At 49.8% G+C, this 70609-nt stretch overlaps 1 protein-coding gene across 2 annotated transcripts; it reads left to right on the top strand.

Moving 5' to 3' along the window:
• Positions 1 to 6667: 6667 nt before the first annotated feature.
• Positions 6668 to 45641, top strand: CCDC50 (coiled-coil domain containing 50). Of its 2 annotated transcripts, XM_033150931.1 has the most exons (11): positions 6668 to 6909; positions 24718 to 24780; positions 25848 to 25977; positions 28114 to 28204; positions 30145 to 30262; positions 37972 to 38090; positions 39199 to 39243; positions 41273 to 41377; positions 42520 to 42599; positions 43310 to 43410; positions 45451 to 45621. In XM_033150931.1, exons 1-11 carry the CDS (start codon positions 6861 to 6863, stop codon positions 45468 to 45470), a joined length of 921 nt encoding a protein of 306 aa, XP_033006822.1. In that variant the 5' UTR covers positions 6668 to 6860; the 3' UTR covers positions 45471 to 45621. The 2 variants fall into 2 exon arrangements, with proteins under 2 accessions (XP_033006822.1, XP_033006823.1); XM_033150932.1 differs by lacking the exon at positions 43310 to 43410 and having other exon boundaries at positions 45451 to 45641.
• The last annotated feature ends 24968 nt before the right edge of the window (positions 45642 to 70609 follow it).

The following is a 70609-nucleotide window of genomic DNA, read 5'->3' on the forward strand; positions in this document are numbered from 1 at the left end:
GAGTCACTGGAAGCTGTTGGTATGCCTGTGCCAAGTCAATCTTTGCAAACACCTTGCCCCCAGCCAGCTTCGCTAAAAGTTGGGACACTACTGGGATTGGATAAGAGTTGCCCCTGATGGCCTTATTAATCGTACATTTGTAATCCGCACAAATTCGTATTTCCCCGTTAGCCTTCAGGGGTGTGACAATGGGTGTTTCCCATTTAGCAGAGTCCACTGGTGAAAGCACCCCTTGCTGTATTAGCTTCTCCAATTCAGTCTCTATTTTAGGCTGTAGCGCAAATGGAACCCGCCTGGGTTTGAGGCGGATTGGCGCAACCCCCGGGTCCAGTTCTAAGTCAATTGGAGGCCCCTTATAACATCCTAACTCTCCATTAAATAGCTCCCCAAATTCCGTGTATAAGGTGTTAAATGTCTCGGAAGCTGTCTGGATCGTGTTGAGCCCTGAGATTCCCAACCCTAAGGCCGGGAACCAGTCCGTACCCAGCAGGCTAGTGCGCTTCCCTTTTGCGATCACCAGCTTTAATACGGCCTCCCTCTCGCGGAACTGTACGTTCACTGCGCACATCCCCAAAATGTCTATGCGGCCGGCGGAGTAGGATTGTAGAGTAGCCGGGAAGGGCTCCAATCTCGGAAGCTTACCTCTCGGAAATAACGATCTGGCCGTGTCCTCCGAGACGATGGAGAATCCGGATCCGGAGTCCACCTCCATGTTACACGGCTTCCCTTCGATTAGGACCCGCACAGCTGGTTTCCCTTGGGCTGGAAATTGCACAGTTCTGCCCTCGATTTGCGTGAGGTAGTTGCAATCGTCGAGTTGGTGCGTCGCTGTGGATGTCCTCTGACCTCTTGATTTCGCGGACCCCGACGTGCCACTCGACTTGCAGACCCTGGCTATGTGCCCCGTTTTCCCACAAGCATGACACGTAGCATCTCGGAACCGGCACTTCCTTCTCTCATGTAATCCGCCGCAGCCAGAGCAGACCCCCTGCCGACCTTTATTTGCTGTGCTCTCCTGTCGCACCATCTCTATTCCCCGCACAGGGCTTTGGTTGGGGCTGACATCCTGGTTGTCCACGGTGTTGGTTGCCTCTCCAGCTCGCTTTTCGGCTCGCTGGCCCGGGTTTTGCTCCTCTCTCTCAGCGCTCTCTGTCGCAATGGCCTCACGGAGCGCTGTCGCGAGATCCATGTCTTGTTTTGCTGCAATCCGCCTGCGGCCCTTGCTGCTGCGAAGGCCGCACACAAACCGATCCAGCAGGGCCTCCTCCAAGTTGGCGAATTTGCAGTGTCTCGCCAGCTTTCTTAGTTCGGTAAGAAAAACTGCTACCGTCTCACCAGGTCGTTGTTGCCTCTTATGGAATTCGATGCGCCATGTCATCTTCGACGCTGTAGGATTAAGGTGACTCGAGAGGCGTTCCGTAATGCTCGCGAACGACGCCTCCCGCAGGGTTGTGGGGGCCAGAATTGCCCGAGCCAACTCAAAGGTCTCTGCCCCGCAGCAACTCAGGAACAACGCCTTTTTCCTCTCCTCGTCGGTGACCCCTTTTGCAGCCACGCTGAATTCAAAGCGCTCGAGGTAAGCATCCCAGGCCTCAGTTGCTCCGGGCTGAAATGGTTCCATGAACCGTGACGCAGCCATCTTAGTGGACTGATCTGTCCTGTCAGTCACAGGGAGTCTTGTCGCCAGAATCAGGTCGCTAGGGTCCACAGCCCTCAGCCGGCCTAATTCAATCCCACCTTCGTCGCCAGTATGTTGTGTCGTGGGTTCTAGTCGCAAGAAGTCCAGTAACACGTCTTAGTGAAAACAGCTCTTTATTATAGGGATTAGACAAGACTGGAGATAGGGGGTAGGGAAAGCTCTATTTATAGACACATTGGGACTGAGGGAAAAGATACATTTTAGCGGGAACCAATAATATTCAAACTTTCCGGCGGGACCCAATCAGGCTGTGGATTGTGATTGTACACTTCAAATTGACCAATAACAATACTTTACCCTGCTGCCAGAATATCTTATTTAATACACAACAGGACTGGATGGCCCTTGGGGTCTCTTCCAACTCTAGGATTCTAGGATTCTATGACTCTCTTCTTGTGACCTGGTAAAAGCTTGCCTCCCACCAGCCTGCAAATCCAGCTCCTTGGGGAAATGAATTTTGAGAAGTTATGCACAGGCCTGGAGGAGGAGGAGGAGGAGGAGGAGGAGGAGATATACAATCATAGAATTGTACAGTTGGAAGGGACCCAAAGGTCATCTAGTCCAACCCGCTGCCATGCAGGTGTCTCAGCTAAAACATCCCTGACCAGCACCGTCTTTCGCATATGCGCCGCCGGGATGCAAAGATCCGCCCAGTGCCCCCAAATTTAGTTTAGCCCCCAAATTAACTTTCATTATGCCTAGGTCAGACACCACGCTTACGCCTTGTTTACGAAAGAAGGGAGGGAAAAGAAACAAACTTTTTAATTTGCTCATTTCTTTACAATACACTTATACCTAAGTATGCAACACCACCACACTTAAACTTGTAAGTATTGTTTAGGCACCTACTTAGGAGAAACATCAGTCATGTCAAAGGTGTGCTGACCCCGCTGCCTCATAGCAGCTCAATACAATACGTAACATAATATTTTGATGTAAAAGTTAATTTTGCGTGCACGGCGCTGTTGAGAATGACAAGCGCCGTTGTTGAGTCTGACAAGCACCGCCACTGGCACAGCGCATCTTTGATAAATGAGTGCACAAAGTCAAAAGTCCTTTAGTGAAAGAGTAGGTATACATTTTGGTAATACCTTGGTATCTATGTACCGTATTTTTCGCTCCATAGGGTGCACCGGACCATAGGGCACACCTCATTTTTAGAGGAGGAAACAAGAAAAAAAATATGTTTCTGTTTTTCCTCCTCTAAAAGCCCTGTTGTTGTTTTTTGAGGATCAGCTAAAAGTTTTGCAGCTTTTTTTGCAAAGGGAAAAGCCCTGGTTTTTTGAGGATCAGCTAAAAGTTTTGCAGCTTTTTTTGCAAAGGGGGAAAAGCAAAGCTCCTTTTGCAAAGGGGGAAAAGCAAAGAGGAAAAGCCCCGTTTTTATGGGGTTCAACTCACATTTCTGCAGCTTCTAAAGGAAAGGGAGCCTTTTCTACAGGTTCCTGCGGACAGATAATCTAATCAGCCAGTCCCATGTCGCAGGGGAAACAAACAACCTCCCTCTGCAGCACATTCAACAATGGAGGCCTGGGCAAGAGGGCAGGGCTGAAAGGGAGCCAGGACTCTTATCTCCCTCCCGATCTCTTGCTGATCAGCTGCTGAGCGGGGTCCTTTCAACACCCCCTTTTCTCTTTGTAAAATAAAAAGCATGATACTCTTTTGGCCCCTTGGCAATTCAGCTCCAGGGACCACCATTCGCTCCATAAGACGCACAGATATTTCACCTTACTTTTAAGGAGGAAAAAAGTGTGTCTTATGGAGCACAAAATATGGTATTTTGTTTTTCTAGCTTGATCAAAATTATTTATTATTTCACAACAGGTAGATAGTTAAGAGCTTAGGTGGCTTCAGCGCCAGGCGCCCCCCAGAATTCTACAGCCAGGTACTCCGCACCCCTTGCATCCCCGGGTAAAGACGGCCCTGTCCCTGACAGATGGCCATCCACCCTCTGCTTAGAAGCCTCCAAGGAAGGAGAGTCCATCACCTTAAAGAAGGTCTCGGGTTCGAGCCCTGGCATCTCCAGGTAGCTCTGGGAAAGAATCCTGCCTGTAACCCTGGACCACTGTTGCCCACCTGTAGCCAATGCTGAGGCAGGTGACCCAAATGTCTAACTCACAAGTTTTTCCTCCTCCAGGTTTTTCTCCCTCTGTCACGGGTGGACACCAATCCAGCCAAACGTTGGAAGATTCAGGGCAGATCAAAGAAAGGACGCTTCCATATGGAGCAGAGCTAAACTATGGAACTCCCTCCCACAAGATGAAATGAAGGCCACCAACCTTAAAAAGAGGAACAGGCAAATTCAGGGAGGAGGAGAGGGCTATTAGCCAGCCTGGCTCTGCCTCCACAGTTGGAAAGAGCAGCGGTGCTTCTGAATCCCAGAAACTATGGGAGGGGAGAGTGGTCCTGTGTTCGGATCCTGCTTGCGGGTTTCCTTTTGGGGCATCTGGTTGGCCCCCCCCCTGTGAGAACAGGATGCCATTGGCCTGATCCAGCAGGCCCTTCTCATGTTCTTCATTCCTCTCTTTTGCTGTTTCCTCCTCAGGGGCTGTTCCTCTGAATGCTCCAGGACAGGGAGAGGATGCCTTTTGGCAGGAAGGTGTCAGGTTGGGTGAAACAGCCCTGCATTTTTAGTTCCGTTGCAGCCCAGGGCTATTATAAGGCTAGCAAGTTGTGGCCAACGCAAACCGGAGAACCTGCCATCCCAACTCCTTAAGAGCAGCCCCAGAAACCACAAAAATCCTCCTCCTGTCATTTGGCAAACCACCTAATCGTGCCCTTGGCTTGGCTTATTACGGGGTTACCAGCATAGCAGAGGCTGCGATGAAGAAGACGCCTGGGCGGAGGGAGATGAGCTCCGTTTCCCAATGCTCTCTTCACAGCCGACACACAAACGTGTCTCCACATACAGTTTGGAAAGCTCTGGCCTAGGGGCTAAGGGTTAGATCTGATTTGCTGCACATCACAGCCTGACAAAACACTATACCATTCCTCACTTCTATTAGCAATTAAAAAGCAGTGCATTCAGCATCCTATCTAGTCTGGCCCTAAGAATGATACATGTCTATCTATGTGCATACTTGAAAAGGTTACCTGGCTGCATGCATCTGATAAAGTGGGTTCCTATCCAAAAAGTTGTTGTCAGCGTGTGCCATAATAAATAGACTCTAGGATGCCGTAGAATTTTGTTGTCTCACTGCTGCAAATTAACTTGTGTTCCCTTTTGAAATTGTCCAGGTAGAATGCCTATAATTTGGCCTACATGGGTTGTTACAAAACCTGCAATGTAGTCTCCCAACCCCCCGTCAATGTTTTCCAGCCACTAGATAATATTTAGGGAAGCTTTTAATGTTTGATGGTTTATTGTATTTTAATATTTTGTTGGAAGCCGCCCAGAGTGGCTGGGGAAGCCCAGCCAGATGGGCAGGATATAAATAATAATAATAATAATAATAATAATAATAATAATAATAATAATAATAATTCGAAGTGGGGGGAGACCTCTGGGAAGGAGGGCATTCCCACGATTCTGTGCAACTGCGGAACTCCCTGCCACAGGAGGCAGTGAGGGCCGCCAACCTGGAGAGATTCACGGAGGAGGAGAGGGCAATAGTCTTGTAGCCCAGTCCAGCCTTGTGCAGGTCTACAATCTTGTCCCTGACATCCTTGGACAGCTCTTTGGTCTTGGTCATGGTGGCTACTTTGGAATCTGCTGGATTGATTGCTTCTGTCGACAGGTGTCTTTTGTACAGGTACTGTAATGAGCTGGGATTACAGTATCTGAAGAAGTGTGCATGCACACGAAAGCTCATATCAAGAACAAACTCAGTTGGTCTCTAAGGTGCTACTGTCTCTCACAGCTCCAATAAACCTACCATTAAAATTATGGACTGGTCATTTCTTCGTCAGAGGGCAAACGGGCAAATTTAGCAGGGGATCAGATACTCCCCCCCCCTCATTGTATATGTCCAGCTGTCATTTGTCAACAACAAACTGTTGCCGTTTTTGTGTGTGTTGAATATATGCTATATGGCAATTTATGGACCTAAGAGGTATCTCAAGCCATTTGCACATGTGGCCATGCAACCAGTCCATGCAGAATGGAGGCACCCTATATATAGAAAGGAGCAAAGTAGGGATATTTGAGGGAGCAGGCTAGCAGGTGGGGCCCATGACTTACATCACAGGAGCCCACACAACACAAAACACTGTTGCTGGATGTAGGTTTTATTTCATTTATTTATTATCTTATATTTTGGAAATGTACATCCAGTTTTTCCCCTTTAAATTTTTTTGGGGCCCCCAAGAGAGTGGGGCCCTAAGCTATAGCTCGTTTACCTTCTACGTAAATCCGGCACTGGGTAGCCAGGATTTATGTTAGGAGGTGGGCAGAACTTCAGTTAGTTATTTTTAATGATTTATTGGAGAGCACCTGCCTCCCTGATAAAAGGATCTCAGGTGATTGTTTGTGGGGGAGAATTTCAGAGGTGAAACAGGTGGGCCACTTTTGATTGGCGATTCAAAGGAAAAGCCCCTTCCCCAGGGATCAGGCTGCAAATCTTGCGGCGCGCACCGAAGCGGCTGAGAAAACGCACGGGCGGTTTTCGTGCCCGAAAAAACCACAATAATGGAAGCTCTCAAAACTACACTTCCCAGAATTCCGCGGGGAAGGGGGAGCTGAGCAGGAGGAGGAGGAGGAGGAGGCGGAGAAAGGGAAAGTGGCGCTGCCCACTTTCGGGTTCAAGCGTCGCTATTTTCTTTCTTTTTTGCAACCTTCGCAGCGGAGCCCAGGAGATCCAAAGGGCCGCAGGGGTTGCGCGCGCGGACGGGCTGCTCGCTCCTGGGTGGAGAGAGGAGGAGGCCACGATCCCCGCCGCCGCCGGGCTTCCTCGGGAGTAAGCCGCCCCTTCCAGAGGGCGGGCAGGGCACGAGCGGGGGCGCGCAGGATACCCCCCTCTCCCCAGAAAAAAGCAAAAAAAAAAGCTCCGGCGTCTTGCAACCTTGCATTCGCCGCTGCTCCCGGGGGATCGGGCCCTCCGGCTTGCGCAGCGAGGCGGCGGAGGGCCAGGCGGGGGGCTCGGCCCCTTTTCCCGGCGGGGGCGGCGGCCAGAGCAGCTTTGGGGGGCGCCGGGAAGAGGATCCGCCGCCGCCGCCCGAAGCCAACATGGCTGAGATCAGCATCGACCAGTCCAAGCTGCCGGGAGTCAAAGAAGGTAGGCGGGGAAGAAGGGGCGGCCGGGGCTGGGGGGTCGGGGGAGACCCCTTGGCAAGACTCGAGGGGGGGGTCGTGGGGGGGGGGGGAAGGGAGATCCCATTGCCTGACACCGGGAATTGGGGGGTGGGGGGTCCGACTCCGAGGGAAGGAAGGAGACACCCTTGGAAGACTTGGGGAGGGGGCGTTGGGGGGAAGGGGGACCGTTTTGCGACCCTCGAAGATGGGGAGGGAGGGAGGGAGACTTTTGCCAGACACCGGGAATTGGGGGGTCGAGGGACGGAAGGAGACCCCTTTGAAAGACTTGGGGGCGGGGGACTCTGTTGCAAGACTGCGGGAAGGGGCGTTGGGGAGAAAGGAGACCCTTTGCGAGACACCGGGAATGGGGGGGGGGTGTCGTGGGAAGGAAGGAGACCCCCTTGCAAGACTGGGGGAGGGGGCGGCGTTGGAGAGAAGGGAGACCCGGGGGTGGGGGGTCGGGGGAGACCCTTTGGCCAGACTCGAGGGGGGGGGTCGTTGGGGGGGAAGGGAGATCCCATTGCCTGACACCGGGAATGGGGGGGGGGGTCCGAGGGAAGGAAGGAGAAACCTTGGAAGACTTGGTTGTGGGGGCGTTGGGGCGGGGGAGGGAGACGGAGACTTTTGCAAGACACCGGGGGCGGGGGGGGGGCGTCGAGGGACGGAAGGAGACCCCTTTGCAAGACTTGGGGAGGGGGCGGCGTTGGGGAGAAGGGAGACCCTTTTGCGACCCTCGAGGATGGGGAGGGGGGGAGGGAGACCCCCTTGCAAGATCCTGGGCGGGGTGGGAGGGAGGAGACCCCTTTGCGTTTCCTTTTTGTGGGGGAGCCGCGGCGCGAAGGTGCCTTTGCGTGGCCTCCTTCGCGGCGCCCCCTTTCCGGAGTCTCGGCCGGGGGCGGATCCGGATCTCGGGGGTCTCTGTGCAGGATGCAGCCCCGTGGCATTCGCTGAGCAGAAGGCCTGGACTGGCGGGCCGGGTCTGCCTGGCGCCGCGCCCCGTGGCGAAAGGCGGGGAAGCCGCGCAGAGGCCCCCGCAGACGGGCGCCTGCACCTGCCGGGGAACACGGGGAGCCCCTTTCAGACGTGACACGGGCAGTTGGGAGACCTGGGAAGCTCGGACCGATTCGGGTCGCTCTAGTCCAGTGTTGCCTGCTCTGGCCGGCAGCAGCTGCTCTCTCCGGAGCTCCCCCTCTGCAAATAAAGCCAGATTCTAGTCCTCATGAATCTGGGCGAAGGGTTGATCTATGTGGGAAGCTGTTTTCCCCTGGCCTGCCTTGGGTGCCCTTGGGGCATTGAACCCGGCACCTCCTTCTGCATGCCAAGCAGCTGCTGTAACCGCTGAGCTGCAGTCCAGGGTGGGTCCGGGGCAAAGGGCAGAAGGCCCAGCTGACCCCCTGCCGCCCCAAGCTGCTACCTTTCTCGGTGCAGGGAATTTTCCGCCCGTAAGGTCCACTTCCTTTGTGCGTGGGGCAGAAGAGACCTTTCCCTCCGTTCCAGACAAAAAGGGGCGGGGGACAAAAGGATCGTAGAACTAGAAGGGATCCAAAGGGTCCTCTAGTCCACCCCCTAAAGAGGATGCGTCTTTTAAAACTGGGCTTGACCTCAGACTCAATCCCACACCATAGTTTATTGCATTTATATCCCAGTCTCTTTTCCTCCAAGGAGCTCAGGGTGGCATAACAACAAAACAACAACAACAACAACAAATTATTATTATTATTATTATTATTATTATTATTATTAATAATAATACATGGTTCTCTCCCTCCTCATTTAATTGCTCCACAACAACCCTGTGTGGCTGAGAGACGGTGACTGGCCCGAGCTCTCCCAGTGAGCTTCATGGCCAAGTGGAGATTTGAACCCTGGTCCTAGCCCAACGCTCTAACCACTACACCACACTCCGGCTCTTTAAGTACTTGAATTTTCTTTTTAAATAATCTTGGTGTGTGTGTGGATCTCCCAAATTAATTGTAGCACATTTTATTGATAAAAACATAGCTGACTAACTTTTCTGACCTTGCAGCTGTGCTTTTAGCTCCTTTCTCGCTTTTGTATTTTATCATTTTATTTTCTGTGTTATCCTCCTTCTATTGCGAGCTGCCTCTTCACTTTGGGTTGGGAAATAGGGTTTAAATGCAGGGTGGTTGGTTTTTTTTTAAAGGTGTGTGGCTTTTTTCTATCACAGAACCGTAAAATTGTAGAGCTGGCAGGGATCCCCAGGGGTCATCCATCCCACCCCCTGCCAAACAGGAAATGTGGGAGCCTATCTCCTGGCCCAGGGTGAGCCACCCTCTGTCCTACTTCCGGCCTGGGGCTGTCACAGAGGAGCAAAGAAAGACTTTGCTACTCTTCCAAGCACTCTGGGATGGAATGTGTGTTATTATTATTATTATTAATTGAATTCATATACCGCCCTGTACCTGGAGGTAGGAGTCACCAATACGGTGCTAGTGGGCTCGATGCTCACAGATCCTTTGACCCACAACCCCCTTTAACACCCTGCTTGGTCAAGAAATAAGGGTGGCTATTTTTTTATCACTTGAACCAAGGGTTAAAGGAGGAGACTGGAAAAACGACCCTCTTTCCAAGGCTCAGGTTCTACCCAGATCCCTTGGGAAAGCGAAGCGTTTGTGTTCTCTCTGCTCCTCTTTCTCTGGGTGGGGGAGCTGATCCCGTGGAGGGATTAGGGAAGGATCCAGGGGGGTGGCGCCCCAAAACCCAGATGTTCCCACAGCCCCCCAAAGTTGGCAATTCCTGTTGCAAGGGGGCATATACCCTGGATCCCGTGACGTAGTTTGGTCGCCCTTATGTGCCGGAGCTGGCGCCAGGCGCGTTTTGCTACTGGCACGGGTCCAGCTGCGACTATGGCGAGATATCTGGGCACCAGGTTGGCGACCACAGTTTAAAAGTCCTCTGCCTTCGATCGTAGTTTAATACCATTTCCGTTTCCACTGTGTGTGTCGTCGCCTTGCATACTGGGACAAGTCAGTTGTTGCAAGAGCAAGCTGCAGTTCGGCAATGAGATCGTAGGATCGTGGAATTGCAGGATTTTAGCGCCGGAAGGGACCCCCCGGGGTCATCTAGTCCAACCCCCTAGCGAACAGTCATTACGTTGTGGCAACTGTGACCTAGATTTAAGGTGCCATTCCGCATCCAGCTTATATATCTTGAGTTTCTAACATGGCTCAGAAATGAGCCCTGCTGAGCTGCCCCGGCTTTACTCCCAGGTAAACGTGGGCAGGATTGCGGCCTTTACCAAATCAGGCTCAAATCATGATCCAAGAGGGGCACTTCCTCTCCCCAACGCACCTGGCACTGTTATTTCGGCTTGTGCAAATTGTTGAAATGAACGGCTATGTTGGCGATTGCTATAGAAATGAATTTGCAATGAGTTCCGGTTAATTGCTTCGGAGTTCAAGGTTGGAGCAGAGTGTCTGGTGTAAATCATGTTGGGACAGGACCAACGGACTCGACCCTTTTGTGGGTGACGAGGGCTGAATTTGTGGTGGGCGTTGCAGAGAGTTTTCAAACGTGAAATGTTCATTTCCTGCCACGCAAAGGGGTAGGTCTGAGTTTTCCGTCCGGCAGACACTGCTGCGGCTCAGTCCTCGATGCGACTCACTTTCACATGACGCGTTTTTCAAATAAGGACATCGGAGGTCCCTGCTGGATCGGGCCAATGGCCCAAAATCTAGTCCCGCTCTTGCAGTGGCCGACCAGATGCCTCAAAGGGAAATCTGCAAGCAGGATTCGAACACAAGAACAACTCTCCAGCAACTAGCATTCAGAAGCATTGCTGCCTGCAAACCTGGAGGCTCCAGTACTTTGGCCACCTCATGAGAAGAGAAGACTCCCTGGAAAAGACCCTGATGTTGGGAAAGATGGAGGGCGCAAGGAGAAGGGGACGACAGAGGACGAGATGGTTGGACAGTGTTCTCGAAGCTACCAACATGAGTCGGACCAAACTGCAGGAGGCAGTGGAAGGAAGACAGGAGTGCCTGGCGTGCTCTGGTCCACGGGGTCACGAACAGTCGGACACGATTAAACGACTAAACAACAACAACAACAACAACAATTGGATAGGCTTTGTGTTTTGGTTTCATGCACCTTCCTTTGTAACAGCTTTGGCCAAATAAAATAATGGTGTTCATAGAATTGTAACGTTACTTGGAAAGGGACCCCGAGAGTCATCTAGTCCAACCCCGCTGCCACACCGGAATCTCAGCCAAAGCATCCCTGACAGGGGGGCCACCCAAGCTCTGCTTAAAAGCCTCCAAGGAAGGAGAGTCTGCCCCCTCCCGAGGGAGACCGTTTGCTTGGTTCCCACGCAGCTGGTGTCGCTGGGGAGCAGGAACCAAGGCAGTGAGCAGCGACTTAAGAAGTCCCTGGTTGAAATACCACGTCACCCCAAGCACATCTGGTGGCCATAAAGGCAGGTCAGTCTCGGGTCTCCACCCCTCCCGCCATAGCCACAATATGGTGACACCCCTGCTGGCCTGCACTGCAGGGTTGCTTTGATGAATGGGAAGTCGGTCTTTAAATGCTTTGAGCCCTCTGCACATTTCCGTATTATTAGTTTCTCTTGTTTTTAATCGTTTTTATAAAGGTTTATTATGTGTGTGGATGCGGGTAATTTTATTCTGAGCCATCTCTCCTGCACTCTTCTAAAAAAAAAATCTGGTTCATGCAATTTGCAAGAGGAAGAGGAGAAAGCCTAGGATACAGTCATAGCTCGGGTTACGGCCGCTTCAGGTTGTGCAATTTCAGGTTGTGCACTGTGCCAAACCTGGAAGTAACGGAACGGGTTACTTCTGGGTTTCAACGTTCGCACATGCACAGAAGCGCTAAATCGCAGATGTGGCGCTGCGTGATATGAATGCTGTGGGTTGCGGACGTGCCTCCGTCACAGATTACGTCCGCAACCCGAGTGTCGACTGTAGATTCTACTAGAAGGGAAATGAAACTTTTTTCTTTGCATGGTCAAATGGACTCCCTGCTGCCATTTTCGGTTGCCAAGACAGACAACCTCTCTTCCAGGGTCTTCTAGGTCTTCCTTTTCACCCCCACCTCCGCTAGCAAAAATGCGAGTGTGGCTGGTTGTTACTACAAGCGAGAAACTCTGTGGCAGCTAGGATAGCTCAATCTGTAGAGCGCGAGAAAAATTAAACTCAGGATAGGGGTTCGAGCCCCGTGTCGGGCAAAAGATTCCTGCCTTGTAGGGGGTTGGATTGGATGACCCTTGGGGTCCCTTCTAACTCTACGATCCTATGATTCTGTGAAATGCGCCATAGATGAGGAAGTGGAAGTAAACGGTGTGCATCCCTTGTGGCAGTTCTGGATCTTATTGATTAATAGAAAGAACTGAGGATCTGGCAGAAGAGGCGGGTTTAAAAATGACTCTTTGTTCTTGAAAGGTTAGTTTTTAATTCCGAGCAAATATTCCGAGCCTCATCCCTATTTACTCAGGAGTATCCTGTGTTGTTTGTGTCGGGGGCCTTGACCTCCAGGTTAAGTGTGGGTTGGAGGGGGGCAGCCTGCCTCCAGAGCAATCCTCCATATTAAAACAACTTCTCAAAAGGAAGTCTCTCGTTGTTTTCTTGAAAAGAAGGTTGGACAAATTCGTGGAGGAAGAGAGGGCCACGAATGGCTCCTGGCCACAATGCCTGTGCTCTGCCTCCAGTCTAAATACCAGTTGCTGGAAACAGCAGGGAGGGAGAGGGCTCTTGGGTTCGAATCCCGCAAGAGCAGAATGCTGGACTAGGTGGGCCATTGGCCTGATCCAGCAGGCTTTCCTTGCTCCCCGGGAACAGAATCGCAACTTTCGTTTTGCTTGCCGACCGAGAGGATTAGGCCTTTTGTTTGCAGTTTTCCTTTTCCGCAGCCACCCTCCCCGAAAGAGACTTGAAGCCTCCGGATTTTCTTCTCAGGCCAGAGATTGCAGGAGGGTGGGGGGCCTTGCCTATTATCCTCCGGTGCTTCTCTTTCAAAGCCCGGCTGTTGTCTGTCCTGAAAGCCGGGAGGGGGGCTTGCACAGGGGGGACCCCTGGGACTCCCACGGAGAGCATGCAGAGCTCAGGCTGTTCCTTGATCTTAACCTGCACATCGCAATCCTGCTTTGCTCCAAAGAACCAAGCACTCCCTTTCATGCTGCAAGAGAGACGTCTTCTCCCTGTTGCTGAGCCATGGGAAAAGGGCCAAGGGGTGGGGTCGGGGTTGGGTTGCTTTTGAAGGTGGGATGGGGAGAGGGGAGAGGGAGGCGGGCTGGATTTCCCCTCTGCTGTGGGGAGGGTGTGGCTAGCTAGCAGCTTGGATTTCCACCTGCACAGAAATGGCCTTTGAGGTGCCCGTATGCTAAAGCCGAAGTGTGTAAAGGGAAGCATCTTAGCGGAGATCTTAAAAAACAACAACAACAGGAGAAGGGATAGGGTTAGGCAGGCTTGGGAATGTCTGTGTGCAAATCGTAGGCTGGCATTCAACGGAGCGCCCATTGCGCAAGGAGAAATCGTTTTGGCGGGTTTGAAGGAAAGGACAAGCGAGAGGCAACACATGATGGAAGCTTATGAAAGAATGTGCGGCATGCAATAAGTGGACAGACGGAGAAAAAACAAAACAAAATAAAAAATTCCTTCCAGTAGCACCTTGTTGTTGTTCAGTCGTTCAGTCGTGTCCGACTGTTCGTGACCCCATGGACCAGAGCACGCCAGGCACGCCTATCCTTCACTGCCTCCCGCAGTTTGGTCAGACTCATGCCAATCGCTTTGAGAACACTGTCCAACCATCTCATCCTCTGTCGCCCCCTTCTCCTTGTGCCCTCCATCTTTCCCAACATCAGGGTCTTTTCCAGGGAGTCTTCTCTTCTCATGAGGTGGCCAAAGGACTGGAGCCTCAGCTTCAGGATCTGTCCTTCCAGTGAGCACTCAGGGCTGATTTCTTTAAGGATGGATAAGTTTGATCTAAGTTTGTTCTTGGTATGAGCTTTCGTGTGCATGCACGCTTTTTTATTTCATTTCGTTTTGACTATGGCCAACACGGCTACCTACCTGTAGACAGAGAAAAGTTCTTCTCCCTTTGGCCTGACACTAACACTTGGGGACATTCATTTAAAACTGAATATGGTCATACCTCTGGTTGCGCTTTCTTCAGGTTGCACGTTTCCAGGATGCGACCGCGCTGAACCCGGAAGTACTGGAACGGGTTACTTCCGGGTCCAGCGCTTCACGCATGCGCAGAAGCACTAAATCACGCTTTGCGCAGAAGCGCCGAATCGTGCTGCGGGCTTTTGATGTTGCGAACAGGGCTCCGGAACGGATCCCGTTCGCAACCAGAGAGGTACCACTGTATTGGCATATTTAGGACCAGCAAAAGAAAGCCCTTGGTTAATCTGTGGAACTCCCTCCTGCAGGAGGCAGCGATGGGCACCAAGCTAGAGGGTTTTTGAAGGAGGGTTAGACAGATCCATGGAGCAAAGGGGCTTTTGGTGGCTGCTATGTTCTGTTGCTCTGCCTCCACAGTCGCAGGCGGAGAAGCGCTTCTGAATGCCAGAAACTACTGGAGGGAAGAGGGCTCTTGTGTTCGAATCCTGCTTGCAGGTTTCTTGATTGCTGCATGAACAGGATGCTGGACTAGAGGGGCCATTGGCCTGATCCGGCAGGCTCTTATGATGTTCTTATATTAAGGGTGAATGTCCCCAATTGGGGGGGGGAATGCAAGAGCAATTCAGAATTCCCTGTATTTCAGCATTCAGCTCAGAAAGAGAGTAGATCTCTCTCTCTCTCTCTCTCTCTCTCTCTCTCTCTCTCTCTCTCTCTCTCACACACACACACACACACACACACACACTGGAGCTCCAGAAACTCCCTTTCTCCTCCCGCCAGAACACTTTCCCAGATCTCCCTTAGTTATTTACCCAGCCACTCCCAGCAGCAGAAGTGCAGCGTTGGTGAAACTGCCTTTGCAATGGCGAGAGGAAGAGAGAGCAAACCGAGAAAGGCCACTTTCCCTAGACGGAGCTTTGCACGCAGGCGCTGCTTTTGCATTTTGCAACTGCCGTGCGAGTGGGTGCATGTGCTGCCTGGCCAGCTGGCCTGCTGCTGGCTCCCTTCTTTGCTTCATCTCGAACCCGCTTCCTGCTCAAAAGCACCAGCAGCGAAACTCAGCCAGGCCAACGGCTCACCCAAGTGCCCAGAAGCTGGCTAGGGCTGCTTTTAAAAGTGCTGGTTCTGGGGGAGGCTTCCACAAAGCTTTTTTGCAATTTAGTGATGGTCAGTCGTCTCAGGATTGGGCTCCATCGAGGGCAAGCAAAGCTGATATAGGAGGCATCCTATTTGGCACTGATGGGAATGGTAGTCTGAGGTATCTAGAGGGCACCAGGTTGACAGAGCCTGCCCTTGCATTTTGCAGCTCTGGCAAAGGAGGAGGGCAGATGAATCTGAGCTGGAATTGGGACCAAAGTTTCGCCTCAATTGAAGCAAGCTTGGGGGTTCTCTGCAGCGAGGTGGCTCTCGGAGTTTTGCTCATTCCTGAATTCTTGGCCCTGGATCAAGCCCGGGTCTTTGCATTTCTAATGGTCCAGCCTCGCTGGTTCTCAAAGTGGGTGGTACCACCCCCCCTGGGGAGGGCAGTGGGGTTACCTGGGAGGGTGCTAAGAGGCATAGGGCGGCAAGGGGGCACTGGAAGTGCAAATGGCTTCACAGACCTAGAAAAACCATTACCACTGGATCAAGTTTGTCGGTTTTGTTGAATTAAACTGAATACAGCGGCACCTCGGGTTACGAACGGGATCCGCTCAGGAGCCCGGTTCATAACCTGAAAGGTCCGCATCCTGAAGCGCTGAATCTGCACATGCTCGCCCTGCGATTTGGCGCATGCGCGTGACACCATTTTGCACGTCTGCGCATGCGCGAACCGGCAAACCCGGAAGTAACCCGTTTCGGTACTTCCGGATTCGGCAGGTTCGTAACCCGTGACGAATGCTACATGCAGCGTTCGTAACACGAGGTATGACTGTAGCTTGAATTGGACTTTGAATAAATGTGCCATGAATTGTTACTGTTCTGAATTATATTGTGCAAACCGCTATTTTGAATTGTGCTTTTTGTAGGATCAAGGGGGCTGAAGTTTTTGAACTGATGGAAAACTTCTCTCCTCCAGATTAACAGCTGCCTTGTGCCATTTTTTTTTTAATGGGGCTGGGGGAAGTGAGTGGCGTTTCCATGGATTGAAATTATTTATTTGCTTTGCAGAATTTATGCGCTAGTTGATTGTAGGGGGAAAGGCTTCAGAGCAGTTTACAAAAAGATAAAGAGGAAGAAAAATATACCGAGAGAGATTTTCAGCAGCGGTCCGAAACGTAACAGAAAGCTTAAATGCTAAATCCACGCCAACTTTCTAAGCACCTGGTTTTTTTAGCAGGCGCCGAAAGGAGTACTGTGAATGCAGGTGCCTGCTTGTTATCAAGGGGCAGGGAGTTCCAAAGTGCACCAAAGAAACAGCCGAGTTCCTACAAACCGAGACAGTGCATGAAACCTCTGCAAGGGGAAAAGGCAGCGCAACCTGGGCTGTGGGTCTGGCCTTGTTGGGGACGGAGGGGGCCGCATCTGTTGACACGCCAAGGGCCGTTGAATCGGAGCGTGGAGAACAGGGCACCGTCGCCAGGGCAACCTGCACACGCCGGCCGTGGCCAATCCTGGCCGATTCTCTGTGGCGCGGCGCCAGCCCTCTTCCCCTGCCTTTGGGTAAAGGTCACTTGAGTCGTTCCTGATGGGGCTGAAAGGCTGGGCAGAGGCTTCTGCCTTCGGTTGGGTTTGCTCGTTCTTCTTTGCCGTCCTTTGGCTGGGAGGTCCGTGACGTCTGCCAGAGAACGGAGAACTCCTTTGTCCAGGCTCTGGAAGATGGCATGGGGTGGGGGGTTCGCCGGGTGGGGGGCAGGGAAAGCAAGCGGCCCACCCCCCAGCCGTTTGCAAGCTTGCGTTGCGCGCTCAAACGCCTCCCCACCCGCAAAGGATTGCCAAACCTTGGAAGACCTTTAATCTCCATTATCTGGACGGCTGGTATTTGAGGCTTTGGCAAACAGCCCTTTTGGAAAAGGGATATTGTGTGCTGGAAGTATCTATACAGGGCCGGGTTTAGGTTTGATGAGGCCCTCAGCTTCTGAAGGGAATGGGGCCCTTTCTATGTCCAGCTGTCCTTTGCCAACAACAAATGGTCGCCGTTTCTTGTGTTGAATGTATTGTATATGAAATTTAAAAAAATCTTTCCAGTAGCACCTTAGAGACCAACTTAAGTTTGTTCTTGGTATGAGCTTTGGTGTGCATGCACATGAAAGCTCATACCAAGAACAAACTTAAGTTGGTCTCTAAGGTGCTACTGGCAAGATTTTTTTTTTATTTTTTATTTTACTATGGCAGACCAACACAGCTACCCACCTGTAACTGGAACTATGCTATATGGTAATTGATGGACCTCATAGGTTGTTGTTGTTCAGTCGTTCAGTCGTGTCCGCCTCTTTGTGACCCCATGGACCAGAGCATACCAGGCACCCCTATCCTTCACTGCCTCTCGCAGTTTGGCCAAACTCATGCCAGTCGCTTCAAGAACCCTGTCCCACCATCTCGTGCTCTGTGGTCCCCTTCTCCTTGCACCCTCCATCTTTCCCAACATCAGGGTCTTTTCCAGGGAGTCTTCTCTTCTCATGAGGTGGCCAAAGTATTGGAGCCTCAACTTCAGGATCTGTCCTTCCAGTGAGCACTCAGGGCTGACTTCCTCCAGAATGGATAGGTTTGATCTTCTTGCAGTCCGTGGGTCTCCTCCAGGACCAGAATTCAAAAGCATCCATTCTTCGGTGATCAGCCTTCTTTATGGTCCAGCTCTCACTTCCATACATTACTAGACCTCATAGGTATCTTGAGCCATTTGCACATAACAAAATATATATTTTATCAAACTAACTGTTGAACTGAAATACTGTACAGTTAAGAAGAAGTACATTAAAAGTGAAATATAATTAAGAAGTACCCGGTATATTATCAGTCCATGCAGAATGTCGGCACCATATATAGAAAGGAGCAAACCCGTCATATTTTAGGGAGCAGGATAGCAGGCGGGGCCCTTTTCTTACACCATAGGAGCCTACGCAACACAAAACACTGTTGCTGTAGGTAGGTTTTATTTTATTTGGTTTTTTTTATCTTATACTTTGGAAATGTACATCCTGTTGTTTTTTCCTTAAAATTTTTTTGGGACCCCCAGAGAGGGGCCCTAAGCTAGAGCTTGTTTAGCTTATACAGTGGTGCCTCGGGTTACATACGCTTCAGGTTACAGACGCTTCAGGTTACATACGCTTCAGGTTACAGACTCCGCTAACCCAGAAATAACGCTTCAGGTTAAGAACTTTGCTTCAGGATAAGAACAGAAATTGTGCTCTGGAGGCGCAGCGGCAGCGGGAGGCCCCATTAGCTAAAGTGGTGCTTCAGGTTAAGAACAGTTTCAGGTTAAGAATGGATCTCCGGAACGAATTAAGTACGTAACCAGAGGTACCACTGTACATAAATCCAGCACTGTATCTATATGGCGTGGTTTTATTTCTCGTACACATATATTGTGGCACATGGGAGCTCAAGTTCCTGCATGGCAGAGGGTTGGACTAGATGGCCCTTGGGGGACCCATTCCAACTCTGCTATTCTTTGGCAGAGCAGTACTGAACCTGGGACTTTTCTGCAAACATAGCCCATCCTGAACTTCTTTTTTCCATCTTTGCTTTCGATGCTCTTGATTGTTCTCAGCCAGCCGAGGATTTAGCGGCCGGCTCTCTCCTGAAGCCCAAAAAGTGGCCCCCAAGCAACTCAAGGATGTTCCCAGCCACTCCTTTTAAACAATGCTATTGATTTTTCAACAGGCATAAGAGAAAGAGGTCCGAAAAGGCAGGCTGTCCCTGAATCAAGTGACTCGGTTTCGCAATGTTTCTTCTTTTAAGTTCTCTAAGCTCTTAACCCGGCTCAAGGTTGTCATCTGAACTAGCCAGATGTTTGCCTGAGAATCGATCGCAGTCGGTCCATCCTTTGAAAAACAAGCCTTGCCCCCAAATGGCAACTGGACATTCCGTTTTGGCAACTGCAACCTAGGTTTAAGGACCCGTGTGGCCCCTGGCTAGTATCCCTGAGTTTCTATCCCTGGCCACAGCTAGTTGGGTTTCGTGGAAGAGAAGACGCTCAATGGCTGATAGCCAGGGAGGCTCTGCCCTGTCTCCACAGCTGGAAACTGCAGGAGGGGAGAGGGGTCTCGGGTTCAAATCCTGCTTGAGGATTTCCCACTGAGTCACCTCTTTGGCCACTGGGAAAACAGGATGCGGAACTGGAAGGGCCATGGGCCTGATCCAGCAAGCTCTCCTTATGGCCTTAGGTTGTGGCAGCTTTCCGCAACCTGTTTTGCACCACAGCTGGGATGGCCAGGAACACCTGGAACGCACCAAGTTGGGAGTGCGTGATTTGGGATAAGGACGTTTCACGGGCTTCTCCACGACGTCCTGTGACCCGTTGCTGGAATGTGGGGGCCTGTTTCTAAACGCTCCTCTGTTTTGAAGAACTGGAGCTTAAAATTAACAGGCATTTCCTGTGGGCACATTTTTTCCCCTTTTGGTAAATATCCAGACCGGAGTCGAGCCTTGAGCCGTACATTCCCTTGACCAAGTGAAGCCACAAATCCATGACTCTCGTTCCCAGAAAGCGCCCCGGGTCCCTGCATTCCCTGCATTTCATCTCCCACAAGGTTTATCCTTTTCTAGGCCTGCCGATAACATTTTTTTTGTTTCGGCAAGCCCATCCGGATGTGGTGAGGTTCCCTGCGTTTCACCTCTTTTCAGCTACTGTTGATTTTAATGATCCTTGGAGTGTTTTTTACACCCCTCTCTTTGTCACGATGAGTATTTTAATGTTTTGCTTCACGTTTTTGTAAATGGCTGGGAGGTTTTCTCGCATTCAAGCCTGTGTTTCAGGGGGGTGGGATGGATGACCCTCGGGGGTCCCTTCCAACTGTTCTTCTTCAGTCACTCCAAAGGGGACAAGGAGCCACCTGCAGCCCTCTCCCCTCCACGGTCTTTGAAGCTAGCCAAGCCCATTTTCCAAATACGCCGGCTCTGGGAGGTGGCTAGGAAGCCCTGTGTGCCTCTTGGGAAGCGCATTTGGCCGACCCGACTTTCTAGATGGCTTCCTCAAAAGGCGCATCTGGAAATGAAATCAATGCACATCTGATACCCTAGTTTTCAAGTTGCAAAGGAGGCTTAAAAAATGGACGAAAGAGCGAAGAGCAAGTTTTGCTGAATCTGCAGTATAGAAGGATGATTTCCATATCGCTGTTAAAACTTAAGACCCAGACAACTGAAAGGCAACATGATAGAAGTACCGTATTTTTCGCTCTATAGGGCACACCGGACCATAGGGCGCAGCTCGTTTTTAGAGGAGGAAACAAGAATATTTTTCTGGTTTTCCAAAGCCCTGGTGTTGTTGTTTTTTTGGGAGGATCAGCTAAAAGTTTTGCAGCTTTTTTGCAAAGGGAGAAAAGCAAAGCTCCTTTTGCAAAGGGGGAAAAGCAAAGAGGAAAAGCCCCATTTTTATGGGGTTCAGCTCACATTTCTGCAGCTTCTGAAGGAAAGGGAGTCATTTCTACAGTTTCCTGACAGATAATCTAATCAGCCAGTCCCATGTTGCTGGGGAAACAAACAACCTCCCTCTGCAGCACATTCAACAAAGGAGGGCGGGGCTTCAAGGGAGCCGGGACTCTTATCTGTCTCCCGATCTCTTGCTGATCAGCTGCTGAGCGGGGTCCTTTCCACACCCCTATTTCTCTTTGTAAAATAAAAAGCATGATCCTCTTTTGGTCCCTGGGCAATTCAGCTCCAGGGACCACCATTCGCTCCATAAGATGCACAGATATCTCCCCTTAATTTTTAGGAGGAAAAAAGTGCGTCTTATGGAGCAAAAAATACGGTAGGTTGAGAAAATATTTCCTCCTGCTCTCCTGCCACCATAACTTGTAGACATCTAATGAAGCTGAATGCTGAGACGTATTTTCAGAAAAAGGACTTCTTCACGCAGTGCATTTAACCTATGGAACTCCCTGCCGCAGGAGGCAGGGGTGGCCACCAGCTTGGATGGCTTGAAAAGAGGATGAGACAAATTTGTGGGGAAGGAGAGGGCTACCGATGGCTACCAGGAAGGATGACTCTGCCCTGCCCTCCGACTGAATCCCAGTTGCCGGGAATGGCACGACGGGAGAGTGCTGGTCTTGTGTTCGAATCCTGGTCGCTGCTTTCCCACAGGCGTCTGGTTGTGAGAACAGGATGCTGGCCTGGACGCATCCCTCCACCCTCTTCCTAGAAGCAACAAACAGTCCCTGGTGCCTCCTTGCACATCCTTCTGCGCCTCTTCTCCCCAGGGAGGGGGAGCGTAAGTGTCGGCAGCCAAGGAAGGGGCGTGTGCGGGGAAGAGGAGAACAAAAGGCCTGGAAGGGCATGAATGAGAGGAGGAGACACAAAAAGCTGAAGCGTTCTCTCTCTCCTTCCTGCCTCTTGCCTGCGTGTCACCCACCCCTGAGGCCCTTTTCTACTTAAGGATGTGCAAGGCAGCTTCACGGAGATCCGCGCTTCGCAAAGTTCATGCCAGCTCTTGATAGCAGCGGCCAAGGAGGGTGGTGGGATCTGCACTGGCGCTGTGAAGCAGGAATAGGGAAGGCATCATCCCGTTAGGCAAAACAACAGCCCATGGATCGCGGGAGAGATCTGTAGCCGAGGCGATAAATTCTCTGCCCAGACACGCCTCTGTGTCCTTCCTCATCAAGCATCAGTTTGCAGATTTCCTGCAGCCTCCGCCTCCCAGTGCACAGATTCTCCTGTTGTTTGTGCATCCTTTGCCTGTTGTTCTTGTTGCCGCAAAAGGCTGTAGTTGGGAGGGGGGCCCTCTGCATTGCATCCACAACGTCCCAGATTCGGATCCCAGGAGCCTCTTAGGGCTGGCAGAGAAACCCGGGGAGAAGGGCTGCTGGTCAGGGCAGACAATAATGAGCTGGACAGACATAAGAGGAGACTGCTGGATCAGGCCAGTGGTTCATCTAGTCTGGCATCCTGTTCTCACAGTGGCCAACCTTATGGAAAACCCACCAACAGGATTCGGGCACAAGGGCAACTCTCTCCCCTCCTTGCAGTCTCCAGCAAATACCGTGTTTTTCGCTCCATAAGACGCACTTTTTTAGCTGGTCCTCAAAAAAACAGGGCTTTTAGAGGAGGAAAACCAGAAAAATATTTTTTTCCCTTGTTTCCTCCTCTAAAAACGAGGTGGGACCAAAAAAATATCGTGAAAATGTCCATTTGTGTAAGCAATTTTTTTCATTAGCTACTGGAGTTTAATATATGAGATAGACTCGTGACATGCAAAGGGAGATATGTCAAGCCTTTGTTTGTTATAATTGTGATGATTGTGGCGCACAGCTGATGAGAACCCCAAATTCACAATCTCAACTTGGGGGTTTTCGTCATCACAATTATAACAATCTCGTATATTAGTTTCACCTTTTGAGTTGAATTACTGAAAGAAATGAACCTTTCCACGATATTCTAATTTTTTGAGTTTCACCTGTAGTGTTAGGAGACAAGGCTGAAAAAGTTACCGCTATCCACTTTCCCCAGACTATTTGGAGACTCCCGCAGATCCTGTTCTGGTCCTTTAATTTTCAAGGGACAGTTGCAGACATTCTGGGACGTGAGCCCCAAAGCACGCACGTCTACAGCCCATGACTGCAAGCTGCCCATCTGCTCACCAGACCCAGAATCGCAAAAATGTGGGCGACTTCCTTTTGGTGCGCCATCGCTGGTGTGGCGTTTCGTTCAAGCTGTTCCTCCTCTTGGACTCCTGTCTTTGTTTTCATTTTATTTTCAAAATACAGGAGAGAAAGAGAGAGGGGAAATCCAGTGGAACGCTTTTATTTGAAGCTGCGTGAGGCACCAGATCCCCCGGTGTGCCTTTTCTTTTTCATAACAATTTGTTAATTTTCCAAAAAGATAACATCAAAAGTAAACATAAAAACAACAATATATAATGAAAAAGGGGGAAAACCCATCATAAACCATAATTTTTGCTTGACTTCCCTCCCCTCCCCCTAGTGGTTTCATAATACTTCTTCACGCATGTCCTTATAACCTTATAATCTTAAAAATGCAATTTTTAAACCTTGTTCATCTTAAAATAATAATAATAATAATAATAATAATAATAATAATAATAATAATAATAATTTTTTTTATTTATACCCCGCCCTTCCCTGTCAAAATGGGCTCAGGGCAGCTAACACCAATAAAATCACAACAAAAACATAAAACAATTCAATTAAAATACAGATTAAAATACAATTTAAAATTTAATTTAGACTGCAGCCTCATTTTTAAGTAGCCCACCAATAAGAATATAAGAGCGTTTAGCAAAAAAAAACCCAAAAAAAACCCTAGAAAGTACCAGTAAGATAAAATTAAGCAAAACTAGCATATATTTAAAGAACCAGAAAGGGAAGTTGAGGGAAGTCACAGGGTGGGTGGGGGGGAATGTGGCTTTTTTGTTTTTCTTCTTTTGTGTGTCAAATGTGTTGAATATTAAATTGCACAACCTAATAAAAATTTATTTGAAAAAAAGCAAAGACACAAGGAAGCAGGAACTGCAGAAAGAGGGAACAAGGCAGCGTTCCCTTTGCAATGCACAAATTTCCCACTTCCCACAAACGCCGCGAGGAAGTAGCAAAGCGGAACCTGCAGAGCCATTTCGAGGAACCGGGGGCAAAAGTTGTTTTATTTATTTTTAGTGACTTAAATCTAAGCAAAAGGAGCACCGATTTGGAGCAAGGCTCATCTCTTTAAAACGGAACAACCACCCAAAAGTGCCACAGTTTAAGAAGGGTATCAGCGAGCTGGAAGGCGTGCAGGGGGGGCCTGATGAGGAACGGTTGAAGGAGCTGGGTATGTTTAGCCTGGAAAAGAGGAGACTGAGAGGAGATAGGAGAGCCATCTTCAAATATTAGTGAGCCCAGTTCTTGACACTGTTTCTGTAGATGCAGCATAAAGGCTTCCCAGTCTTTTTTGAAGTCTCCTTTGTCATTGTCTCTAAGTCTTCCTGTAAGTTTCACCATTTCTGCGTATTCCATAATTTTAACTTGCCGTTCTTCCTTCGTTGGTATCTTACCGTCCTTCCATTTTGGGGCTAGTAATATCCTAGCCGCTGTTTGGCATACATAAATGACTTCTTCCGCACTTTCGGCAATTCCCGCCCTATAATACCTAGCAAGAAAGCTTCTGGCTTTTTAACAAAAGTTATCGTAAACATCTTCTTCAGTTCATTATAAATCATTTCCCAATAGTTTTTGATTACATTACAATTCCACCACCTATGATAAAACGTACTTTCTGAGTCTTTACTTTTCCAGCACTTATTTTATTTAAGTATTTTTATTAAAGATTTCTTGATTTACAAAGGTATGCACAATGTCTCTCTCCGTATTTTTTACATGCATCATTTTTACAAATCAGTTTCATTTGTTGAGACATTGGGAAGGAAGAAGGGGGGGGGAGAGGTGGACAGGGGGGGGAATTTCCAGCAAGAGTTTGTTCTGTACATCTTTGTAAGTTTAACAGGAGCCACTTACCATCGACTTCCTTGCGTCTTTGGAAGACGTTCTGGGCTCTGGGGCGATAACCGAGGCTTCGGTCAGAAGGGTTGCCCCCCTCCCTCACTTTCTCTGTTCTCTCTTTCCTTTCAGTGTGCCGAGATTTTGCCGTCCTTGAGGATCACACTCTGGCCCACAGCCTGCAAGAACAGGAAAGTACGTCTCGCCTGGCGGGTGAAGCTGGGTTCTGCGATATACATTTCACTACAAAAAAAAAAAAATCCTTCCAGTGGTAGCACCTTAGACACCAACTAAGTTTGTTCTTGGTATGCGCTTTCGTGTGTATCTGAAGAAGTGTGCATGCACACGAAAGCTCATACCAATAATCAGGGCATCCTGATCAAGTTTGCTGGTGACACCAAATCGGGAGGGGTGGCTAATACCCCAGAGGACAGGATCACACTTCAAAATGACCTTAACAGATTAGAGAACTGGGCCGAAGCAAGCAAGATGAATTTTAACAGGGAGAAATGTAAAGTACTACACTTGGGCAAAAAAAATGAAAGGCACAAATACAGGATGGGTGACACCTGGCTTGAGAGCAGTACATGTGAAAAGGATCTAGGAGTCTTGGTAGACCACAAACTTGACATGAGTCAACAGTGTGATGCAGCAGCTAAAAAAGCCAATGCAATTCTGGGCTGCATCAATAGGAGTATAGCATCTAGGTCAAGGGAAGTAATAGTACCACTATATTCTGCTCTGGTCAGACCTCACCTGGAATACTGTGTCCAGTTCTGGGCACCACAGTTCAAGAAGGATACTGACAAGCTGGAACGTGTCCAGAGGAGGGCAACCAAAATGGTCCAAGGCCTGGAAACGATGCCTTATGAGGAACGGCTTAGGGAGCTGGGTATGTTTAGCCTGGAGAAGAGAAGGTTAAGGGCTGATATGATAGCCATGTTCAAATATATAAAAGGATGTGATATAGAGGAGGGGAAAAGGTTGTTTTCTGCTGCTCCAGAGAAGCGGACACGGGGCAATGGATTCAAAATACAAGAAAGAAGATTCCACCTAAACATTAGGAAGAATGTTCACATTCTGAATAATGTTTTTTCATAGGGTGCGGTTGGGGCAGTGGAACCACAAGGGGTGGAAACCACAGTGATTTCCTCCACCTTGCGGAAGCGGCCAGCGAGAGAGTGGGGTTCCCCTTTGGGCCGCAGCCAAGAGGGTGTTTTAGCCGAATTAAATGTGCCCGTTCTTGTGCCCTCTTTTTGCAGTTGAGCATCATTTGGTGACCAACGTTCAACGCCACCGCCTGGTGCAGTACGACTTGCAGGTGGCCAAGCAGCTGCAGGAAGAGGAGGACCGCAAGGCACGGGCCCAGATCCAGGAGCGGCACAAAGACCTGTGAGTGTGTGGGATGCGGGGGCCGTCTTGTCTCTGGGCCGCCCCCTCCCTGGTTTAGCTGGGCAGAACCAAGCGGGGCCTGTTGCTCTGCCTCCAGTCGCTCCCCGCTGCCCTGAAGACTCTGCCGCAGTTTGGCTTTCCCAACCTGGTGCCCTCCAGATGTTCCGGACTGCAACTCCCATCGGTGCCTTTTTAGTTTAGAGGAAAGGGGTGACATGATAGAAGTTTATAAAACCATTTATGGCATCGACAAAGTGGGTAGTTAACACTAGAACTTGCGGAGATAGAATTGTGGAGTTCATAACTTTTCCCTTTTCTTGCAAGGAATCCTATTCGGAATAAGGGAATTTCCCTTTAAAAAAAGGGAAAAGTTGACAGCTATGGTGGTGTTTGCAGAGACCCCAAGGGTCGTCTAGATCAGGGTCCCCCAAACTTGGGTCTCCAGCTGTTTTTGGACTACAACTCCCATCATCCACTGCTTCTATGTAGGGATAATGGGATTTGTAGTCCTAAAACAGCTTGAGACCCAAGTTTGGGGGACCCTGATCTAGTCCAACCCCCTGCAACGTAGAAATCTCATCTGAATCTCTTCTTGTGAAAGTTTACGTTTGACATTTCGGGACAGGAAAAGAAAGTCCTTCCTCAGGCAGCATGTAGTTAAACTGTGGAACTCCCTGCCACAGGAGGCAAGGACGGCCACCAACTTGGATGGCTTTAAAAGAGGATTAGACACATTCCTGGAGGAGGAGGAGAGGGCTATCTATGGCTACAAGCCAGGATGGCTCTGCTCCTTCTGCAGCTGGAGGCAGCGACGCTTTTGAAAGAGGTTCGCAGAAAGTGAAACGGTATCTGTAACTCGGCCTTCCCCAACCTTGTGCTCTGAAGGCATTGCATGGGGCAGGGGTGCTGATGGGCACAACAGAAGAAGAGCTGACTGGATCTGGCCAGCGGCCCCTCTAGTCCAGCCTCCTGTTCTCACAGCAGCCAACCAGATGTTTGTGGGAGACCAGCAAGCAGGATTCGAACACAAGAGCACTACTCTCGCCTCCTGGGGATTCCAGCAACTGGAATTCAAAAGCATCGCTGTCTCCATAGTTTAACTATACACCAAAACATGGCCCCCTTCCAACCTTGTTTCCTTCCTGTGCCACACACACACACAACCCGGCCCTACTGGTAGAAAGGTAGCTGTTTTGTCCGTAGATAGAACAGGTTTTAGGTAAAGGTAAAGGGACCCCTGACCATTAGGTCCAGTCATGTCCGACTCTGGGGTTGTGGCGCTCATCTCGATTTACTGGTCAAGGGAGCCGGCGTACAGCTTCCGGGTCATGTAGCTGGCATGACTAAGCCACTTCTGGCGAACCAGAGAAGCGCACGGAAATGCCGTTTACCTTCCCGCCGGAGCAGTACCTATTTATCTACTTGCACATTGACGTGCTTTGGTGGGCAGGAGCTGGGACTGAGCAACGGGAGCTCACCCCGTCGCGGGGATTCGAACCGCCGACCTTCTGATCAGCAAGCCCTAGGCTCTGTGGTTTATCCCACAGCGCCACCCGCGTCCCACAGAACAGGTTTTATTTACAGTCAAACCTCGGTTGTCGAACATAATCTTTTCCGGAAGCCCGTTTGACTTCCAAAACATTCAACAACCGAGGCGCAGCTTCCAATGGGTTGCAAGAGTTTTTTGCACTCAAGCAGAAGCCGTGCCAGACGTTCGGGTACTGAAAAACGTTAGGAGGCCAGGGCATTTACTTCCAGGTTTTCGGCATTCGGGAGCCGAAACGTTCCAAAATGGAGCTGTGCGAGAACCGAGGTTTGACCGTATCATTTCTATATAAATTAATTAATTTCACCTGTGCTCCCCTTAGAATATCCTGAGGGGCCCTGGAGGCCATATGACTCCTTGGTTGAGAAACTCTGTGCTAAGGGTTCAAAAGTTGCGCCGGAAGAAAAAGTCGCATGAGTTGTATTTTCCGTTTATAGAGTGTCTCCCATCTCGGTCGCTCATCTCTCAATGTGAAGCCGGGGTCCTGGGCTGCATTTTCTCCCTGCCTCCCCCCCTCTATTCTCTCTCTCCCTCTTCCCACGGACGCCCACCCCTAACCTTTTCCCCCTCTCCCCTTTGTCTCTTCCCAGGGAGAGGCAGGACTGCGAGATCGCTCAGGAAATTCAAGTCAAGCTGGTCATTGAGGCAGAACAGCGGCGTCGGCAGGAGGAGGACGATGAGGTCAGCCCTCTGGTGTCGCGGGGGGGGGGGGGAGAAGTGACTGATCTCGGGCCAAATCTCACGTCTTTAAAGGAAAGCGGGGGGAGAACCGTCACCAGAGCACAGAAGTCGGTTTTTGACTTGTAGCCATGCATGTCGAAAACGAGGTTGTCAGGAACTTGCCCCCAATAAACGAGTATTTCTAGGTGCGGGGAGAGTTTGGTGTGCATTAAGCTGCGTTTGCTGCGGAGGCATCAGAAGGAACCAGCAGACTGAAAGCAAATTTCATTTAATTGCAGAGTTGGAGGGGATCTGAAGCAGGGGTCCCCGAACTAAGGGACGGGGGCAGGATGCGGCCCTGTCGCCTTCTAAATGCGGCCCAGGAATCAGCATGTTTTTACACGAGTAGAATGTGTGCTTTTATTTAAAATGTATCTCTGGGTTATTTGTGGGGCATAGGAATTCGTTCATTTTTTTTTTTTCAAAATATAGTCCGGTCCCCCCACAAGGTCTGAGGGGCAGTGGACAGGCCCTCTGCTGAAAATGTTTGCTGATCCCCGATCTAAAGTTTGCATCGAGTCCAACCCTCCCTCTCAAGGTTTCAGATGCTCCTGGGAAGCCTGATCAACAACTCCTTGTCTCTTGTTACATTAGCATTTCTTTATATGCTGCCTTTCAGATAAAAAATCCCCCAAGAATAAACAGGTGCAATAATGCAAATGCAAGCAATAGAAATTCAAAGCACTTCAACACCTTTGTAGGAACTTAATAGCATCTAGCTCAGGATTCCCCAACTAAGGCCCGCGGGCTGGACGTGGCCGGAGGGACTCCATTATCCGGCCCACAGCGACCCCTGCCGCCCGCTCTTACCAGTGCAGTGTGGCACAGTGCAGCTGCCCACTTTCGGGTTGGCGGAGCACCAGAAATAGCTTGTGCGCATGCGCAAGCGTCATTTCCAGCACACTTCTGGGTTTGCAGAGACCTGTGCGCACACGCACAAGCTATTTCCGGCGCTCCGCCAACCCGAAAGTGTGCCAGAAATAGCCTATGGGCGTGTGCTCCCCTGCCCTCCCACCTGCCGTGCGATCGGCGCTGGAGGAACCGGCCCGAGGTCAGGTAAGTTTGGCGACCCCAATCTAGCTTATTTTTAGTTGCTGTTTTGTCAATATTGTTTGATCAATTATAAAGGCCTTATTGATTAAGTCCTACACTGCAGTTGTGGTGTTTAGCTTATGGTTTTAGTTGTCGGTTTGTTAATAGAGGTTTATAGATTGCAGTTGTTTGGCTGGCGATTTGCTAAAAAAAAAATATACTATTATTTATGCTGCACTCGCCACGTTCTGCTGTGTTGTTATCTCTAGTGTGTAATCTGCTTTGGGGTTTGTTTGAATGAAAAGTGGCATTAGAAATACAATCCACCCATCCCTTAAAAGCCAAACACACCCATGGTCCTGTCCAAAAAGGCAAAATAATGATTAATAATAATAATAATAATAATAATAATTGTTTATTTATACCCCACTCCCAACATAATATTAAAAACATGAGAAAAGATCAAACATTAAAAACTTCCCTAAACAGGGTTGCCTTTATTTCTTTGACATCTGATGGGAGGGCGTTCCACAGGGCAGGAGCCACCACCAAGAAGGCCTTCTGCCTGGTTCCCTGTAACCTCACTTTTCACAGGGAGGGAACTACCAGAAGGCCCTCGGAGCTGGACCTCAGTCCCGGGCTGGATGATGGGGGTGCAGACGCTCCTTCAGGTATACTAGGCTGAGGCCACTTGGGGCTTTCAAGGTCAGCAGCAAAACATTGAATTGAGCTCGGAAATGTCCTGGGAGCCAATGTAGGTCTTTCAGGACCGGTGTTATATGGTCCCGGCGGCCTCTCCCAGTCACCAAAGAACCGGCAAGAACGTTACCTGCAAAAATGCCAGGGTTTGACATCTTTCCTTCCTTTAGGACATTGCTCGGATCCTGCAGCAGAAGGAGCTCCAGGAGGAGAAGCGTCGGAAGAAGCCCCACCCAGAGCCCTTGCAGAAGAGCACCTACGATGAGGGATACTACCCGGAAAGCAGAGGTAAGCGGGACGTCCCGGAGGGCTCTAGAACCGGGTGGTTTTGGGGTCCTCACCACAGGCCCAGAAGGCTCTACATTGCATCTTCGCCTTCCAGCCTGAGAGGTTTTGTGTCTGCTTGTGGGTCGCAGCAGACACCAGAGTTGCCTCCGCCAGGTCTGAACGACTCTTTGAACTCTGCCGAGTTTCCGAAACCTCCGGTGCGCCTGTTGACCTGTTGTTGCTGCTGCCGGGGCTGCACGGATATGTTCCCCTCCTCTTTCTGAGCTGAGCTTCGCTTTGAGAAGCACAGGCAGTCATCCTGGGGGGCTGAGGGGTGTGCTGCAGGTGGGATGTGGGGCCCTCGCGCAGCTCCCGACCCCGCCGCTGCGGGGGTTGAAACCATAAGGGGGAGCCCCTCATAGCATGGAGTCGGAAGGGACCCCCAGGGGTCTTCTAGCCCAACCCCCCAATGCAGACCTCGGCACTGATTCCGCCCTGTGCCTCATCCTGGCGAGGGGTGTTCTCCCGCTTTTATTCTGGGAAAGCGCTGGAGGTTTCTCGTTGAGTTCTTGTTGGAGGAGGACGGGATGCAATGAGAGCCGGACGGATCCTGAATCGGGGACGCTTGCAGGACTGCCTTTCTGATCACCGTCTCTGGAAGGATGATTGCTTCAGACAAGAAATTGCAGAGGCTTCTCTTCTCTGAAATGCTTTTGCGATCAAACGCGCCGTGACCCTGAGGATTTCCGTGGGCACCAAATTGCCGATTTGCTTTCTGGTTGCTGGTGGCGGCGCCTCTGCCTTGCCCTCGTTCGCACGTCCACACAAACCTCTTTTTCTTCAGCTTGCGTGTGTCGGGAAAGCAGAAGGTTCTTGTAGAGGTCTCTGCCTGCTTGTTGATGCTCCAAAACCTAAGAGGAGCCCGCTGGATCAGGCCAGAGGGAGCTCCTCTAGTCCAGCATCCTGTTCTCGCTGTGGCTAGTCAGATACAACAATGCGTTGTTGCAAGTACAAGAGTGATCTCTCCTCCTCTGTGAATTCCTCTCATCCTCTTTTAAATCCATCAAGGATGGGGGCCATCACTGCCTCTTCCGGGAGGGAATCCTAGAATTCCAAAGTTGGGAGTAGGGCCGGTTTTCAGCATCGCAATAGATCGACAACTAAACATCGCAGTATATTGATACGTCACGGCGACTGAAATAAGGATGGAGCTGTGCATTGCACAGGCGTCGTGAATTTTGCCGACGCCTGCTCCTGTGATTTGCTGCCGACTTCACGAGACGGGGGAGAGCTGAGGTGGCAGAGTTAATGGGCTGCAGGAATCGAGAGAAGCCTTGGCAGGCTCCACAGTTTCCCCCACATTGTGATTTTTGCATTGCACAAAATTAGGGAACTGATATCACAATACCTTGGTTCTCAAAGTTAATCCGTTCCGGAAGTCCGTTCCAAAACCAAGGCGCTCTTTCCCATAGAAAGTAATGCAAAGTGGATTAATCCGTTCCAGACAACCCCTAGAACAGCAATTTAACATGAATTTTACTATCTAAAGAGACCATCGATCCATAAAATGAAAGTGATAAACAGTATTCCACCTAAACATTAGGAAAAACTTCCTGACAGTAAGAGCTGTTCGACAGTGGAATTTGCTACCAAGGAGTGTGGTGGAGCCTCCTTCTTCGGAGGTCTTTAAGCGGAGGCTTGACAGCCATCTGTCAGGAATGCTTGGATGGTGTTTGCTGCTTGGCAGGGGGTTGGACTGGATGGCCCTTGGGGTCTCTTCCAACTCTAGGATTCTATGAGTATTGCAGCCATACAATCAATCAATCAGTAGCTGAACTGGGTTCCACACAGTCACAGAAACACAACAAAAGAGCCGCAAAAATAAAAACGCAAAATAAATAGCAGAAACAGCGTAACACTCAAAACGGAAGTATGGCGCTCAAAGCGGAACACTGACTTCCGGGTTTGCAGTGTTTGGGTTCCAAGTTGTTTGCGTACCAAGGCGTTTGAGAACCAAGGTACCGCTGCATGGGCTTCAAACCAGTTTTGGATGATATATCAATACATCGCCCGGCCCTGTTGGGTGGGGTCCCATAGGTCATCTAGTCTGACCCCCCCCCAGCAATCTAGGGAGCTCCATAGTTTGTGCTGGGTTTTCCCACCCTAGTTGAGGAAGAAGGGCAAACCTCCCCCGCCCCCCCCCCCCCACCTCCCATTTTTCTCCAGATCTGTGCTTATTCTTAACAAGGCAACCTCAACCCGCCAGATATTCCTCCAGCGCAAGCATCTTTTGCATGCAAACTAATAATGCTTCCTTGGACTGGAGTGGACTCAAAATATCACATGAGCTGTTAACCCAATGCGGCCACCTTTGGCTTGTGTTGCCATCATCACCGACCTCTCCTGCCGCCGGAGATGGAGATCCCTTCAGCAGGAGTCGCTGGAAACTGAGCCCGTGAGCAGGGCTTGATTGATGGCCCCTCTCCCAGGTGAAGGGGGCCTGGGGTGCCCTTTGAGCTGCTGGGCAACCCCCCAAAACCACCCCTCTCAGAGAGACCCCTCTCAGAGACCTGATTCACGGGGAGAGACCGCAGCTCAGGGTTAGAGCACCTGTGTCTCCACCTGAAAGCAAATAGATAGAACCAATTCCGATGACGGGGAAATCCGAAACTGACGGGACCAGAGATTCTTAGAGGACTGGGGGAAATTTGGAAATTAATTTGGAAAACAACCGTAAACAACAAATTACGCTAGTAGGGTTTGCAGGGAGTTTTGTAAGGTGGATGATAGGAAATGTTACGAAGAAAATTTTGGAATAGGATAATTACCGGTGGTTATGACTGTATAAGTAACAGTGGAATAATGAAAATACAAGATTAGATCTGGGAAATGGAAATCTCTAGGCGTGGCAGAGGGAAGTCCAAAAACGTCGTGCAAGATTTGAAGAAATGTTAAATGATGTATGGGAAATTTATGCAAAATTTAATAAAAAAATATTCATATATATATATATATATATATATATATATATATATATATATATATATATATATATATATATAAAGAAAGCAAATAGAAGCATAAAATGGCAAAGTTGGAAGAGTCCCCCAAGGGTCATCTAGCCCAGCTAGCCCCCGCAAAGCAAGAGGCGGTGGCTGACGTGGAAGACCCCCCCCTCCCCGCTTGAGACCTTGCCAGTCAGAGTATGGGGCTTAGCGGACCAACGATCTGTATCAGGCAGCTTCCACTTTCCCTCTACTGCATTAGCTTTGCTTCCTTCGCATGCTTTTCCTCATCCGCCTCTGAGCCTCCTGGCCTTTCCTTTGCTGCTGCTGCTGCTCCTTCTGCCGCCGTCCCCCCTTCCCCGCTTGCATGCCATTACGTGGGCCGTTAACCTGTGTGTCGCTAACCCATCTCCCTTGTTTGTCTCTCCCCCACCCCCTTGACCAGACCACTCGTGCGGGAGCCCCCGGGAGCAGGCTAGGCCTCGCCAAGCCCGGAGCGGCGAGAGGGAGCCCCGGAGGCCGAGGGAACCCCAACGGGCGCCCCCTCTATTTTCTGAGGGGCTGGACTTGGAAGTCCTGGGGAGCTCCTCGGAAGTGAGGCAGGCCGGAGGTGGCCGGAGGGACAGCAGGGAGAGGCAGGAGAGGAAAAGGGGCGGCCGGGAGAGGCCTCGGAGACCTCCTTCGGACACGGGGGAAAGGAAGCCGTCCAGCCAGGAAAGACATTGGCGGCCTTCTTCGCTCGTGCTGGACGGGGAGGTCGAGCCCCCCGCAAGTAGCGGCATGGGGCGGAGAGAAAGGAGGCCAGGGAGCCGAGAGGGTCGCCGCAGGACACCCCCTCTTCCCCTGGACTGGGAAGACGAAAGGGTCCGCCTAGACAGCGGTGCCAGGCCCCGTAAGCCCCGGGAGAGGCGGCCCCCTAGCTCAGAGAGGTCCCCGCGGCCGAGACACCTGAGCACCGACTGGGAGGAAGGGCACCGGCTCGGCCACAGCTGTTCCCCAGACCCGGATCGCCAGAGGCGACCACCCTGCGAGGACCGGGAGTCGCCCAGGCCCCCCTCCCGCGACCCCAGGCTGCAGGACCTGGAAGCACCAGCACCCCGGAGAGGCGGCAGGAGGGACGACGGAGAAAGGGACCACTGCAACGGGGCAAGCGCCTCGCCCTCCTCGCACTGCGCCAAGGAAGCCGATGCCCGGCACCCTAAGGATCCAGGTAACAAGGCGTCTGCGGTGGGGCACTGATTTCTGGTGAAGGCATCCCTGCAAAATCTCTCCTCCTCTGGTTCTGTTGGAATTGAATTCAGTTTTAATTTACGCAAGCTCGGTTCTAATTTGAGACTGTTGCTGTTTTGACTTTTCCGAAGTTTATTGTTGTTGGCTGGTGATGTTGCGGCTTTTGTCTTTTTTGTAAATTGCTTGTAAATGGTGTTTGCTTGTTTTTTTTAACAATCGAGCGGTGTATACATTTTACGAAATAAATGAAACGGTTTGTGCTTAGGCAACCCACAAAACGTACACCGGGTAGAGAATCCCACCTTCGTTTGCGTGAAAGTCTAGCTTCAGGTAGGAACACGTTAAGTGCAAATTTGGAGTGTGGCTTTTGTTTCTGTGGGTTGGTTGGGTTTTTTTTTTCTTTTTAAACCCACCAGAGTCTAATTCTGGCCCTGTTAGTAATGTTCTGCATATTTTATATGAGCTGGAGAACTGTCAGATTCCGACTGAAGGAACCTTTCGTCATTCTGATATATATATATAATTTTTTTTGGAATCTCTCTCTGTTTGGCTTTCCTGGTTCATTTTCCCTCCAAGCTGAAACGGAGGGCAGTCTTGAGCCTGAGAACAAAGGCCGTTCTGTCAGACTGGGACACAAGATGCAACAGGACTTATTTTTTCCACACCGGAGGAAAAAATTAGGCGTTCTTGGCTTCCATGCCGACAGCAGATTTGCTGCAGGCCAAGCGCTAACAGATTGCAAACGAACTTAGAACGGTATACTTAGGAAAACCATATTCCTGCCGCGATGCTTTTCCTGGTTGCGCAGTGACATTTTAATCGGCCGCTATATCTTGGAAACGGCTGTGCTTTGGATGGTTTTGCAACATTAGCGCTGGGGAGATTTCTGTTGCTCAGTGCACTCTTCTGTTGCTCGCCCGTTATTTTCATTGTGCTGAAACTCAGGCAGCTGCTTCCCAAATGATAAAAACACACAGGCCCTCGCCCAAAGCAGCTGGCGGTCGTGAAACGGCACCGATTCGAAGACTCGGAGCCGGCCCCCCGCAGCAAAATAAAGCCGGTTTTCCAAGTAATACCTCTGGAGCAGGCATGGAAGGAGTGTTGTCCTCTTGGTGGCTGTTATGCTGGGATCCTGTTCAGCATTGCAAGGGATCGCGGAGCCAGTAAGGTGGAAGTTCGTAAAAGGATTCATGGCATGGAGAAGCTGGCCGGAGAAAGCTTTTTCTACCTCCCTGCAATGGCTGTGCAAATTGGCCATTTAAAAAAATATTTTAAAATCCCCATAATAGGCTTAGTGACAATGCTGAGCTGCCTTCTCCGGCCTTCCAGCTGTGTTGAAAGGGTCTGATGGGAGTTGTAGTCTGGAGGGCACCAGGTTGGGGAAGGCTACGGCTTGTGCAGCGCTTTCCTGAGTGCCCAGCAAGTGCTGCTCTCTGTGTTCGCTGGAACAACGACCCTGCAAGGTAGGTTGGTAAAAAGAACAACTCTGGGCCAAGTCCCAACAAAATCTTGAAAGCACAACAAAACGTCAGACACTTAACACTTCCTACACTGGCCTGCCTTCAGATGTATTCTGCAAATCAAATCGTTGCTTATTTCCTTGACATCTGACGGGAGGGAGTTCCACAGGGCAGGCAATAATTCCACAGGGTGGATACTCTTCTCGCCCCCATGTTGCAGGTGCGTGGCGGGGGGACGGGGGACTGATCTTTGCCATTTTCCACGCACGCTGTTTCGGTGGTGTTTCCCCCTTTCGGTTTTGCGATGTGTGCCGCGGCCGAAAATAGCTCCCGTCTATCTTGTGAGCAGATGCTCGCATCCTCTTCCTGCTGCTGTTTGCTAATCATAGCTGGCTCCCTGTTGCAACCCGAGACGCCGCCAAGGCTGTGCGGGAGGAGGGCGGAAGCCCCGTTCATCGGCCTCTTTGCAGGCTTCTGGAGTTACTTTCCAGGGAGGCTTATTTAACCGAGGCAAGTCTGTGCTTTCCTTCTGCCCCCCGGATGCTCCTGGAGGTTGGAGCGAAGCCCTCCAGCCCGCCTGGACCATTTTTTTTAAATTACCTTCCACATCTGCAGCCTGAGAGCATGAGAGCATCTATGGCTCACCTAGGCCAGCATCCTGTTTTCACAGTAGCTGACCAGATGCCCCAAAGGGAAACCCGGAAACAGGATCCGAGCGCAAGAGCTTTCTCTCCCTTCCTGCCTCGTTTCCAGAGATTCAGGAGCACTGCTGCCTCCGACTGTGGAAGCAGGGCAGGGCCATCATAGGTAGCAGTCGTTCATAGCCCTCTCCTCTGTGAATTGGGTGGGGAGAGACCCCAAAGTGCACACAAGACAACTGGCTGCCCTGTGTTTCGAGCAATATCACTCCTTGTGACGGGTGACTTGGCAATTGTGTGCCTGCAATCCTAGAATTGGGACCACAAGGGCCATCTAGTCCGACCCCCAGCAGTGCAGGACTCTTGCCCAGCATGGGGCTTGAACCCATGACCCTGAAATTAAGAGTCTGAGCTCTTACCAACTGAGCTATCTGGAAGCCTCTCAACTGGGCAGAAAGTCACCCAGGAAGTTGCCTGCTGCTGAGTCAGGCTGGCCCATGCAGTTCTGTATTGTCAACACAGGCAGGCAGCCATGGCTCTCCTGGGTTTAATAATAATAATAATAATAACAACAACAACAACAACAACAACATTATTTATTCCCTGCCCATCTGGCTGGGTTTCCCCAGCCTCTCTGGCCGGCTTCCAACAAAAGATTAAAAATACAATAAAACGTCAGACATTAAAAACAGGGCTGCCTTCAGATGTCTTCTAAATGTCAGGTAGTTGTTTATCTCTTTGACATCTGATGGAAGGGCGTTCCACAGGGCGGGCGCCACCACCGAGAAGGCCCTCTGCCTGGTTCCCTATATCCTCACTTCTCTCAAGGAGGGAACCACCCAAAGGCCCTCGGAGCTGGACCTCAGTGTCCGGGCTGGACGATGGGGTTGGAGACGCTCCTTCAGGGATACTGGGCCGAGGCTAGTTTTAGGCCAGAGGCGTTTCCAGCCTTGCCTGGAGATGCTGTTGGAGATTGAGACTTCCGCATGCAAGGCAGGGGCTCTGCCGCTGAGATTATGGCCCTTCCCTTGGACGGGGTGGACCGGGGTGGGATGGCGTAGGTCAGTTATGGAGGAGGTGTGTTCCATGGAGAAAGTTGCAGGTGGGCAAGGCCTCTGCCTGCATCCCTGGGGAGATGCTCTGAAATGGAAAGATGGACCAACATCGAGCAGTCAAGGTGTTTGCCTTCTAGGGCTCCACGCAGCTCCTTTTTGCAGCCTCCAGCCCCCGAAAGCAGAAAAGAACACACAGAACATAAACCAATGCACGCAGTCTGCGTAACTTGCATTATCTCGGTGCAGAACTTCTCTTTGATTCGTGTGGGTGGCTCTGAATTTAGCTGCCACATTATTATTTCCCCTTCCGTGAATGAGAAATGTGGCTTCTCGTCTTTTAAGGAACGAAACCGCGGGGGGCGAAAGATGCCAGTTACCTCAAAGGCCGCCCGGCAGCTCCCCAGGACCAGGAGTTGTACGATGCAGAGATCGCCCGGAAGCTGCAGGAGGAGGAGCTGTTGGTGAGTGGGACGGATTTGGGCTTCATCCCAGAGACACAGAGAGAGGGGGTGGGGGTGGGGGTGGAAGTGACTCTGAGTTTGGAGCCCTGAGCAGCATTCAGTGGCAACAAGCAGCGCTGGGTACCATAAGTGTTTCAACAGGACATGTTTCACTGTGATGCAGCAGCAAAAAAAACCCTAATGCGATTCTAGGCTGCATCAACAGAAGTTGAGTGTCCAGATCAAGGGAAATTATTGTCCCACTCTATTCTGCCCTGGTCAGACCAGACTTGGAATACTGTGTCCAGTTCTGGGCGCCACAGTTTAAGAAGGATGTTGGCAAGCTGGAAGGTGTGCAGAGGAGGGCGACCAAGATGATCAAGGGACTGGAAATCAAGCCTGATGAGGAACGGTTGAAGGAGCTGAGGGTGTTTAGCCTGGAAAGGAGAAGGCCCCAGAAATGATATGATAGTTGTTGTTGTTGAGTCGTTTAGTCATGTCCGACTCTTTGTGACCCCATGGACCAGAGCATGCCAGTCTCTCCTGTCTTCCACTGCCTCCCACAGTTTGGCCAAACTCATGCCAGTCACTTCGAGAACACCATCCAACCATCTCATCCTCTGCCGTCCCCTTCTCCTTGTGCCCTCCATCTTTCCCAACATCAGCGTCTTCTCCAGGGTGTCTTCTCTTCTCATGAGGTGGCCAAAGTCTTGGAGCCTCAGCTTCAGGATCTGTTCTTCCAGTGAGCACTCAGGGCTGATTTCTTTAAGGGTGGATCGGTTTGATCTTCTTGCAGTCCATGGAACTCTCAAGAGTCTCCTCCAGCACCATAACCTCCACCAAATATCTAAACAGCTGTCACATGGAAGGTGGATCCACCTTGTTTTCTGCTGCTCCGGAGGGTAACCAAAGGGTTCAAATGACAAGGAAGGAGACCCTGTGGGGGTCATCTAGTCCAACCCCTGCAATGCCGGACTCACAGTTAAACCATCCCTGACTGGCCAACTTCTGTTTAGAAACCTCCAGTAATCCCCAAAAGGGATCAGCTGGAAAGAATCGCAGCTAACTAACCATGCCTGGGTTGCTTGTTTTAAAAATTTTTTTGCTCTTCCTCTTGTCTCCTCTCCAGGCCAGCCACGTGGACAAGAGAGCAGCGCAGGTCGCCCAGGACGAGGTAGGCATTTGCATATGCAAATAAGGGAATGGGGAGTTTGTGCCTTTGGAGCTGAGGAGCCAACTGGCTTTCTGAGATCTTTGCTTCTTAGTTGGGCTCCGACTCCATACTCTTTCCAGCTGATCTCCCTCCTTTCCCCCCTTTGTGTTCAAGCTCAGGCTTGCAAATATCTCTGCGTAAGGAGCCTGCCAACAGCTCATCCCTTTGCTTCCTGCCATTGGCTGCCTCTCTGCACTCCCCCCCCCCAAAAAAAGCTGGCCTTGCTCAGAGCCAGACCCAAACCCCTCCTTCCGCCATGCAGGGAAGGGATCCTGGCAAGACCCCCTGTGTGTCAAAAGGCTCCCAGGAGGCAACATGCCTGCAGGTACAAAACGATGCGAATGATGGGAATTGAACAGTGATGCAAAAGCAAGTGGTGAAAGAGGCGAAAGCATTCCAACAGTATTTTTTTAAAAAAAACAAAACCCCGAATGCGTTCATGCTGCTGCGCAAAATTCGAAGAACATTCCCCGCAAAAAAAAGTGAAGATGAGCATGTCGGAGCCACGACTTTGCCTTACGAGCATCTCTGGCAGGGGGAGAGGAGCAAGGCAGGTGGAAAAGCGGGCAGCCTTCCATGTGGCTTCGCCGCTCCCCAAGAGATTTATTTTTTGGTGGTGCAGGGAATACAGCCCATTTTTCCGCGCGTTGGAGAGGCGCCCGGGAGAGTTTTCTGGCTGAGGGAAAGTGCATGGAGGGCAGAGCGGTGGGGCGGATGCAAGTCTAGGGCTGGGTGGGGGAGCCAGTGGCGTAGGAAGGGGGGGCAGAGGGTGCCACTCTGGGAGGGGGCGACGAGATGGCCCCTGCCTCCCCCCAGGTGTACAGCGGCCGAGGGCACGGCGTCCGTATGGGCTGCTGCTCTCTCCCGCCGTCCGTACGGGATGCCACCCATGCGCAGTCCGGGATACCACTCGCAAGGCGCATCCCGTACGGACTGCGCATTTGCAGCATTCCATATGGAGTGTGCATGTGTGGGATGCCGCACAGGCGCCGCCCCGGGTCCCCGGGGGGATGACAAAAAATAAATTTCGCACCTGGTACCATCTGGGCTTGCTATGCCAGTGGGGGGAGCACAGCCCTAACCACATTGGACAAATGTGGGTCTTGTCTCTGCTCCGATTGCCAGGGCGGTGAATCCCATCTTACCACTTTGGGCCTCAGTTTGGACCCATTTTCTTGGCAGCTTGCATGTAAACAGGGGTCCCCGTCCTGCGCCCCCGAGCAGTTCAGATCCGAGACGCCTTTGGGCGCAGATGTGTTGCTTTCAGCTGGCCAGTCAGGGGAGAGGAGGGTGACCTATGGACGTGCTTCACCCTCAAACCCCGAGGCCAACCTCTGCAACTTGTCCCCAGGTGTGGGAGGCCGTGTTTGCGGCTGAAGGACTGGCCTCTGTTCTTTTCAGAGGCTGCAGCACTTGCCCAACTGGCTTGTGCCCTGTAGCCACGCATAGCTAAACTGTGGAACTCACTGCCGCAGGAGGCGGCGGCGGCCCCTCGGGTTGCTTTGAAAGACAAATTTGCGGTGGGTAAAGCGGTCAACTTGCTCTGTCTCCACGACCGGAGGCAGCAATGCTTCTGAATGCCAGTTGCTGGAAACGGTTGAATCATACGGTTGGAAGGGAATCCGAGGGTCATCTAGTCCAACCCCCCGCAATGCAGGGTTCTAAATTGAAGCATCTTTGACGAAAGGCTTTCTGCAGGAGGGGAGAGCGCAGTGGTGCTCAGGTCCTGCTTGGGGGATTTCCTTGTGGGCATCTGGTCGGCCGCTGTGAGAAGGAGCCCAGCTCCCTGGCCGCCTCTTGGTTCCTTAAGATTCCTAAATGGAGCCTCCATGGGCAAAGCCAGCCTACCTTGAGCACAGTGGAGCTCTTCCTCTCGCATCCTGCTGGAGGGTTTCGGCCCCTGTGAGGATGCTGGTCTAGGTGGGCCCCTCTTGGGCCCGATCCACCTGCCGAGCTCCTTGCAACGTTCTTGTCCTGCTGTTTCTGCTAGGAAATAGCTCGCCTGTTGCTGGCGGAGGAGAAGAAGGCTTACAAGAAAGCCAAGGAACGGGAAAAGTCTTCTCTGGAGAAGAAGAGGCAGGACCCAGACTGGAAGGTGGGTGCCGCGTCTTGACTTGACTTTGTCTCTCTTTGCCGGGAGAGGAGATGCCGGGCGAAACTCTCTCCCACGGTGATTGGTTTAATCTGCCCAGGGCAACCCAAAGCGATTTACAGCTAAAACAGTAGACAGAAAACCCTGCACAGGTACATTGAAGCCAAGAGGAAAGAGAAATCCATTAAAAGCATCCTGAAGGCCAAAGGAATTACAGCGGTATCTTGGTTCTCAAACTTAATCCGTTCCGGAATTCCGTTCCAAAACCAAAGCGTTCCAAAACCAAGACGCACTGCTTTCCCATAGAAATTAATGCAAAATGGATTAATCCGTTCCAGACTTTTAAAAACAACCCCTAAAACAGCAACTGAACATGAATTTTACTATCTAACACAGAGGTAGGCAACCTAAGGCCCGTAGGCCGGATCTGGCCCAATCGCCTTCTCAATCCAGCCCACAGACAGTCAGCGTGTTTTTACATGAGTAGAATGTGTCCTTTTATTTAAAATGCTTTTCTGGGTTATTTGTGGGGCATAGGAATTCGTTCATTTTGCCCCCCCCCCAAAAAAAATATAGTCTGGCCCCCCACATGGTTCCAAGGGACAGTGGACCGGCCCCCTGCTGAAAAAGGTTGCTGACCCCTGATCTAACGAGACCACTGTTCCATAAAATGAAAATAATAAACAATGTACTGCAGTCACATAATCAATCCATCAGTAGCTGAACCGGGTTCCACACAGTCACAAAAATGAAACAAAAAGAGTTGCAAAAACAAAAACGCTAAATAAATAGCAAAAACAGATAGACCTCAGCGGAACACTCAAATCGGAAGCAGAACGCTCAAATTGTTAGTTTAAATTAAATTATTATTCTATTCTATTCTAAAACGGAGCACGTTTGGCTTCCGGGAAAAGTTTGCAAACTGGAACACTTCCTTCCGGGTTTGCAGTGTTTGAGTTCCAAGTTGTTTGAGTCCCAAGGTAGCACTGCAGCCTGATCCTCTTTTAAAGGCGTCCCAGTCGGTGGCCCTCGCTGGCTCCTGGGGCAGGGAGTTCCACAGGTTAACTCTGTGCCACGTGATGAAGGACTTTATTTTGTCGTGTTCCAGTCCGAGCTGACCGTCCTCCTCTCTCTCCTCTCCCCAGCCCGACACACACAAATTGGTGCGCCCGAGGTCAAGGGAAGGTCACGAAGGTCACCGGTCCAGAAGCGACAAGCCAACGAGGTGAGAGGGATCCCCGGTCCAGGGGTTGAGCCTCCCAGCGTCCAGGAGTGCAGCTGGGGAAGCCTCATCTGGTCAAATGGCCTAGGTTGTGAGGAGGCCACGATGGCAGGATCCATTTCTGGACTTGTAACCTTCTTCATCTGCATCCCTTCGGGTAGAAGGGAGTCACCTTTTCCCTGGCACCTAGCTTTCTAAGTGCGGGGAGGAAGGTTGAGCCAGCCGAGATTCTACCTGCAGCGCGCATCAGATGGCGGGTAGCTCATCTCGGCAGAAACTTGTCCTGCTTCCCTCTCAAGCTCAGCCACCAGATTGTCACAATATTGTGTCCTGCGCAACCGCTGGCGCTTGGTTGGCATTGTGTGAATGTTTCGCAGCGGGTGCAGAGTGCTTGGGAAAGCTTTCTGTGCGCGGGGTTAGGTCCCATTTTACAGATGGAGGGACTGAGGCTCAGTCCTGTTTGTTTCATAAAATTCACACGCCGCTTGACTGTAAAGGGGGGGGGCAGCAGAGACCCTAGAAGCAGTTTACAATAAGGTGACCCGCAAAAACCAATTATTTAAAACACTGAAAATGTGGTTGGGAGGGGGGGGGATCCATCTGTACGCGGTCCCTTTGGGGGAAAGGCTTTGCAGGGTCAACCTTCTGGGGTGGGGGGACAGACCGGCCAATGGATCCTTTTCCCAAACCGTTTCCCTGCTCTCTTTCGCCAGGCCTCCCCCTCCGCCCTCCGAGGATCTGGACCATCTTTGTAACCTTACAAGCCAGCATAACTTGGCACATCAAACACCCAGACCAGAGCCTTCTCAGAAAGGTGAGGGGGGGGCAGCGTCCCCACCCACTCGGTGGAATAACCGCACTCCTTTTCGGTCTCCAACTTGCTTATTTTTAGAGTGATATTGGCGCATCTAGATTTAACATCCGATACCTTTTCAAATGTGTTTGTGGGGGAGGCTGTGGGTTACTGACTTGTTTCTGTTCTTGTTTTTATTATGTATTTTTTTGGGGGGGCGTTTCTTGTATGCTTCTGTTGTGAACCGCCCTGAGATCTACGGATGAAGGCCAGTAGACAGATTTAATTAATCAAAATAATATTCCGGCATCCTGTGGCCAACCTGATGCCTTAATGGGAAACCAGGGAACAGAACAGAAACGAAGGAGCACACTCCTCCTGGAACAACCCAGACAGATTATTATTATTAATTATTTTATTCATTCATTCATTCATTCATTCACTTCCAACAACTGGAATCCAGATTCATTACCGTGATCATTCCTTGCTTTATACTTGATGTTGCAAATGTACTTTTAAAATTTCCAAAATACAGAGCGTTCTTAGGTTGTTGTTTTTTTTAAAATAGTATTTATTAGTTTTCCATTTAAATACATCCAATTAATAACAAATCAAATCCAATCATAATCCAAATCAAGGGAGGGACACCAAATTACGACCCTAATTAATTAATTAATTAATTATTAAATTTCAAACAGACTTCCCATATTCTGGACCTTTGAGATTCAGAAGCGTTCTTAGGGTTTTGATCCAATCTGGGAATCTGCCAACTATATTGCTGCTACAACATAGTCGCAAGGCATACCCTCCATCATTCCGCATTGTTCTGAGACCACCAGGTGCAGGGCGGTATATTAATAATAATAATAATAATAATAATAATAATAATCCTGGCTAGGAGCCATCAACAGCCCTCTCCTCCTCCATGAACCTGCCCAATCCTCTTTCAAACCCATCCCTGCCAACTCCAGTGGGAGGGAGTTCCACAGTCTTATCTAAGTGAAGAAGCGCTTTGTTTTCTCTGCCCTGAATCGCCCACCTTCCTTGGATGCCCACGAGTTCCAGTGCGATATGAGAGAGGGAGAAAACCTTTTCTCTGTCATCTTTTCTCCCCGCCCGGACTCCCTACATGAATGCCTATCGTTTCGCTTCTCGCTCTCCTTTTCTCTGAACTGAAAAGTCCCAAACGCTGCGGCTTTTCTTCAGCGAGAGTCTCTCCATCCCCATGGCCATTGGGCTGCCCTTTTCTGAACCTTTCCCAGCTTTTCTGCAATATTGTGGGGGGGGGGGGGTTTTTGGGGGGGGTGAGGTGACCAGAACTGCATGCGGTCAGAAACGGTGGAGGTAACTAAAAGTCTGTGCTGATGGAAAGGCTGGTCTTTCTCAAGGGAGAGACAACCAGAGTCTCCTCCCCACAAATGCCCCCCCCAAAAAAACCGGGCAGATTTCTTCATCACAAGGCAGTTTCCTTTCTGCAGAGGTTTTGCGGAGAGGCACAGAGGTCCTGCTGCAAAATTTAAATTTAAAGTGTCGGTCTCTTAAGAAAGCCAGTGCCATGGGCCATCTCTCCCGGAAGCAGGAAAGGGAGATGAGGTTTGAGCCGACTTTGTGTGTTTGTGTGTCAGGCCGGCCTGTGAGATGCCAGTTGTCGTTCCCTCGTTGTGTTGCACGTAGGGGGAAAACACACACACACACAAACAAGCAGGCAGCTGTGGGAAGTCTGTGGTCTTTTAAACAGGAAGGACAGGCAGGAAGGACCGATCTGCTAACCTAATTTATTTATAGAAATATTTATATACCACTGTTTCATACAGATATCAAAGCAGTTTTAATACAAATGTACAGAAAGAAGCCACGCAAAAAGTTAAAAACAGACGCTAGTTAACTTAGATGTAAGAATTTTTAAGAACCTCAACATGTTCTTGTGTTCTTTTCTAAAACATGTTGATATATACAGCACTAAAATAATTGCATCTTGATTTTCCACAATAGTTTGATGCTCTTGTCAGGACAGCAAGGGGAATGAAAGCAACTTAATATTTCTCTTTCTTTCGTTTGCAGGTTACCACTATAAGCAGTAGGACGTACGAGGCAATTTTTATTTTTGCTGATACTGACTCTCTTCTGTAGCAAACTTTGCTGGAATCCTTCCTGGAGATCTCCTGGGTTCCTCCCAGCCTCCAAGGATCTCCTGGGGGGTGGCCTCCTTCCTGAGCATCGCAGCATCCACAAACAGTGCCTCTTCTTCAGTCTGTTGAGTTTCCTCCCTCCAGTCTCCTGGGCAGGGCAGTTAAATCTTGCTTTCGTGGGGGGGGCAGCTTTTTCACAGCCCATCTCTCCCGTTGCGCATCTTGGGGTTTTGGGATCTCGTAGCGCCATCTTCCGGCCTCCACTGCCCAACGAGGATCTCGTGGGGCTGGGGAGAGGGCAGCCAAAATGGGTCGTAGGGTTGGGAGGGATCCCCAAAGGTCATCCGGCCCAACCCGCTTCAGTGCAGGAACCACAGCGCGGGGAGGCGGGGGGGGGGAATCCCTGACAGAGGGCCGTCCAACCTCTGCTTAGAAACCTCCCATGAAGGAGAGCCCACCGCCTTCATGATGAAGGGAGCAGGGGAACTCCCCAGGGAGGAAAGGCTGTGGTGTTTGGGGTTGTTTCTTTTAATGGGGGAAAGGTGTGATGGAGATGTCCACTACTTTGCAGGGTGCACAGACACAGTGGGGACAAAGAGTTTCCCCCCTCCCTCTCTCGTAATTCTACAGGTGAAACTTGAAAAATTAGAATACTGTGGAAAGGTTCATTTCTTTCAGTAATTCAACTTAAAAGGTGAAACTAATATATGAGATAGACTCATGACATGCAAAGCGAGATATGTCAAGCCTTTGCTTGTTATAATTGTGATGATTATGGCGTACAGCTGATGAGAACCCCAAATTAACAATTTCAACTTTGGGGTTTTCATCTGCTGCACGCCATAATCATCACAATTATAACAAATAAAGGCTTGACATATCTCGCTTTGCATGTCATGAGTCTATCTCATATATTAAACTCCAGTAGCTAATGAAAACAATTGCTTACATAAATGGACTTTTCCACGACATTCTAATTTTTCGAGTTTCGCCTGTAGAACCCAGACGCCTCTGACTGATATTCAGGAGATTTCAGGGCAGACAAAGAGGAAGCGATTACAGGGGGTACCTTGGTTCTTGATCTCAATCCGTTCTGGGAGTCCATTCAGCTTCCAAAACGTTCGAAAACAAACGCATGGCTTCAGATTGGCCCCGGGAACAATGCCGACAGCCGAAACAGACGTTCGGCTTCCAAAAAACGTTTGCGTACCGGAACACTTACTTCTGGGTTTGCGGCGTTTGGGCGCTGATTTCTCCGTCAGCTAAGCCGTTCGGGAACCAAGGTACCACTGCATTCACGCAGCACGTATTCAAAACGTAGCATCCACTCTCCCAGTATCTAGTGGTGGCCACGAATTTAGATGCCTTTAAAAGAGGGGTCGACATAACACAGGGGATGCTCTGAGTATCGTTTGCTGGGAACTGCAGATTTGCAGGAGGGCCGCAGCACTCCTGGCTGGCTTGCAGGCTACCCGTAGGTGCATCTGACTGGCCAACATGAGAAGACGATGCTGGGTCGGGGGACGGACGGACCCCGTTGGCCTGATCCAGGGGAGATGCTCTGGCATCCTTGTTGCCTCCTGCAAGTTCGTAAGGCTGCAATTTTCCCACAAGATGTTCTTTAGGCAAAAAAAAAGACAATCACGGGAATATCCAAATAACAAGAAAAAATCCACACCGCGTAAGATCCCTGTAACGTATATTTATATAGTAAAATACTTAAACAACCAATGTATACGAGAGCAGAATAGCTAAAAAAAAAACACTACAAAAAGTTATAAACTAATCCAAAGGAAAATAATAACTTAACAAACAACTCCACAAATAACAAATCCAAAGGAAGATAATATTTGTTAAGTTTGTTAAGTTATTATTTTCCTCTGGGTTAGTTTATAACTTTTTGTAGTGGTTTTTTTTAGCTATTCTGCTCTCATTGGTTATTTAAGTATTACTAAATAAATATACGTTACAGGATCTTACGGGGTGTGGATTTTTTTTCTTGTTATTTTAACAAGATGTTCTTGGGCCTTTTCTCTCTCTCCTTCCCTCTTTAGCGTGAATGCAAAAAGGGGTCAAAGCAGGAATTCTGGTTAATTCCACCTTCTAGGCGGAAGCTTTGCATGGAATTGAGAAGACGAGAAGGTGGTGTCAATGGTCTTTTTAAAAGCCACACCATTGAGGTGTTTAAGGCGACTACTTGGGCATCACAAAAGTGGAGTCTCCTGGTGTATAAGTTGCACCGGCTTCTGCAGACGCATTCCCTCACCTTAACTTCACACATGCGTAGAAATTTAGTCATATCCAGGCTGGCTCCAAGCTGAGTTTTTCCTGCACAAATGTTCTCTACAGATTCTGAATACCCTGCATGGGAGATACGACTGCCAAACATACCTTCGGCATTGCCCCGTTTCTTCTGAAACGCCTAACACAGGCATAGGCAAACTCGGCCCTCCAGATGTTTTTGGGACTACAACTCCCAGCATCCCCGACCACTGGTCCTGTTAGCTAGGGATCATGGGAGTTGTAGTCCCAAAACATCTGGAGGGCCGAGTTTGCCTATGCCTGGCCTAACAGGTTAGCTATTGGCCTTAGATTCACTTTCCTCCTAATTTACAGAAGTTTCAGGCTTCGTGGTTTCATACGTATTTCTGAAACAATGAGGCCTAGGAACTTTAAAAAAACACACTATAGCAGGCTGTTCAGAAGTGCCTTGGGCAGGAGTGGAGAGAGGGAGTCTAGGTTGCCCAATTTGCCCTAAGATGCACCACCTAGAAGTCACTCTCTCCTACACCCTGGGAAAACCCCTCTAAAGGAATGGCTCTCCTCTCTTTCCCAAACCTGCGTCCCAGCCTAGATTTCACTGCCCTGCCCTCCCCTCCTGATCTTTTGGGTTAGTTTCCCTTTTTGGTCAGAAAGTGTTAACTCTCTCTTGCAGCAAATCGACCAACACGCACATTGGGACTTTCCGTTCTGTTCTCCATCTCCCACCGTGCCATGTCTGGGTTGTTGTTTTTTAATATATGGTTTATTTTTATATGACATAGAATAGTCGATGGTTGTTGGTTGGTTGGTTGGTTTTTTTTAACTGATGGAGCTGCCATTTCCCACTCCTCCCGTGTTGCCGAGTCCCATCAAAACCTTGTATTTATTATTGATTGGCATTACCAATGCCGTTTCAGGTGCCAAAAGTTTGCCTGTGTACACACACAACTGAGGTCTCCCTTCCTCCATCTTCCTCCGTCTTGTCACCCTCTCCCATGAAACATCTTCATGGGGACATCTGTCTGGTGGGGGCCTTTTCTCCATTTCCCTCGCGGGGTGAGCAGAGGCCACGAGTTTGTTGACGCTCAGCAAAGGGAAAGGAAATGGAGAGATGGCAAAACCTATAGATGTCGTGTCCCCCCCCCCCCGGTTGGACATTGGGATCACGGCAGGGAGAAAGTGTCATTCTCTTTTCCTCTGTCGCCAGATTACTTGCTGGTGCCCCACCCCACCCCCAAAACTTGTTGGGAAACTTTAGGGAGGTCCTGTCAAAGACCAGGTTTGGGGGCCAAGACTTTCTTCTGAAGGACACAGACATACACTGGGCTGTAAACGCATTTGGGGCCTAGGTTCTTGCAAGAGTAGGTGCAGACAATGGGGACCGCCGTGCAGGAAATTATTTCCTGAGCTTTGCCTCGTTGAAATTGGCGCTGTTCCCCGTCCTCTGCTCCTTTCAGTGCAAGTTGTGCAGGAGTCCTTCCCGGTCAGTTGCTCCAAAATGGTTTCACCTGGTTTGTCCCAAGGGGTGCTCACCGTCCACCACAATGGTTCCCAAACCTTTTGGGGCCCCTGCCTCCTTTGTTCCATAAACGCATCCCCGGTGCCCTCATACCCTATTAAAAAGCCTTATTCAGAATAATGCTTTGCACACACCCACTAAAGAAGATAAAAAACACGTTAAATTTCAAAACAGTAACAATTGCACGTTTATTAAATTCCAGTCAAAACTAGTTTAATTAATAGATATTTGAAGGTGGCTCTCATATCTCCTCTCGGTCTTCTCTTTCCCAGGCTCCTTCAACCGCTCCTTATAAGGCTTAGTTTCCAGACCCTCAATCATCTTGGTCCCCCTCCTCTGCCAACCTTCCAGCTTGTCAACATCCTCCTTAAATTGGGGTGCCCAGAATTGGACAGAGTATCCCAGGTGGGATCTGACCAAGGCAGAATAGAGTAGTACCATGACTTCCCTTGATCTGTACACTAGACTTCTGCTGATGCAGCCTAGAAGAACATTAGCTTTTTTTGCTGCTGCATCAGACACTGTGGTGTGCTGGAGTGTGTGTGAGCGCATGCGCAAACGCTATCTCTGGCGCTCCTTCCGGTGCAGAGAAGGCGTGCACAGCTTCCCATTGGCTGCAGGAGCTTCCTGCAGCCAGTGGGAAGCTGGCTATCATTGCGGAAGGCGGCCCCTGCTCTGCTCTGCACCAGTTTAGCGCGGCACACAGGTGCTGACCGAGCGGGCCGTGGGGGACCCTGGGCTGGTTAAACGACCCCCATGGGCCGCAGGTTGCTGACCCCTGCCCTACCCACTCCTGGGAGGAAAGACCTAGGAAGGAAATTGCCCTTTGCAAAGGCTGCCCCCTTGGCAAATGCCATCCATGGGGCTCCCTGGGCAGATCCCAGGCCCCATTGCCAACGTGAGCTTCCCTGGCTGCAGCTTGCAACTACAGCAGGCACTGCTAGGCATGGGGTTGACAGGGAGGCATCATTTGTAGCATTGGGGCGCTTAGCTGAGATTGTAGGACCTCTCCGCCCATCCTTCAGGGAACTTGGCACACAGCTGTAGCTGGGAAGCTGGACCCTTTCGTCTCGGGGTGTTGGTTCCTGGTCTCAGTGGCTGATCCCCCTTAAATATATGTGGAGCACAGTGGGAGGCATGATGGACACCTGACCCTCAGGAGGAGCACCTGCTGCAAAGTGCCTCCTGGCCCCACTTTGGTTGGAGGCGACCCCCACCTTGCACACTTAAAAGCACAAAGTTCCATGTCACACACACACACACGGAAACCTGCCACTTAACATTACTTCTGCCTGAAGACAAGAGGCCCCCCAGTTAGCAAGCAGTGCCGCTGCCCGTTCGCTCCACAGCATTACATGTAGGGTGGCTTGCCTCTTCTGCAGTTCCCGGGTGGAATCTACACACACACACAAAAAAACGCTGTGAGAACGCTTTGTTTTAAAAATGCATTGCATTTTGCCTAGCTCTCTGCCGCCACCTAGTGCCACATTTGTACACTGCACTTTACAACACCTTGGAAGCATTTTATTTGCAGCTGCGTAGCTGAGTCCCCACACAGGGAGTTCTGCCTCGGTGCCTCCTTCCGCCTTTCCGTACTGTAGCACCTGTCCCCAAACTAACTTCTTTGGCAGAGGAATAACCGGCAGCTGCTTCTCTTCAGCTGCCTTTCTCCTGTGTAGCACGTGAAAGTTCGGCTTTAGAGATTCAAAGCTTTGAGCCCACCCTGTCCCATCCCTTTCCAGGTTGCTCGCCTCTAAGGTTCCTTCCACAACTAGGACTTTTTGGCCCGGCTGTGGCTTCCCTTTCCCCCCAGTCAGCTGGAAGAGAAATTGAAAGGGTGGCTTCTCGGCACACTTACAAGAGCAACACTTTCTCCTCCCCTCAACCGTTTGCAGCCTTGCACTTAACTCTGCAAGCAGCGCTTAACTCTGCAAAGCCCTGGCTACTTCACGCAACTATATAATTTGTTGCTTCCTTCTCCTTCAGGCAGGGTGGGTTTTATTACTGGTTTCCCCTTTGCACACTCTTCCAATGTCGGATGCCAGCCAGCCAGCCAACCTTTTCAGACTGCAACTGAGCAATTCCACAAAAACTGAGTGTGCAAAATCTTGGGCCTTTACCGCTAGGGTGCAAGCAACCTTTAGCACGAGCAGCTAGGCTTTCCTTCTAAACGGCACACTTAACAAGACAACCCCGCCTGCAATAAATCTGCCTTTGCTTTGTTTTAGGTTTGAGCCTGTCGTACTTTCCAGGTTTAAAGCTGTTTCCAGCTGGTCTTAGGGAACTCCTTCTCAATGTCTTGTGTCGCCTGCTTTTGGCACCCTGGATTCTGAATGTAAAGGGGGGGCACCCCCTGCCCCCCTGCATCTATTGCACCTGTCTCTCTCTCCTAATAGATTTGTAAATTTATTGTTTCCTTTCGAAGCAGGATTTGAGAAGTCAAATTGAAATTTTTCTGGGACACAGGAGGGCAAAATGGAACAATTTGGGAGGTTGTTTAATACACACTCTGGAGGGATTCGGCTGTGCAAAGCTGGACAGTTCCTGTGCATCAGGTTTTTGAAGTGCCGATTAAAAAAATCTAGATCTCTTCAACAGATTTTGTCGAGCTGTCTTCCCGATTCCCCCACAATTGCTGTGTTTTGCTTGGCAATGTAATGCACGACTGTACCTTTCGTTTTGAATTAAAATCTCGATACTTCATAAATGTCCAAACCGATACTACACAGCGCCCGTAACCCAGAGGCGTGCGTGTACAAGACATCCGGATGTACAATGAGCCATTTTGCCTTTTAAAAACGTTATATATATATATTTTCCAGCTTGGGTGGGGGAGCCGCTGGAGAGACAGTGGCTTGGTGCGTCTCTCTCCTCTCCGACCCAATGCCCACAATTACTGCTCTTAAATGTAAAATCCGTTTGCGCAGTTGTGGAAGGTGTGACGAGTTTAGGCCAAAGGGAGAAGCACGCACTGAAGCCGATGGAGGGTTGTTGCATTGTGTACAGAAACACACACCCCCACCCCCCACCCCTAAGGCATTTTGATGGCTTGAGGTCAAGCACTAGGACTTTCTCGAGATTCTGCACGGTCCAAAGTTCATATGCGTGACGAAGAAACCAGGATGTGCCTGAAGCAAAGGATCCCGATAAACGGTTTTATGTTTGCCTCTGTACTTCCGATGCAGATTTCCGTGGGCTTCCAGGGTTGTCTGAATGAAGCCTTTCCAGTTCAGCCAAGCACTGCAGACCTTTGCCCCCATTTCTTTGTTTTCTTCCTTGCTTTTTTCAGTTGAATATTCTTGTTCTCCTTGGTTTGTCCCACGGGGTTGCTTTCTGTGCAAGGCCCTCGCAGACTTTGCTCTCCTCCTTTGCCGTTGCACACAGACGATACATCGACGTTCTTCCAATCTGTTAGAAGTAGCAAAAACCAGCTGCGTCGGCCAGCCTTTCCCAACCTGGCTGCCTCTCAGAAGTTTTGCCCTACACTTCCCGTCAGCCACTGCAGCCACGCTGGGAGTTGCCGTCCAAAACATCTGGGAGCGTGTCAGGTCGGCGGAAGTTGTGCTGGGACTTAATATCTTCACGGTTCTCCTCTGCTGAGAAAACTGGAAAGAGCGCTGTAATGCTGGGGCAGGATTCGAGGCTGTGTTTTCCTTTGGAGATGGCAATGTTGGGATAAATAAAAGGATTGGCATTTATCTGCAGTGTGTGGCTCTCATTGGCAAGTGGGTCCGTACAACGCCGTGCATTTCCCCCCCTTCAAGAACATGAGGAGGATGTTAACAAATGCCATGCAGCCAAATGGGTCTCTTCTCCTTAAAGACCCCACCGAGGGCCTAGAAGCTGCTTTTGGCTCCTGTCCTAGGGTGCATTCAAAAGTGGGGAGCAGAGTGCATGTTTTCCTTATTACAGAATCGTAGATTTGGAAAGGACCCTAGGGGTCATCCAGTCCAGCCCCCTGCTATGCAGGAGTCGCAGCTGAGGAATCAGGATGGGTGACACTTGGCTTGAGAGCAGGACATGTGAAAAGGATCTAGGAGTCTTGGTAGACCACAAACTTGACATGAGTCAACAGTGTGATGCAGCAGCTAAAAAGGCCAATGCAATTCTGGGCTGCATCAATAGGAGTTTAGCATCTAGATCAAGGGAAGTAATAGTACCACTGTATTCTGCTCTGGTCAGACCTCACCTGGAATACTGTGTCCAGTTCTGGGCACCACAGTTCTAGAAGGATACTGACAAGCTGGAACGTGTCCAAAAGAGGGCAACCAAAATGGTCCAAGGCCTGGAAACAATGCCTTATGAGGAACGGCTTAGGGAGCTGGGTATGTTTAGCCTGGAGAAGAGAAGGTTAAGGGGTGATATGATAGCCATGGTCAAATATATAAAAGGATGTCATCTAGAGGAGGGAGAAAGGTTGTTTTCTGCTGCTCCAGAGAAGCGGACACGGGGCAATGGATTCAAACTACAAGAAAGAAGATTCCACCTAAACATTAGGAAGAACTTCCTGACAGCAAGAGCTGTTCGGCAGTGGAATTTGCTGCCAAGGAGTGTGGTGGAGTCTCCTTCTTTGGAGGTCTTTAAGCAGAGGCTTGACAACCATCTGTCAGGAATGCTTTGATGGTGTTTCCTGCTTGGCAGGGGGTTGGACTGGATGGCCCTTGGGGTCTCTTCCAACTCTACGATTCTATGAATCCCTCACAAATGGCCATCCAACCTCTGCTTAGAAACCTCCAAGGAAGGAGAGCCCACCGCCTTCTGATGGAATCCATCCCACTGTCGAGTGACTTCCTGATGTTTAGCCGGAATCTCCTTCCTTGCCGTTTGAGTCCATTGGTTCGGGAGCAGCGGAAAACAAGCTGGCTCCATCTTGCACAGGAGAGCCCTTTAGATATCTGAAGATGGCTATCCTATCACTTCTCAGTCTTCTTTTCTCCAGGCTAAATATGCCCTCAACCATTCCGCATCAGGCGTGGTTTCCAGCCCCTCCTAAAATGGTGGTGCCCAGAACTGGACACAGGACTCCAGGTGGGGTCTAGCCAAAACAGAATAGAGCAATGCTATGACTTCCCTTGATTTGGACACGAAGACGTGAAGTCATTCAGGGAAGGTGTGTTATGGTACACCAGATTCTGGTGGTCAGGTCTACCCCTTTGTGAGCTAAACTGTGGAACTCCCTCCTGCAGGAGGCAGGGAGGCCGCCAACTGGGATGGCTTGAAAAGAGGACTAGACTAATGAGGGAGAGGACTATTGATGGCTGCCGGCCAAGATGGCTCTGCTCCCATCTCCACAGTCAGAGGCAGCATAGCTTCCGAATGCCAGTTGCCGGAGACCACAGGAGGAGAGAGGGCTCTTGTGTTTGAATCCTGCTTGCGGGTTCCCCTTTGAGGCATCTGGTTGGCCACTGTGAGAGCAGGGTGCTGGATTAGGTGGGCCTGATCCTGCAGGAATCTTCTGGTTTCTTATGTACTTCGTCTTTCTACTGACCAGGAGTCTACTTCTTCTTTGGTGATCCCTCGTAGCTGAGCAAGATTGTCTTCCATAAACACGGTTTTAACAATGAGTCCATAAGTGACTATGGAGGCCAATTCTGGATCCACACGTCCTTCCACAGTGGGGACATTGGTTTCCGGGCGGGAGTTGATCATGGTGAGGGTTTGCCAAGCGTGCCTTCCTCTTAGCACGTTTCTCCCTTGCGTCCTGAGTTCGAGTGTCTTCAAAGCCCATTACACCTTTAGTAAAGGACAATAATCAGGCATCTGCACAACATGACCAGTGCAACGAAATTGATGTTGAAGAATCATTGCTTCAAAACTGGTGATCTTTGCTCCTTCCAGTACACTGGTATTAGTTTGCCTGTCTCCCCAAGTGATGTGTAAAAATTTCTGGAGACACTGTTGATGGGAGTCTTTTGAGGAGTTGGAGATTGCGTTTGTAAGTGGTCCATGTTTCACAAGGTTGGTAGTACAGCTTCGCCCCGAAAAAGCTGGCAACTTTGCTTCCAGGGATATGTGCTACCATTCTAAGTGGATCCAGGCCCCAATTACACCCCTGAGAACTCGGTGTGGGCAGGCCGGCCATTTGGAGCGGAAGAAGCCCAGGACCCTGCTGGATCGAGCCCACTGCTCAGCGTGACATTCTCAAAAAGGCCAAGCAAAATAAATATATATGAGCTGCCACTAGGAGGCAACCGAGGCATCTTAAATCTCTGATTGTAGTGCCTTTTATTTGCTCGCTGCTCTCAAGATTGTTGATAGAAATTGGGGGGGAAATGCTCTGCAAAGGTTGTAATCCATAGAGTAAAGAGGTATCGTGAGTTTCCTCTCGGACTCCGGATGAGGTTCTGCTCTCAAATACCCCAGCAAAAGGCTGGCAACTTGGTACAGACCTTCTTCTTCTTCTTCTTCTTCTTCTTCTTCTTCTTCTTCTTCTTCTTCTTCTCCTCCTCCTCCTCCTCCTCCTCCTCCTCCTCCTCCTCCTCCTCTACGGAGGCCAATTCTGGATCCACACGTCCTTCCACAGTGGGGACATTGGTTCCCGGGCAGGAGTTGATCACGGTGTGGATTTGCCAAGCGTGCCTTCCTCTTAGCACGTTTCTCCCTTGCGTCCTGAGTTCGAGTGTCTTCAAAGCCCACAACACCTTTGGTAAAGGCTGTTCTCCAACTGGAGCGCTCGCAGGAAAGGCTTTCCCAGTTTTCGGTGTTCATGCAGTACTACATTTTTTTTAGATTTGCCTTGAGAGAGCGTTTAAACCCCTTTTGTTAACCACCAGCATTACGCTTTCCATTTTTAAGTTCGGAATAGATGCTTTGGAAGACGATCATCAGGCATCCGCACAACATGACCAGTCCAACGAAACTGATGTTGAAACAGACTTGGTACTGTCCAGGTGAGGCCTCTGCCCAGGAGTTCTTTGAGGAACAGAGGCAGGGAGGGCAACCATGTCAGATCACGATAACTCCTCAATATACAATTTGTCTACTGGATAAATTGCTCATGCAGTACCTTCCACTGATGGGTTGCATGCCCCCAACCTGAGACTTCCCTTTCCATGCCCCTTCTGGTTCTAGGGGGCAGGGGGAGGTGGGGGGATCTCCTGGCCCGTCCCTTGCCTCGACCGTCCATTTATCCTCCATCCGCGTTCCTTCCTCCACCTCAGAGTGCCCTGACTCACTCTCCTCCCCTGGCTCCTGCCTTGCGGGTGGCATGACACCCTGGAAATTGCTGGTCCCCTCTCCCGGGTGAGTCCCTTGTTCCTCCGCCACAAACTCTTCAGAGCCCTGCCAGTCCCTGACATGGCTTCTCTCTGTTCCACCTGGTTATGCTCCCTATAGCAAAGCCATCCTTTAAGACCAACCACTCCGGTTTGCCCATCTTGACTTGGGGGCTTCTTGCATGAGTCTAGCAGGGATGCAGGTGGTGCTGCGGTCTAAACCACTGAGCCTCTTGAGCTTTCCGATCAGAAGGTCGGCGGTTCGAATCCCTGCAACGGGGGGAGCTCCTGTTGCTGTGTCCCAGCTTCTGCCAACCTAGCAGTTCAAAAGCGTACCAGTGCAAGTAGATAAACAGGTACAGCTGTGGCGGGATGGTAAACGGCGTTTCCGTGCGCTCTGGTTTCCGTCATGGTGTCCCGTTGCACCAGAAGCGGTTTAGTCCCACTGGCCACATGACCCGGAAAGCTGTCTGTGGACAAAGGCCAGCTCCCTCAGCCTGAAAGTGAGATGAGCGCCACAACTCCATAGGTGCCTTTGACTGGGCTTAACCGCCCAGGGGTCCTTTTCAGTGATGGCTCCAACCTGGAGGAATGCTCTGTCCCACGAGACTAGGGCCCTGCAGGACTTGATCTCCTTCTTCAGGGCCTGTAAGACAGAGCTATTCCGCCTGGCTTTTAATCTAGCCTGATCCCCTATTCCTTTTCCCCTTCCCCTTTTTCTATGAAGAAACCCTATGGGGACCCCACATTAATTTTCTCCCCTGTTCTCCTTGTTGGCCCTAGCAGGATTAATCTGGCCAGTTAGCCCTGGTGATGCTACATTTATGTTGTATTTATGCTGTTTTAAAACTCGTTTTTAATCAATGTTTTTATGTTTGTTGTTAGCTGCCCTGAGCCCGGTTTTGATTGGGAAGGGCGGGGTATAAATAAAAATCTATTATTATTATTATTATTATTATTATTATTATTATTATTATTATTATTATTATCCTTTTACCTTTACTCACCTGCATGGGTCTAGCATCTCTCTGTGTGTCTATGTCTCTTGTATTTTCACTTTCTGTGCTTTGGCCTCTCAGAATTGCTGTTCTGGGCTCCTGCACTCAAAACGCATAATTCTCTGCCACCCACATTAAAATTTTCATTTGAGGGCGGGGGGGGGGGATATGTTCCCAACTGGACCCTCCCTCCTCAGCTCCTGCCGGATTCCCACCCCCGCTGCAACCAGTTCGAAAGCTGCTCTGCCACCCTTTCCATTTGCGATAAAATGCACCCTGAAGCAGATTTCTCCCAGCACCCCCATCCCTAGTGAGCCCAGGCGACGTGGAAGGGGGCCAGCTTCTCCCTAATGTGCATGCCATAAAATGAAGAGGAAAACTTGGATGAAAAACCTAGCAGGTGTTGACACCACATCCTCAGGACACCTCCTTCCTTCCCCTCCTGCGACAGGAGGACACACAGGATATGTAGGCTGTAAATCAATAGCAGTTTGTCCTCACCCGCTTGTAATATCTCAGATTTATTCCTGGTGATTCATCGCTTCATTATGAAATTTACTACAGGGGACAAATTATTCCATTCTCGGGATGAAGAGGCTGCAGACATGTCCCTGGTCAGTCAGTCTGTCTGTCTGTCTGACACTCTCTCTCTCTCTCTCTCTCTCTCTCTCTCACACACACACACACACACACACACACACACACACACACCGAGGGGGGGGAATGGCTGCCTGAAGACCTCTATTTGATTGTTCTTCTTGTTTAGTCATTTAGTCGTGTCCGCCTCTTTGTGACCCCATGGACCAGAGCATGCCAGGCACTCCTGTCTTCCACTGCCTCCCGCAGTTTGGTCAGACTCATGTTGGTAGCTTCGAGAACGCTGTCCAACCATCTCATCCTCTGTCGTCCCCTTCTCCTTGTGCCCTCCATCTTTCCCAACATCAGGGTCTTTTCCAGGGAGTCTTCTCTTCTCATGAGGTGGCCAAAGTACTGGAGCCTCAGCTTCAGGATCTGCCCTTCCAGTGAGCACTCAGGGCTGATTTCCTTGAGAATGGATAGGTTTGATCTTCTTGCAGTCCATGGGACTCTCAAGAGTCTCCTCAGGCAGCAGAATTCAAAAGCATCAATTCTTCGGCGATCAGCCTTCTTGATGGTCCAGCTCTCACTTCCATACATCACTACTGGGAAAACCATATATAGACCTCTATGCTGTGCTGCAAATTTGCAGAAAAAGCTGCTCTGCTCCATCTTCTGTCATTGTGAGAAACCTCCTTCCCATGGTCTGGTGGAGGAAAACTGGGATAGAAGGATCAAGGTTGCTTTCATGTAGAACAGGGGTCAGCAAACTTTTTCAGCAGGGGGCCGATCCACCGTCCCTCATACCATGTGGTGGGCCGGTCTATATTTTTTTTTGGGGGGGGATGAGTGTTCAGACCCCTGGGCTCTCACTTGTGGGGTGCCTTAGGGCTCTGTCCTCTCCCCCATGCTTTTCAACATGTATATGAAGCCGCTGGGAGAGATCATCAGGGGGTTTGGGCTGGGTGTTCATCAGTATGCGGATGATACCCAGCTCTACCTCTCTTTCAAATCAGAACCAATGAAGGTCCTGTGTAAGTGCCTGGAGGCAGTTGGAGGATGGATGGCGGCTAATAGATTGAGGTTGAATCCTGACAAGACAGAAGTACTGTTTTTGGGGGACAGGAGGAGGGCAGGTATGGAGGACTCCCTGGTCCTGAATGGGGTAACTGTGCCCCTGAAGGACCAGGTGCGCAGCCTGGGAGTCATTTTGGAATCACAGCTGTCCATGGAAGCGCAGGTTAATTCTGTATCCAGGGCAGCAGTCTACCAGCTCCATCTGGTACGCAGGCTGAGACCCTCCCTGCCCACAGACTGTCTCGCCATAGTGGTGCATGCTCTAGTTATCTCTCGCTTGGATTACTGCAATGCGCTCCATGTGGGGCTACTTTTGAAGGTGACCCGGAAACTACAACTAATCCAGAATGTGGAAGCTAGACTGGTGACAGGGAGCGGCCGCCGAGACCACATAACACCGGTCCTGAGAGATCTACATTGGCTCCCAGTACATTTCCGAGCCCTAAACAGCCTTGGTCCCGTATACCTGAAGGAGCGTCTCCACCCCCATCGTTCTGCCCGGACACTGAGATCCAGCACGAGGGCCTTCTGGCGGTTCCCTCCCTGCGAGAAGCAAAGCTACAGGGAACCAGGCAGAGGGCCTTCTCGGTAGTGGCACTCTCCCTGTGGAACATCCTCCCACCAGATGTCAAAGAGAAAAACAACTACCAGACTTTTAGAAGACATCTGAAAGCAGCCCTGTTTAGGGAAGATTTTAATGTTTAATAGATTATTGTATTTTAACATTCTGTTGGAAGCCGCCCAGAGTGGCTTGGGAAACCCAGCCAGATAGGCGGGGTATAATTAAATTGTTGTTGTTGTTGTTATTCAGACATGAAAGTCAAAGTTGTGCAGACCACCTCCTGGACTGCAACTACAATTTCCCCCTTTATGGCCTATTTTCTTCCTCTCTTCCTCATCTGAATTGGAATATAAGGAAGGAGTTATATCAAGCTTGTGTTCTGTAAGGAGCTGAAGAACGGTGCATCTATTTATCAGATTTTTTTTTTTTTTTAATAGCAAGTCAGATTCTGGAGGCTTTAGGGCAGGAAAAGAAAGCATTGCAAGCATATATTAAACAGCGCATCAAATAGATAACAGCTCTCAGGTATTGAAACCCATCTCTCTCCTTGAGAACCCCTCTCCATGTGCTTGGGAGTGCACAGGCAGTGCTGGGAAGCTGCTGTAAGCAGGGAGAAAGTCGGCTTAAATTCATCTAAAGGCAAACCTGCGGATGCATGCAGCCTAGAATAGCATTCGCCTTTTCTGTGGCTGCATCACACTGTGAACTCATGTTAAGAAGTGATCGACCTTTTCCAACGTTACACCATTGAGTTGGGTTTGTGGCGCTGCAGAGGAGTTGTTTTGTACTTGTTGGTGCAGCACTTTGGTTTTTTGGATGCTGAGCGATAGGCCAAGCTTTCTGTAAGCTTCTGCAAAGATATTTAGGATGTTTTGGAGGTCATCCTATGAGCGTTCGCACACTACGTTGTCACCAGCATACTGAAGCTCCATGATGGAAATTATGGTAACTTTACTCTTTGCTTTCAGCCTGCTCAGATTGAAGAGCTTTCCTTCTGTTCAATATATGATTTCTACTCCGGTGGAGAGTTTCCCTTCGACAAAGCGTAGGATCATGACAATAAAAATAATGAATAGAGTTGGGCCACCAGATATGGTCACCTCTTGTACTTTTTGCCCTCCCTTCCTGTTTTCTTCTCCATCATAGTCAAATCCTCCCAAATCACACAGGGTACAATTTTTATCTGCCCAACGGGTTGGCTATTTCAACCCCAACCCTGCCAGAACTTCCCAGTGCTGAAACAGCGGAGCTGGACCTCCTCCTGGAACAAGCCTGGTCCGTTCAATTAGGCGGGAAATGGCTCCTGCATTTGGCTGTCAAACATCCGTGGTGGAGGCAGAGGAGAAGCTTAGGCGGGGGCTTAACCGTGCTGTCTGCACAAGGCCTCTATTTACAACGCCAAAGGAAGGGACTCTGCGGCAAGGCTATTTGTCAAGCGGCTCATTTGACAGCTCCTTCCACTTCAGGAGTGGCACCGTGAAAAATCTCCTTATTAGCAGAGACAGTGGCAATGCTCTGCTCTCTCGCCTGCTCTGCCTCTCTCTCTCTCACTGTAGCGGATCAGAAGTCATTGGACAGGGCATGTGTGTGCCCCCCCTATCCCCCCGCACAACTCCAATCCGTTAGGAGTCCAGCTTCTCCTCCAGCGACTCAGACCGAAAACAATGTCAGCCCAAGGGCAGCTAAAGGTCTCGCATCCAGCTTCAGCTGCAATGGTGGATTAGGCCCAGGACGTTTCCCAGACCTTGGAAAGAGCTGCATCGCATAGTGGGAAGGAGATGCTCCCAGATCTCTTGCAAAGTTACAGGTGATGCTGTTGTGTGTTCACAGCACATGTTTATTTAATGTATTTTTGATCTTTTGTTGGAAGCCGCCCAGAGTGGCTGGGGAAACCCAGCCAGATGGGCAGGGTAGAAACATTAAATTCTTCTTCTTCTTCTTCTTCTTCTTCTTCTTCTTCTTCTTCTTCTTCTTCTTCTTCTTCTTCTTCTTCTTCTTCTTCTTCTTCACAGCAGTGGCCTCTCTCTCATGGATGTAAACGTAATGGCAAAAAAAGAAAAGAGAAAAATGTGGCCTCAAGGTGAGCTTATATGATCACCTCAAGGCAGCTTACAGAGAAATAGGTAAAGGTAAAGGGACCCCTGACCATTAGGTCGAGTCGCAGACAACTCTGGGGTTGCGGCGCTCATCTCGCTCTATAGGCCGAGGGAGCCGGCATTTGTCCGCAGACAGCTTCCGGGTCATGTGGCCAGCATGACTAAGCGACTTCTGACGAGTCAGAGCAGCGCACGGAAACGGCGTTTACCTTCCCGCCGGAGCGGTACCTATTTATCTACTTGCACTTTGACGTGCTTTCGAACTGCTAGGTGGGCAGGAGCTGGGACCGAGCAACGGGAGCTCACCCCGTCGCAGGGATTCGAACCACCGACCTTCTGATCGGCAAGCCCTAGGGTCTGTGGTTTAACCCACAGCGCCACCCGCGTCCCTACAGAGAAATAATAACAATTAAAATATTGGTGGGTGGGAAACAATCATTAAAAAAATTAAAACAATAGAATTAAAACTCTCTCCAGATCTATAGTAAAAGCATACAGACAATTACTGTATATGGTGGACTTCCTGCAAGCAACACAGATCTTTAAGCAGCTGGTAGAATTTTCAGGCCAGCTTTCCTAAATGCTTCTAGAACAGGCATAGGCAAACTCCAGCCCTCCAGATGTTTTGAGACTACAATTCCCATCATCCCTGACCACTGGTCCTGTTAGCTAGGGATGATGGGAATTGTAGTTCCAAAACATCTGGAGGGCCAGAGTTTGCCTATGCCTGTTCTAGAAGAACAATATTCGTTCTGCATGAATCCATTTTTAAAAAATGAAATTTTGATCCGCCAAACAGCTCTTACTCGCAGAAAGTTCTTCCTGGTGGTTAGTCCGAATCTCCATTCTTGTCATTTGAATCCCTTGTTTGGGTCCTCCCCTCCAGAGCAGGAGATAACAAGCTTTCTCCATCTTCCATGGGACAGCCCTTCAGAGATCAGAAGATTACTTTCACAGCTCCCCTCAGTGTCCTTTTATCCAGGCTGGACATCCCCAATTGTTCCTCATGAGTCTTGGTTTCCAGACCCTTGATCATCTTGGTCTCCCTCCTCTGCACACCTTCCAGCTTGTCAACATCCTTCTTAAATTGTGGCGCCCAGAACAGGACACAGGACTCCAGGTGGGGGGGGGGCTGACCAATGCAGATAGTGTGGAACTATTGCCTCCCTTGATCTGGAGACTAGACTTCTGTGAATGCAGCCTAGAATAGCATTTCCCATTTTTGCTGCTGCATCACACTGTGGACTCAAGTTAAGCTGCTCCTTTTCGCATGTGCTACTGGCAAGCCAGGTGTCTCCCATCTTATCTTTGTGCAGCTGGTTCTTCCTGCCTAAGCATAGAACCTTACATTACTCAAATTCATTTACAGGTGAAACTCGAAAAATTAGAATATGGTGGAAAGGTTCATTTCTTTCAGTAATTCAACTTCAAAGATGAAACTAATATATGAGATAGACTCATGACATGCAAAGCGAGATATGTAAAGTCTTTATTTGTTATAATTGTGATGATTATGGCGTACAACAGATGAGAACCCCAAATTAACAATTTCAACTTTGGGGTTTTCATCAGCTGTACGCCACAATCACCACAATTATAACAAATAAAGGCTTTACATATCTCGTTTTGCATGTCATGAGTATCTCATATATTAAACTCCAGTAGCTAATGAAAACAATTGCTTACATAAATGGACTTTTCCACGATATTCTGATTTTTCGAGTTTCACCTGTAGTTAGTTTTGGGAGAGGGAGACCCCTGGCTCTTTCTTGTGCAGAAGGTCCTGCACGTTCCTCAGGAAGCCCCTTAAGTACATTTTAGCCTGTGAAGAGGACTGACAAGGAGATATATGACCACTTGGCATTGTGGGATATGATACAGAGATAGCAGTCAAGTATAGTGGTACCTCTGGTTACGTACTTAATTCGTTCCGGAGGTCCGTTCTTAACCTGAAACTGTTCTTAACCGGAAGCACCACTTTAGCTAATGGGACCTCCCGCTGCTGCTGCGCCGCCAGAGCACAATTTCTGTTCTTATCCTGAAGCAAAGTTCTTAACCTGAAGCATTATTTCTGGGTTAGCAGAGTATGTAACCTGAAGCGTCTGTAACCCAAGGTACCACTGTACAACATTCCTTGTTTTCCTAGGGGATGTTTGGTCCAGCCAGTCGGAACTTCCTGTTTCCTCCTGGGCTGGGACATATTTCCTCTTGCATGTGACTAGAGGGGGGCGTGACCTTACCTGTGCAGGTAACAAAACCACAAGGCACACAGCCCTCCTCCCCTTCTTTCCTCTCTTCGACTTCCTCCTTCGTTGGAGCAACAGCTCTTTTTAGCTAGAGATGCTCTGTTGGACTATCTCCATATGGGATAATTCCACATGTATATACTTTGCAACTAAATCTGCCTTCAGGGATCCATCTGTGAACTGAATGTGTGAGTAAACCTCTTTTATACACTTTGCACAAGATTGTGGTGTGTTCATTCTTTTAAGAGGGATATAAGGGATCTTACCAGCAATCTAATATCGAGAGGCTTAAACAAGGCCTGCAACAAGCTAACCGCTGTGCGTTTAAAAGGGGAATGTAAAACTCTGCTAAGTTACAGAACTTGCTAGTGAAAGTTAGGAAGGAAGGGACCGTTGCCTTAGGAGAGCGAGAAAAATTCTTAGGGACGATTCACACCCCGGCCAGCACCTCTTTAGTCTTCTACCCTCGGGTAGGAGATATAGAAGTAGAATCAGTCGTACCAACAGGCAAAAAAAAAACAACAACAATTTTTATCCATGGGCTGAACGGAAAATAATATAGCGCAACTAACTTATGAGGTGGTGTGTTGTGCGACAAACACACAGAGTGCAATGAGAATGAGTGTTTGAGGGGGGAGGCTCGGTTAATTTAATTGTACACAGGTTGTACATTGACAATAAATGTATATTATTATTATTATTATTATTATTATTATTATTATTATTATTATTAAACAATATATCCTCTCCTGGCTCCCTGAACATTACCACAGATGTAAGGAAAGGATGGGCATGTCAGTCCTCTCCTCACAAGTGCTGACAGCAACGGGGGCATTTTAAAACAGGTCTTACCCACCGCCCACAAAACACGGTCACCGCCTTCCCCTTAAACCACCCCAGGTGGATTTTAACCCTGCGTGTGGTTCAAGCAGAGGCAGGGAGAGTTATGGCCAGGTGGGTATTTACGCCAGAAGCTTGGCACCCGTTTGTCACACGTGACAAAGGAGGAGTGTGCCTTTTGGTGGTGAAGGCAAACCGTTGGAAGGTTGCGCCTTTTAATCACATCCCAGTTGATCGCGAACAGGCATGTAATTAAAACGGGGCAGCAGTAAATCTCATTTTGGTGGTTCTGGGCTCTCAGCAGAGTGGGGAGGGTTGCTCCTTACCTATTGGCAAAAATTTCATTTCTCATTAAGTGCGGTCGCAGGAAGCCTCCCATGCTAAGTGAAGAGTTCCTAACTCCAACCTTCTGAAATATGGGCCTGGTTATTTTCTGGGAGCTTCTCCCCTTCATTATTACAGAATATTATTATTAATGAGTTATATAAGCTCCTCGAGCAATTCATTCAAGGGAGGGAGGAGGTAGGCCGGCCTGTTTCTGACATTGGGTGGAACGAACGCTTGAAAATTGCCACCCAAAATCAAGCCAAACTAGGATGGATGAGAAGACCACACAAAAATCCCAATAATTATTGTAGAGTGCTTCCTCAAACTAGTGCCCTCAGATTGCAGCTCCCATGGAATTATGTGGAAAACACTGGGAAGCAAAGAGTTGGGGAAGTATGCTTTTTTTGGGGGGGGGGGGGATATAGCTTTGCAGATAAAAATTAAACATTTGAGCTGCGCTTTCAGCTGCTGCTGTGGGCCAGAGCCCCTTGCAGCTCAGATTCGCTCTCTGCAGCTGCTCAGAAAACGCGGAAGGAGGAGGATCCTTTCTGAGCGAATATTGCAGACCAGAATGTCTGAAATAATAATTTAGCTGTAAGAGAGAGGCGGGGGGGGGGAGGGGGGAGCTCTCTGGCATTTACAGCCTAGTGTTAATTCAGAATTGCCTGTGTGGGAGAAAGCTCCTCTTTGCAAACGCGAGAGGTCCCTCCAAAAACGTTCAGCCGAAACAATTAAGAGGCTGTTAGCGTTTTATTTGGGACACTAAATAATTGAAGTCTATTCACTGTCACGGTTTTGAAAAATGACAGCTGCAGCCCAGGCAGATGGGGCTGGTGGGACTCTGAACAGGAGCCAGTGGGCAGCGGAGAGACATTCACGGTTTGAAAGGCGCCAAACCTTGGAGGACAGGGCTGAGTGGACCAGCTGGGGAAAGGAATTTACAGGCTTCTGTGTCACACAGAGCTCTTTGTCTGGTAGCAAAGGGGGATCTCTTCTGTAGGCCCTCGCTCAGCTGACAGGAGTGTGCTCTTGTGTGTATTAGGAAAAATTGATACTACGTCGCTGGTGAATTTTTGTGGGTTTTATTTTTTTAATGCAAAGTGCTGCAGAAATACAGAGAACTGAATTTAGGTGGGGGGGGGTCAGAAACAGTGACAAAACCAAAACTAAGTAATTAATTGACCCCTATTTTGGATGATCACTTGTCCCACCCCTGCTTTGCTTTCTGGAAATTTTCCACTCCGAAGCCTTTTCTAAATGATGGGAAAGTTAAAGCCTTGAGCATCTGAGCAGGCTTAATCATTCTAGGCTGTGGGGCGGAGGAGAGCACAGCCCTTCTCTGCCAGGGTTCATCTCCGCTGAGATGCAGTGCCCACCCTTTTTGAGAAACAGCCACTCCGGCAGCTCAATCAGCCGCTGAAATGAATTGGAATGATGCAATTGCAAACCCCTTTGAGCAATTGCTTTCTGAAAGACTGGAGGGGTCAAAAAGGCTGGTGCGGAAACGTCTCTCGCCTGTAGTGCCCTGTTCCTGGCGGGCACCGTTTGGCACCACCAGGAGCTTGGTTCAGAGCTGAGTTTGGCTTAATGGGTCAGGCCAATGGCCCACCTAGTTCTGCATCCTGTTCTCACAGGGGCCAACCAGATGCCCAAAAGGGAAACCAACCAAAGCAGGATTCGAACACAAGAGCCCTCTCGCCTCCTGTTGTTTCCAGCAACTGCTCTTCAGAAGCATCACTGCCTCCAACTGCAGAGGCAGAGCATAGCCATCTTGGCTAGTAGCCATCGAAAGCCATCTCCTCCTCCATGAATTTGTCTGCGACTCTTGATCTCAGGGTGATGAGTCCGAGCCCCGTGTTGGGCAAAAGAATCCTGCATTTGCAAAGGGTTGGACTAGATGAATTTGGGATGCGGCTGAAGGTCAAGGTGCTTGGAAGGGAATGATGGGATCTTCTGCATGCCAGGAAGATTCTGCACAGGCCTTCAGGGATGTGCAAACAGGTGGGCCTTGGGTCTGATCCGGCTGCAAGGCTTTTCCTATGCTCTTCGGTGTGCCCAGAGTCAAATGTGTAACTCACAGTAGGTGACACACCAGCAACGTGGCAGCCAGGGGTTTCCTCGCACAGACATCACCCAAACATCTTTCCCTCCAAGCCAGCAAAATGGCACATCCAAGTCTGGCAAAAGCACTTGAGAAAGTTGCCAAACAGGGTCGGGGAGAGGTCTGGGGTGTCCGCAGAGCTGGACAGAAAGGACAGAGGCAAAGAGAGGGACATTTCACCCCTGGGCGTGTGGTTCCCGACTCTGGCTTGCATCATTGTGCCCATATTGCCACCGAGAGCCAGCAGAGAGGCTGAAACCTGTCTACATAGAATAATAATAGAATTATTGACCAGGGGTCTTCCAGCCCAACCCCCTGCAATGCAGGAATCTCAGCTAAAGCACCCCTGGCAGATGGCCACCCAACCTCTGCTTGGAAACCTCCAGGGAAGGAGAGTCCCATCACCTTCCGAGGGAGTCCAGTCCATGGTCAAAGCCAAACAGCTCTTACAATTTAAAAAAAGAAATCCCCCTCATGTTTAATTGGAATCTCCCTCCTTGTAATTGGAGGTTCCCAAGCTGCAAATGTGCGTATTATTCTATCATATGGCAGCAGCCAGCCCTGTCTCCCCTAAAGCCTTAAATTCTCCTGGCCCAGAGCTCAAGTAATGGGCAAGGGGAATAGTTTCTACAGAAATTAACAGCCCTAAAAAACTGGAGCCCTTTCACGAGAGGGCAAAGGGGAGACAGGCCCACTCGTTTTTCTTGCAAATTAGAGCCGTTTTGGTTATGATGACTGCCAGGTATTGATCCCTTCCTCGCCAGCCTCTTCAAGTGACAGGGACTTAGGAAGAGGTTATCAATCAAGCTGGCCAGGTTTCAGAGGCTGAGTGGGAGAAAAGGAGCGAGCTGCATAAACAGGGCAGCCCAGGGCGGGATATGTGTGTGTGTGTGTGTGTGTGTGTGTGTGTGTGTGTGTGTGTGTGTGTTTGTGTAGAGCAGCAGGGTTCCTGCACCTTCAACAGATGCAAAGACAGAAGGAAGTTCAGCTTGAAGGGCAAGCTGCTGCCTTCTTAATAATAATAATAATAATAATAATAATAATAATAATAATTTATTTGTACCCCGCCCATCTGGCTGGGTCTCCCCAGCCACTCTGGGTGGCTTCCAACAAATATTATAATACATTAAAATATCACAGATTAAAAACTTCCCTAAACAGGGCTGCCTTCAGATGTCGTCTAAATGTCTGGTAGTTGTCTATCTCTTTGACATCTGAAGGGAGGGCGTTCCACAGGGCGGGTGCCACTGCCGAGAAGGCCCTCTGCCTGGTTCCCCGTAGCTTTGCTTCTCGCAGGGAGGGAACCGCCAGAAGGCCCTCGGCGCTGGACCTCAGTGTCCGGGCTGAACGATGGGGGTGGAGACGCTCCTTCAGGTATACATCTCTCCTCCTCTTCCTCCTCCTCCCCCTCTTGGATTGTCATGGTTTTGCTAAGCCCCACAAGAGGCTTTGCATAACTTGCTGCCTGCTGGTTATGTCTCAGTGGCAATCATTCATAAAGTTTAGTGTCCTTCAAGAACATCCATAAAATCTCCAGCACACGACCTCCTAGCACTGATGCATAATGCCCAAGGCATTAAGCTGAAGAACCTTAAGGAGAACCTGGCCAATGGCCCACCCAGGACAGCATCCTGTTCTCTCAGGGGCTAACCTAATGCCTCAATAGGAAACCCATAAGCAGGATCTGAGCATAAGATCCCTCCCCCCTCCTGTGGTTTGCTAGCCCTCTCATCCTCCATGAATTTGTCCAATCCAGTTTGGAAGCCATTCTTGCCTCCTGTGGCAGCGAGTTCCACAGTTTCATTATGTGTTGTGTGAAGAAGGACTTTAAGAGCATGAGAACACGAAAAACTCCTGCTGGATCAGGCCCATGGCTACTGGACTACTGGTGGCAGAAGAATTTCAGGCTCGGCTGAAAGCAGTGTTTTGCAGCCTGACCCCCAACTTTTTGTGTGCTCAGTTGAAGATGAATGCATTCCTTTTAAGACTGTAAGAAGAGGCTGCTGGATCAGGCCAAATGGGGCCCCTTGAGTCCAGCATCCTGTTTTCTCAGTGGCCAAACAGATGCCTCAATGGGAAACCAGCAAGTAGATTCAGCCACAAGAGAAACTCTCCACTCTTGGGGTTTCCAGAAACTGGTATTCAGCTGCCTCTGACCATGAAAGCAGAGCATAGCCATTGAGGCTAGTAGCCTTTGCTGGCTAATAATAATAATAATAATAATAATAATAATAATAATAATAATAATAATAATAATAATATTTATTATTATTTGTACCCCGCCCATCTGGCTGGATTTCCCCAGCCACTCTGGGCGGCTTCCAACAAAAATCAAATACATTAAAATATCACACATTAAAAGCTTCCCTAAACAAGGCTGCCTTCAGATGTCCTCTAAATGTCTGGTAGTTGTCTATCTCTTTGACATCTGGTGGGAGGGTGTTCCACAGGGCGGGCGCCACCACTGAGAAGGCCCTCTGCCTGCTTCCCTGTAACCTCGCTTCTTGCAGTGAAGGAACCACCAGAAGGCCCTCAGCGTTGGACCTCAGTGTCCGGGCTGAATGATGGGGGTGGAGACGCTCCTTCAGGTATACTGGACTGAGGCTGTTTAGGGCTTTAAAGGTCAGCACCAACACTTTGAATTGTGCTTGGAAACGTACTGGGAGCCAATGTAGGTCTTTCAAGACCGGTGTTATGTGGTCCCGGCGGCCACTCCCAGTCACCAGTCTAGCTGCCACATTCTGGATTAATTGCAGTTTCCGGGTCACCTTCAAAGGTAGCCCCACATAGAGCGCATTGCAGTAGTCCAAGCGGGAGATAACCAGAGCATGCACCACTCTGGCGAGACAGTCCACGGGCAGGGTCTCATCCTGCGTACCAGATGGAGCTGGGAGACAGCTGCCCTGAACACAGAATTAACCTGCGCCTCCATGGACAGCTGTGAGTCCAAAATGACTCCCAGGCTGCGCACCTGGTCCTTCAGGGGCACAGTTACCCCATTCAGGACCAGGGAGTCCTCCATACCTGCCCGCCTCCTGTCCCCCCAAAACAGTACTACTATCTTGTCAGGATTCAACCTCAATCTCAATCTTAATTTGCCCAGTTCTCTTTTAAAGCCATCTAAGTTGGTGGCCATTGCTGCCTCCTGCGGGAGGGAGTTCCAGAGTTTAACTCTGTGCCGCATGAAGAAAAAGCTTCCTTTTATCTGCCCTGAACCTTCCAACTTTCAGCTTCGTTGGGTGTTTGCGAGTTCTAGTGTTTGCCCTCTACAAG

Source organism: Lacerta agilis, chromosome 5 (assembly GCF_009819535.1).
Source record: "Lacerta agilis isolate rLacAgi1 chromosome 5, rLacAgi1.pri, whole genome shotgun sequence".
Classification (NCBI taxonomy): Eukaryota; Metazoa; Chordata; class Lepidosauria; order Squamata; family Lacertidae; genus Lacerta; species Lacerta agilis.

Coding starts and splice junctions, on each gene's coding strand:
- CCDC50 (XM_033150931.1), top strand. CDS start 6,861: ATGGCTGAGATCAGCATCGACCAGTCCAAGCTGCCGGGAGTCAAAGAA. Junction 42,600..43,309: donor AGAAGCGACAAGCCAACGAG/GTGAGAGGGATC, acceptor CTCTTTCGCCAG/GCCTCCCCCTCCGCCCTCCG. Junction 43,411..45,450: donor ACCAGAGCCTTCTCAGAAAG/GTGAGGGGGGGG, acceptor TTTCGTTTGCAG/GTTACCACTATAAGCAGTAG.